The sequence below is a fragment of the Cajanus cajan genome, chromosome 9 (assembly GCF_000230855.2).
Source record: "Cajanus cajan strain Asha chromosome 9, NIPB_CcT2T_4, whole genome shotgun sequence".
Taxonomy (NCBI): Eukaryota; Viridiplantae; Streptophyta; class Magnoliopsida; order Fabales; family Fabaceae; genus Cajanus; species Cajanus cajan.
Window position 1 is genome coordinate 6596461 of NC_138525.1, and position 71862 is coordinate 6668322.

The 71862-nt window shown below is 34.8% G+C and overlaps 6 protein-coding genes and 1 long non-coding RNA gene across 10 annotated transcripts; 4 read left to right on the forward strand and 3 right to left on the reverse strand.

Annotated features, from left to right (window-relative positions):
* The first annotated feature begins 4608 nt into the window (after window positions 1–4608).
* LOC109790808 (protein yippee-like) lies at window positions 4609–7704 on the forward strand. Of its 2 annotated transcripts, XM_020350046.3 has the most exons (6): window positions 4609–4763; window positions 4952–5076; window positions 6517–6560; window positions 7077–7185; window positions 7270–7325; window positions 7414–7704. In XM_020350046.3, exons 2-6 carry the CDS (start codon window positions 4981–4983, stop codon window positions 7496–7498), a joined length of 390 nt encoding a protein of 129 aa, XP_020205635.1. In that variant the 5' UTR covers window positions 4609–4763; window positions 4952–4980; the 3' UTR covers window positions 7499–7704. The 2 variants fall into 2 exon arrangements, with proteins under 2 accessions (XP_020205635.1, XP_082919798.1); XM_083063672.1 differs by lacking the exon at window positions 4609–4763 and having other exon boundaries at window positions 4770–5076.
* Window positions 7705–11429: 3725 nt separating this feature from the next.
* LOC109790804 (uncharacterized) lies at window positions 11430–17790 on the forward strand. 2 transcript variants are annotated; one of them, XM_020350041.3, is made up of 5 exons: window positions 11430–12217; window positions 12313–12400; window positions 14464–14551; window positions 15888–17051; window positions 17316–17790. In XM_020350041.3, the coding sequence occupies exons 1-5, from the start codon at window positions 12013–12015 to the stop codon at window positions 17571–17573; spliced, it is 1803 nt and encodes a 600-aa protein (XP_020205630.1). In that variant the 5' UTR covers window positions 11430–12012; the 3' UTR covers window positions 17574–17790. The 2 variants fall into 2 exon arrangements, with proteins under 2 accessions (XP_020205630.1, XP_020205628.1); XM_020350039.3 differs by having other exon boundaries at window positions 11432–12217; window positions 14464–14578.
* Window positions 17791–19915: 2125 nt separating this feature from the next.
* On the forward strand, window positions 19916–21634 carry LOC145951770 (uncharacterized). The gene is made up of 2 exons (XR_014429691.1): window positions 19916–20970; window positions 21191–21634. It is a non-coding gene; the product is annotated as an uncharacterized LOC145951770 (long non-coding RNA).
* Window positions 21635–25087: 3453 nt separating this feature from the next.
* On the forward strand, window positions 25088–25910 carry LOC109813887 (Pleckstrin homology (PH) domain superfamily protein). Its single transcript, XM_020378168.3, has one exon. It carries the CDS (start codon window positions 25213–25215, stop codon window positions 25660–25662), a length of 450 nt encoding a protein of 149 aa, XP_020233757.1. The 5' UTR covers window positions 25088–25212; the 3' UTR covers window positions 25663–25910.
* A 3290-nt stretch (window positions 25911–29200) lies between these two features.
* Window positions 29201–38115, reverse strand: LOC109813865 (putative LRR receptor-like serine/threonine-protein kinase At3g47570). The gene is made up of 3 exons (XM_029274468.2): window positions 37688–38115; window positions 30404–31027; window positions 29201–30046 (listed from the first exon to the last, which is right to left on the reverse strand). Exons 1-3 carry the CDS (start codon window positions 38094–38096, stop codon window positions 29694–29696), a joined length of 1386 nt encoding a protein of 461 aa, XP_029130301.1. The 5' UTR covers window positions 38097–38115; the 3' UTR covers window positions 29201–29693.
* Window positions 38116–46881: 8766 nt separating this feature from the next.
* Window positions 46882–51466, reverse strand: LOC109813892 (uncharacterized). 2 transcript variants are annotated; one of them, XM_020378174.3, is made up of 3 exons: window positions 48289–51466; window positions 47687–47791; window positions 46882–47598 (listed from the first exon to the last, which is right to left on the reverse strand). In XM_020378174.3, exons 1-3 carry the CDS (start codon window positions 50984–50986, stop codon window positions 47486–47488), a joined length of 2916 nt encoding a protein of 971 aa, XP_020233763.2. In that variant the 5' UTR covers window positions 50987–51466; the 3' UTR covers window positions 46882–47485. The 2 variants fall into 2 exon arrangements, with proteins under 2 accessions (XP_020233763.2, XP_020233762.2); XM_020378173.3 differs by having other exon boundaries at window positions 46886–47791; window positions 48289–51464.
* Window positions 51467–55739: 4273 nt separating this feature from the next.
* EGY2 (ethylene-dependent gravitropism-deficient and yellow-green-like 2) lies at window positions 55740–61940 on the reverse strand. The gene is made up of 12 exons (XM_083063398.1): window positions 61643–61940; window positions 61484–61547; window positions 60086–60214; window positions 59441–59491; window positions 59236–59346; window positions 59077–59151; window positions 58875–58980; window positions 58668–58761; window positions 57792–57945; window positions 56681–56888; window positions 56307–56467; window positions 55740–56159 (listed from the first exon to the last, which is right to left on the reverse strand). Exons 1-12 carry the CDS (start codon window positions 61804–61806, stop codon window positions 55911–55913), a joined length of 1566 nt encoding a protein of 521 aa, XP_082919524.1. The 5' UTR covers window positions 61807–61940; the 3' UTR covers window positions 55740–55910.
* Window positions 61941–71862: the final 9922 nt, after the last annotated feature.

Genomic DNA, 71862 nt, shown 5'->3' on the forward strand with positions numbered 1-71862 from the left:
CATGATGAAAATATGATTTGAATCTTTCTTAATTGAAATATTCACATTTAATGATTAACATATATTAAACATGATCATTTCTATAAAAAATTACAAGAAGAAAATGTTCATCTAAAAGGCTAAAATAGAAAATTCAAATCCACGTGAGAAAATAATTAAAAAATTAAAAAATAAAGTTTAAAAGTTGTACTACTACTCAAAATATAATTTATTTTTTTTATTAATCACTTTGGATTAGGAGTAAAATACAAAAACAGGAAGAAAAATATGTAAATTATGGAAATAAAAAAATTAGTGAAAAATATATGTTACTTAAATGAATAAAATAAGTGATTTTTTTTCTTTTACTTGATTGGATGTACATAAATAAATAAATTATAAGTATATTATAAAAATATAAAAAGATATAATTTTTTCCTAATTTCATTCCAATTTAAAAGAAAAGTGTTTCTAGGAGTTCAAACACAAATATTTTGTCTGCTTTCAATATGTCATTTTAAATAAAAAAGTTTAATAGTAATATTTACATCTCATCTTTCATCTTTGATTACTAACAAGCACATGGATCAATAGGTATAATATTATTTCAAGTTAATTAATAGACTCAAATTTAAGTTCTAAATATGTAATTGAAATACTCAAAATAAGAATTTTGTTATTCATAATAGTCCTACTATAACATTAAGTCCCTCTTTTTTCTTTTTCTCTTCATGGGCCCTGGGAGTGTTTGAAAATGTTGGGGGTTGAAGTGTTCCTTCCTTCTCTGTGGCTGACCCGTGAAAGAGGAAAAACAAGTTGTGGTGATGGTGGGGTGCTATCTTGGAAGTTTGGAGGTTGATGAATTTTCTTATCCTTTTTCATTTCTCTTCTCTTCTTTACACGACTGGAATCTAGGTGAGGGGAGTTAGAATTTAATTTTCTTTTGTGGAATTGGTGTTACATGCACCTTGATTCTAATTGAGTGCTTGCTGGTTTGCTTAATTTGGAGTAGGTGTTCGACTTGGAAGAACTTGGTGTCCTTGATAAAAAAAAGAAAGATTTGATGATCTAATTATTGTATTATGGTTTCATACTTGTTTTTCTTCAAAATCCAAGTTATATGTTGCTAATGGGGGAGAAATACTAAATTTGGAAGCATGAATTATTGGTTGGGTGAGAGGATTCTAGAGATTTGACAGGGTTCTTAGTTGTTAGGTCTATTATTCATGAATTGTAGAAAAAACTCTACACTCATTACTTTAAATACTCCAAATAAAAGGTTTAAATAGAGATCCAACGCTGCAGCAACGAAATGGGCACTTCAACAGTGAAAAACATGGTCTAATAGAGATCCAATGCTACACCTATGGGGAAAAACTAGGCTGGCAAAGATTCAGTGCCAGAATTGCAATTGAGCATTGTAGCTGTGGGAGAAAAATTAGGCCAGCAAAAATCCAACGTTGAAGCGTCGGATTGAGCATTATAGCAGTAGGGGTAAATGATCAAATTTGGTCTTGGAATCTTCATAAAAGTTGTAATCTTGGATGTTATCTTTCTAATGACTTTAAAATCACCTAAAAATGAGGTCTATAATTATAATTATGACTTTTTTAGTGAGTAAAGGTCAAACTGTCAATATTTAGGCTGGTTTTTGCAATTTTTATAATTTTCAACATGGTAGATGATGGAATTGAAACCTAAAGTCTTCATGAAAGTTATAGAAAATCTTCTTGTCTTTCATATGAGATAAGGATGAACATCATAGAAGTAATAGAACTTTCTATGCGTTGTTTTTTGTGAAGGTTGTCATTGTACACTAAGTGATTTTTATAAGTTGTATGATGGGTAATTTTGGTGAACATGGATAAAATACTTGTGTCTATTACATGTTATGTGATGTAGGATGATGATAATAAGCATTAGTGTGTTAAATTTGTGTAGTTAAAATGGTGATGAGCATTGATATGCTATTATTGAATGAATTGTTGATCATTGATATGCTATATTTGAATGAATTGTTAAGCATTATTATATTATTCTTGGTTGAAGTGTTAAGTATTGGCATGCTATACATGATTGATGTTTTTGATCTCTATATGCATTGATTGGATGTGATGTATATAGTAGATATATGGTGAGGTGTAGATGTTGAAAATGTAATGTGGCATTAAAGCATGTTGACTAACTTAGGACTTGAGGATAGGGAATTATTTTGAAAACGAAAGATCCTACATAGGCTATCTTGGAGTGATGCTTGGCTAGGCCATTGTTGAAAAACCTTCCTCGAGTAGGTGTGTCTTTTGTAGTGGTTTTTTTTAGATGTGTCGAGTCTCCTATAGATCCTTAGTTAATGGTTGAGTATAGTAGGAGGTCGAGGGGCACAACTCTTAACCAAGTACCTTAAAAGGTTACGTGGCTTCTTTAGGATAATAAGTGGGGGGATTCTATATGTGACTTGGTAATGCATGTCAAGGTCGTGGTAAACTTATACCCATTTGTACTATTCCTAATAGTGAAATTAGACTTTTCTAATGCAAGTGATAAAACTCGAGAAACCAAATGAAAGATTAATATCTTATTTTTGTTGTGATTGAGCTGGTGCTTCAGGTGTGAAAATGATCAGGTTGGGTCGATAAGGTGAAAATCACTTAAACTACTCACATTGTTAAGAGATATATGTAGGTGATTACGTAATAATGCATTGGATGACATGTTTGCACATGAAGTGTGTTGAGGTGTGTTAATATACATTGTTGATGTCTTGTGTGACATGGTTTAGACGAGATACAAGTTTTCTTGGAGTATTGTAGCTTTCATTCATAATTGTAGTTTTCATGTATGATTGTAGCGTGATGTTGTATATTATATGATTATTTTCTATATAGATACATGTTTTCAAACTCTAGTTTACCTTTTCTATTTTCCATGGTGGTTTAGATTGCAATGATCATAAGTTGTATGAGATTAGATCAATGCTAGGTTTGAGGAACTGCTGTTGGTAGTAGGCATGGCAACGGGGCGGGGCGGGGGCGGGTTTTACGTCCCCCGCCCCCGCCCCCGCAAATTTAAACCGCCCCCGCCCCCGCCCCCGATACCCGCCGGGGATAAAATCTAGGTCCCCATCCTCACCCCCGGCGGGGTTCGGGTTTCCCCGCCCCGCCCCCGCCCCCGCTTTTATTTTATTTTTTCTTCTTTTTTTCTTTTAAATAAATATGAACAATTTAAAAAAAATAAAAGAAAAATAAAATAATATAAATTTTTACATATAAATATTTATAATTTTGGTTTATATATATAAAAATAATTTTTTAATTATATTATTAAGCGGGGCGGGGGCGGGGGCGGGTATGGGGACGGGGGCGGGGTGGGTATTAACATCCCCGCCCCCGCCCCCCGCCCCCGATTTTATCAATCGGGGGAAAACCCGAACCCGAACCCGAACCCGATAAACACGGGTTTTCCCCATCCAAATCGGGGCGGGTTCGGGCGGGTACCCACGGGGGCGGGTTAGATTGCCATGCCTAGTTGGTAGGGACGTGATCTTTTGTTGATGGCGGTGATACTACATGTAGCTTGTATAGTCATGTTTGACCAACACTAAGGTATAAGATTATTTGGGATTATTGTACACATATATGACTTGTTTACCTTAATTTATATGTTTTACTTTTATACTCATGTTATATGTATACATGTACGGTGTGTTTCTTCCTTTAATCCTACATGTCTTAGTAATCTAATTTTTGTTGCTAGTGTTATAGTGACTTCATTTAATGTGGTGATCATGACAAACCGTTACACTTATCAACTTAATCAATATTATTTTTGATAAATAATACACGTGACATGTGTCTATTCTAAAAATCTCTCATCTTCCTCTTTCATTCACTTTATTTACTCAAGAAGACCTTAATTTAATTGTAGGTGAATATTATCATAAAATATATGTTCTGAAGTGATGAATTTTTTTACTCTTTTACACGAGTCATGCAAGATGTATAAAATAATATAAAATATATGTTATATTTCTCTTTTCGTATTTATGTTATCTATATCATCATTACCATTATCATCATCACTGTCATTATATAAAAGAAAATATTTCATAGGATAACTATTTTTAGTTTCTATTTTTACATGAATTATTTTTTCTTTTTCTTTTTTACACAATTTTCTAAAATTACCTTTTTTATATAAGTAACTTCTCATGTTTTATTATTTTTTATTTTAAAATTACAATAATTATTCATAAAATAATTATTTTTAATAAAGTGTAGTCACGAATTACTTTTTTCTCCTACTTATTATTATGAAAATATCAGGTATATTTCAATTATGGCCTCTCTTTTAAGTAAAGATCTTAAATTTTATATGGATCAAGTGGCAATTCATCGAAAAGTGAAACAACGTGGAACAATTTTTCTAGCATGTAGTTTAGTTAAGCAAGCAAAGCAACCTTGCATTAACTTGTTGAGTATAACTTCTAATAGATCCATCGTCATTGAAATAATATTTAAAAACTATAAAAAAATCTATTTAATCATAAATAACCAGAAAATATATTATTAACATTGAACAATTTTTTTCCCCTTTTAATTCTTTGACTATTATATTAGCGACGTTGAAATAAAAATAAAAGAAAGTAATAATAATAAATAAATAAATAAATAATAAGACGTCTTGTCGGGTAACCCTTTGGCAGGAAAAGCGATGATTGATTGCTTCTCTTTCCACATTTCTTGCGTACTCTTTTCTTCTTCTCATTCTACCCAAACCAAACTCAGGTAATCCATCTTCAACGATTCCCTTCTTTTCTTCTTCTCCATCTTCTTCTTCTTCTTCCTGTCCTCGATTCACGCTTCATCTAGATTCATAGTTGCTTTAATTTGACCTTTGCGTGATTTCGGTTTGACTCGGTCCTTTCTCGAGTTTCACTTTGACCCTTTGTTTCAAAATCCTCCTTGATCTTCAGTTCTAGCGTGGAATTTTCCGAATTGACAAATGGGGAGGTTGTTTGTGGTCCATCTGGAGGGGAAGGTCTATAGCTGCAAACACTGCCGAACCCATCTCGCTCTCTACGAAGACATCGTTTCCAAGGTTTCATTTTTGTTCTCTTTCCTTTTCCCACTTTTATGTCTCAACGCTTTTTTCTTCTTTTCTAACTTCGTGCTGGGTTTTTATCCCATTTATCTGTTGGATTACTTTGTGCACTAATGTGGGTTTAAATAGTCACCCTATCACCGTCGCTTGCATTTGTTTCCTTCAATAGGCTGTCCATGAAATTTTGTTAATTTTAATGATTATGACTTTTGGTTATTATTTATTTATCTTCCCTGGGTTCAATTTTAGGATTTGGTTCTTCTTTTCTCAATTGCTTGGTGGGAATGTGTGTAGGCCATAGTATGCTTGTTTCTTTAAAAGCTTTGAAATGCTTATTGATTCCTATATGGTGGATGTAGATCACTTATGGGTCTTAATTTATGACCTAATAGCTGTTAGCTAGAGCTTTTAGGAGACTTGGTCATTGATTTAGTATTACAATCTCCGTGACTAAGCAATCCACAGTTTAATCCTTAACTGAATTGCATTCTTGTGCACCAGTTCTTTTCTGTAATTGAACTTTATTGCTAAGATCCTGTAGATCATGAAGATATTCGTTCGGTCATTTTTTGTGTTCAATATTTTCCTTTATAATTTCTTAAAGTAAATGGACGGTGGTGCTTAGGGAGGTAATTTCATTGTTGGTTCAACTCTGAATAATAAATTTGCTGCTTGATTTTTGATATTTACTTTGCTAGAGAAAGAGGGAGAAAGTAGATAATTTTGTGGTTGTGTCATGTCTGTAGGCACAGAGAAAGATGGTTTCTACATAATTGGCTACCACTATTGTATAGCCGGTTCAGCATATTCCAGTGACAAATTGTGAAAACTAAAAGGCCAAGCTATTCAGTTTTTGATTCTCCATACTTCTGTCAATAAAAGATGTGCAAATAAAGTTTAAGTGACAGTTTTTGGCCTCCTAGGCTCATTACATGCAGAAGTGCTCCCACAAATAGCATTGTTGCTCCCACATAGAATTTGAATCCACTTTATTATCTTGGTTAGAGAAAACTGGTTGGTTTAAGTAGTATTTCAACTGTCCATAGTAACTGTTGTCATTGCCTTCATTTTGCATCTTCTTGTGTTGGAACTTGTTGCCTTTGGGCTTTGGCGCACTTTGTTTTATATTCACACATTTTGGTTGCACAGATTTAATCCTGTTATGAGTGTTGCGTATGGAAGTCCATTTGGATTGATTGCTAAGTTCTTCTTTATCTAGGCTACCTGACAGATCGCCAAATGGGGATCTCATCTTTCAAGGAAACTCTATGTATTGATAGTGTTTGCTGTTAAAGCTTTTTTCAAATTTAGTCCTTTTCTTTTCTTGATGCCTTTACAGTGATTTTTAATTGGAACTGAGTCACGTGACAAATCTTTATTTGCCTTTCATAAAATATATATTCTGACTAACATTTTTTGTTGTGCTGTTTTATTCAGTCTTTCCACAGCAGACATGGTAAAGCTTATCTCTTCAGTAAGGTGTAAGTTATCTTTGACCTTGGAACCTTAACATTATGTGGTTACTAAAATAAAAATAAGGTAAACATTCTCTTTTGGTATTTGTATGATTGTATATGGACTATTAGTGATATAACTTTAGTGATATAACTGGAACATAGTTGTATGCCATTTATATTGTCTAAAAATGAGACCCAAAAAATAAAAGAAATCAAATGCCACTTTATTGCTGTTATAGTCCTTGTTTTATGCATGTCCATCATGAATCAACTCATGCTGGTATTTATGACTTGGCAACATAAATCTTATATACCCCGCTGTTACATAACAAGAGCAATGCATAATTGCTCTCATTCTCGTGAACTGACATTTAGGTTTGTGGATCTTGTTGCTTGTATCCTAAGTATCATGCAGAAGAGTTATGCTTGTTTTTCATGGGTCATAGCTTCTTGCCTCTGAATGTCTAAAGCTCTGACCACGTTATGTTTTGCAGTTGGTTCTGTTCGTTGGTGTAGTTAATGTATGTTATTCTTTTACAGTGTGAATGTTTCTGCGGGAGTAAACGAGGACAGGCAGATGCTCACTGGAATGCATACTGTGGCCGACATTTTCTGTGTGGGCTGTGGATCAATTGTGGGTTGGAAATATGTAAGATTTGTAACCGTGCTTCACGTGTATGATTTTTTCTTTCTGTATATAGAATTAAGTAGTTACCATATTGGTTTCTTTCAGGAGACTGCTCATGAAAAAGGCCAGAAATACAAGGAAGGAAAATCTGTACTTGAACGGTCAGTAGAAATGTTGTGTGAGAAAACATTGTTAATGTAATGTGAAGCTATTTAGAGGATTATTAAACGAGTTTTTACATTTGGCCAGGTACAAGGTATCAGGTCCTGATGGCAACAATTATTGGGTCAGCCATGAAGCACATGTTGGTGGAAGTGATGCCGATGATGCTTAGTCATCTGCAATTGACAATTGAATTGTACATTCCTTAATCCCCCCTGTTGTTCAATGAATGTGGATTTTATTCGGGCAATTTACAACATCTGCATTTTGCCCAAAACATGATTTAAATACATTTGATTGTTAATTCTGATGTAAAAAAACTAATGTTAAAACTTCTAATTAATGCTGTTTATCTAATTGTTGTATTATCGATCTTCATTCGGTCTACCATTTGCTAAGAGTTGGCTTGTAGTGTCTCAAGCACTTATGCGTTATTTGGAAACTTATCTAAAAGTCTTATTTGAACTTGTCTAATCATATAAATGCCCAAATTAAAATTTGAAAGCGTTTGGTTAAACTTGTGAACGTGGTTCATGACATTTTTATTTCATTTTAGTCATTTAAATAAATTTTATGTTGTGATTTATTAAAATAATCTGTTCAAATTAAGTGTTTATGAGACAAACTTCCATACACAAGTGTTTAAGTAAGCATACAGTGTTTAAGAACGAAGGCTAATTAATGCCCGTCTTTACCGAAAATCGGGTGATTATCAAGGTTATGTCGGAAGATGAGTTTTATTTATTTATTTATTTTTATTTTTTTCCTTTCTTCTACGATCTTTGAGATTCTATAGGTGGGATGGGTACTTGCAATTATTCTTACCAGAGGGGTAATAATGTTGCAAGTGAATATTGTAAAGGTGTAATTTGTGTGTATCTTATGATTAAGTCTTCTCTTTTTACATGCAAAGAATATATTATACATCATTAAGGACCATTATGGAAACATCTGTCTGTCATTATTAATAATTATATAATATGTCATCTTATATTCCATATATTATTTGGTTATATTTGATACACAAATCTTCAAGCCTTGAGTACATGAAAGAAGAGGTTTAATTGTTTAAAACATATCAAACATTTTAATCAAAAATCTATAATGTGTTTAGATGAAAAATTTAAATGAAATAATTTTTAAATATTTTGAGGTAAAATATATATATATATATATATATATATATATTTTTGTAGATGGAGAATTTATAAAGAATTTAAAATTCAAGTATTTATGAAATTTCTTAAAATAATAAAATTTTGATTTTTCAAAAAAAGTAAGAATTTAAAATTTTATATATATATTTTTTATCTTACCTATATATCTTTTATATCTCTCTCCCATCTCTTAATTACTAAACATTCACAAATATTTTTTAAATTATGAAATATCATCTAATATTAATATTTTAAAATTATTATTTAAACATTAGCTAATATTTATTTTTATAAAATTTAATCTTGAAATTTCAATGTGTGTGTATATATATATTCGGGGACGGAGCCAGGATTTCAATACTGGGGGGCCGAGAATAAATAATATATAATTTATAATAAATGAAAATTAAAGTATCAAAAGCATATAAAAAAAAATATAAAAAAAAATTAAAATTGTTGGGGGGGCCGTGGCACCCGTAGGTCCCCCCTTGGCTCCGTCCTTGTATATATTTAAAATCAATTTTATCCATGATGTAAATCAAATTATCCTATTTAAACTAATAATTTAAAATTTAAAAAATTTAAATTGATTTAACAAAACAAAACATTTAAAGAATAATAAAAATTGAAATAAAAAAAATTCAAATTTCAAGAATTTTAGATTCTTTGAATTTCTAAAGTTCCTCATCCAAACATACCAATAATTTTTTGTTTATCACGTCTTGGATGAAAATTCAACTCTATTAATATAAGTTGTAGTCACCTTTATTGATTGAAATTTTCTTAGTGGAGTGAATTGTCAAAAATAGTTAACTGGAAATTTTATTTGAGTACAAAAACTCAAGTATTAAATCTTGATAAGGAAGATCTCATTTGAGTAAACATCTTGGATGAGAACTTGTTGGCTAAGATTTTATATTTGAAAAAATCTATACGACAGATTTTACATGGATGAGAACATGTTGACTTTTTAGATGAGAACTTATCAACCAATATTTTATATTTGAAAAAATCCATACAAGAGTTTTTACTCGGATGAGAACATATCGACTTCTTGGATGAGAACTTGTCGGTCAAAACATTATACTTGAAAAAATTCATTTGAGAATTTGTCTAAGTGAGAACATGTTGACTTCTTAGATGAGAACTTGTCGATCTAAGATATTATATTTAGGAAAATTCATTCAAGAGTTTTTACTCAGGTGAGAATATGTTGCCTTCTTAGATGATAACTTATCGACCAAAATTTTATATTGAAAAAATCCATTTGAGAGTTTTTACTCGGATAACAACATGTCGGCCTCTCGGATGAGAACTTGTTGGCTATGCTTTTATGCTTGCGAAAATCTATTTAAGAGTTTTTACTCAAATGAGAACATGTCAACTTCTTGGATAAGAATTTGTCCGCCAAGATTTTATACTTTGAAAAATTCATCTGAGAGTTTTTACTCAAATGAGAACATGTTGACTTCTTGGATGAGAGCTTGTCAACCAATATTTTATACTTGGAAAAATTCATCTAAGAGTTTTAACTTAGGTAAAAACATGTTGGCTTTTCGAATAAGAACTTGTTGGCCAAAATTGTATACTTCAGAAAATTGATCCGAGGATTTTTACTCAGATAAGAACATGTCGACTTCTTGGATGAAAACTTGTTAGCCAATATTTTATACTTCAAAAAATCCATCCAAAAGTTTTAATTTAGGTGAAAACATGCCGACTTTTCAGATAAGAACTTGTTGGCCAAAATTTTATACTTCAGAAAATTGATCTAAGTTTTTTTTTTTACTCAAATGAGAACATGTTGTCTTCTTATTGCCTATCATTCTTAAAATTCTTAACATAAGTAACCTTAGAAAAATTTTCTACGACCTTACAATGAGCGCCAAATGTACTTACCGAAAATCTAAGTGTCAAGTTTTCGTTGAAAGTTGAAAACTTTATTTTTTCTTTTCTCCTACGAGCTTCGAGATCCTTCACCTGGGGTAAAACGCGTCTATAATGACACTCCAAGTCTCTTGCTTATAGGTAAATGCTATAAAGGTGCAACCTGTGTATATCTTATAATTAATTTTTCTCCTTTTATATGTGAAAAATACGTTATACATCATTAAAAGTTATTTTGGAGATGTTTATCAATTATCATTAATAATTATATAAGAAATTAACTCATATTTTATTTATTATTTTACCGTATCCGTATCCGGTAGAATTAACACTGTGTATTTGTAATTGTAATTGAAAAGCATCAAACCACTCTTTCCTTCATTTTGTGGTTATTCTCTATTCCTTGTTATTCTTTTCAAATGGAATCTGGATAGTGGATGGATAAGGGTAAAAGCCTGGAGAATGGTAATTAGTATAAGCAAAGTTTTCCTGTGTTTTTTTCTCCTCGCGGATAATGCCATAATGGGACGTGTGTGAGTAACGAGTGCTGAATCATCCAAATTCTTATATACCATTACGTGTGCAATTAAGAGAGTTACTTAGACATTAATTCCATTATAAGATAAGCACCGGTTGCTTAAACAAGTAGTTGCCGCTTTTATTTTAGTATTTTTTTTTTATCCAAATTAACTTGTATCACGATACAATTTCGTAAGCAATGGTTCGTTACTGTTACTGATAGGTTATTCCCGCTAAAACTGCTCTTAATTGTTGCAAAAGTTGGCTTGACTGGTTGGCTTTCACTAACTAACTTGGCGCCTAAATTTCTCAAATCATTTATTTAATTCTGCCTAAATTTCTCACATCATTTATTTCATTCCGTACTCTTGCATGACTAAATGTATACTCCTTCCTTTAAAAAATCAACACTCTGTAGGGTTTATTTTTATTTTTTGAATTAAAAATAAAAAAGTTACCAAATGAATAAGCTAACTACACCTACAAGGATTTTTTATTTTATTTTTTTTAATTTTTAATTTGCTTTTGATTTTGATGTAGCTATTCGTATTCCTTATGCCTTATGCGAAGCGATACGAGGAAGAAGAGAATTGAAGGGAAAAGAAAAAAGGAATTGAATTGGGATGGTGGGGTTGCATGAATGATGAGTGCATAGTTGCGAAGTGAGCGTTTGAAAAAGTATGGTTGCATAGAGAAAAAGAGGACATAACGGTGATTACTCACCCAATCCATCAAGTATCAACCGTGTAACGTAGACTTTAAGTGATAGAAATTAAAAAGAGGAGAAGCCTGACGGCATCTATTTTTCTCTCCCAGTCCACCATCTTCAAACCTCTCACTCCCCAATCGAAGGTTCTGGAACCCCAACGCCCCACTCTCGCCACGCCACTTTCCTTTTTTCCGCATCTATTTCGCCGAGGGCATTTTATTTAATTTACTATTTTCTTTATTTATTTAGTATTTTTTAATTTCTATTTTTGATTTTCGGGTATGCATTCGGTTGGTGCGCGGTTGTTGAGGTTGAGGTTGAGGTTGAGGCCAAGGAGGGAACTGAGTTAGGTTCTTCTCTCGTTTCGGCCTTCTCTTCTCCGATCGATCCCTAATTGCCGTTGCGATTTCGCCAATGAATCGCAGCTTCCGAGCACCGGAATCGCCAATGCAAGCTGCGTTCAAGCAGAGGCACCAGCAATTGGGGACTCTCAGCTCCTCTCCGCGCCTCATCGACAGGGATGACGAGCTCGCCTTGTTCCTCGAAATGCGCAACCGCGAGAAGGAGCACTACGATTCTTTGCTTCGCGCCGCCGAGGAAGCCGACGCTGCAGCATTAGGTATGAGCGCCGTCGAGAGCTCTTCTTTATAACTGCAAAATGCTTGCGTTGTTTCGTCTTTCTCTTTCTCACTCGCTGTGTGTTTCGTGTTTCAGGCAATTCTCTCTTTAGCGTTCCGTCGGCGCGGAAGACCGGTGCTGATGATTTTCTCAATTCGGAAAATGATAAGAATGACTACGAATGGTATATTCTGGTTACCTTTCCGTCTTTTTTTATTTTTTATTTTATTATTTTTTTTGCTTATGCATAGCTTTTCTGTTTATCGTGATTAGTGCAGTGCAATGATGGTGTTTCAACTGTTTTTTTCTTCCTTCTTTTTGTTTGATAAGATGTTGTAGAATGTGGTTTCTCGAGAGTTTATTCTTGTGGGAAGAATTAGTTAAGCATTTTGCACTTGATATTAGCTCAAATTTGTGGAGCAATTGAGCTGCTCTATAATCCAATCCAAATCCCACACAGGATGGCGTGTGTCGAGTTTTGTTCTGAGATGCGATGGCACTGTAATAATGACACTTCCACTTTGAAGCAGTAACCGTCCTTTGCAATTCCTAATTGGAAATGGACAATTAAGTTAGATTTGTGGAAAAATAATCTAGAATGAGGTGTAAGGTAGACAGATGGGAATATAATTGCATTTTTATAGTGGATTAAGTGCCACGTTTTTATTAGGTAAATATAAATGTCCTTATTACTTGATTGTGTTTTCTGGCAGGCATTCATTAATTCATACTCTCCCTTCCCAAAAATCTGTACAAACCTTTGGTAAAATTTGATCAGAGCATCAGGAACATATTATGTGAATAACTTTGGTACTCTGGCATCTGTGGCCAGAGTGTTTGATCTTGTTCCATGACCTCATATATTAAAGAGGAAAAAATAAAATAAAATTAAGAGACATCTAATTATTTGCCTTGATATTTTGTTACAAATTTAAATTCAACAAGTGCGGATGGATGTTTCCATTATTCCTTATTGTTTCATATGTATGTGTAGGTACTAGGTAGCGCTCTTTGTCATTGACTTTTAAAACCTTTATCTTATCTCAGCAAGTTAGAATCCCAAGCTTACTCCTTAAATATGGGGGCCAGGGATATAGTGTATTATTTCCCTAAAATGTGATATGATATGTTAATAACACAAACTGTGATTCATTATATGCCAAGGGAGTATTTTGTCTACACTATATAACTTGATCTTTGACAATTGGTACAAGATGGGATTGAAAAGTAATCCTAGTTCTCAGTGGTTACATGATGACTGAATATTGTCAATACATTCATGCGACTTGGGAAAATTATGTGATAGGCACCCAGGCACTAAGCCATCCATAACTCAGGTTTTAGGATAAGATTCCTCTAAAATGAGCTTATCTGTAAAGTGTACTAGTAAGGGTATAGTGTTCTCAACCTAAGCTTTAAAAAATGATCCTGTGATATAGTTCTCTATTAGAGATTTTTCTTTTACCCACAAAGGCTACTTAACTTTTGAGAGAAAAAAAAAAAAGTAAACCTTTTTCTTAGGTTTTGGCTTCTGTTTTTAAAACTCATGTAATTATGATATATTTTTAAACATTTTCTTTAGCTTAAAAGGCACTTTAAAAAAGGAACACAAATAAACAGGCCCTAAAATTTAAAGGTGGATACACCTTTGTGCTTTACAATCAAGCTCATTTTAGACTTTAGAGTTTTTCCCCTGGTTTTAATATCATCATTATGATATTACAAAATTTCATATAGTGTCATGTTCTTTTTTCCATAACCAGAAGTTTAGAAGATAATGACTATTTTATTTATTGTAAAACTGAAGCCTGGTGGCTAGTTCCTCTTGTTCCCTGGCTTAAAAAGCCACTTTGTTAGATATCGCAGGTCCATCTGCATTCAGCAATCTGCACAAATTCATAATGCCTTGAAATTAAATTGGCAAAATATTCAACTTAACAATTAATAATTTCTATATAACACCTTTTTAATATATTTTATATTATTCTTTTCTCAATTGTAAATTATTAGTAGTACTGTATCCCTGTTGTTATTTTTGTTATTAATCTCATTCTTATTATTGATCTTCTCCTGAAATCACTGATTTTTTAACTAAGTTTTTGTTTTTGCATAAATGCTCTGGCTGTTTGAAGCATGAACTTATGAGAAATAAATTAACATTAATATCCAGACATAACATGGTATCTTAGCGACCTGAGCAGAATGATTATTGTTAAAATTGGGGCTTAGCATGTTTATTCTTTTCAGGCTTCTATCCCCACCTGGGACTCCCCTTTTTCCTTCTCTGGAGATGGAAACAACAAAAACTGTTATGAGTCGGCTTGGAGCTCCAACTGTACGTTCCACATCATTAAAAGCTAGAGTAAGCAATTTTATTGAATACTTTGGATGATGTCAATTATTTTATCATTTTATGGTAATTGGCAGTTGCTGTCTTTTGCATCTGCTTTTAATTGATTAATGAAATTGTACATTTTCTTGTCAAATCCTGGTTTTGAAGAAAGTCCTTTTGTTAGGAATATCATTATTATTCATTGTGCATGATGAACTCAAGCAGAAATAAATGGTTTTATGAATTAGTGAGAAGCATATTTTGTGAGTTATAGGTTATTGCATAATTTCAGTTACTGATTCCTGGCTACAAGTAGTTAATTTGCATACACAGCCACTTGAAGCGATGACATCCTTGGACTACAATTTCGCTGTTCATTATTTTGCATGTTTTCCCAACTTTTCACGACATGCTTTGATTTGATTAATTTATTTGTTAATAGGATCATTGCTTTAGGTATCAAGGTTATTAAAAGATCTTCTTTGTTCTTTTGCATTGTTTTATTTTGGTTTCTTTATGGCATTCCTTATTTGGCAATTTCGGTGAATGTTGGGTGTGTCCTAGTCCTGGGTCCCCAATTCTTGATTGACTTCCATGGTTTTGGTAGAAGGAAAGAGGCTAAATTTTGTGGCAATTTGCAATCTACTACAATTTGGTGTATTTGACTGGAGCAGAACTCTTATTTTTAAGAAGGATTTTTGGTACATCACTTGGTTGGGGATAACATTACGGATTTGGTGTCTATTTGCTATGAATACAGGTTCTAACATGGACATGACACAACTTTTATATTTTTAAAAGCATGCATTAACTGAAATATATCATGTTGATACCGAGAGGTTAAAGAAGTTTCTGTGGATATTATATCATTTGAATGTAGGATGGAGCCATATATAAAGTCATTTAAGAAATGTTCCATAGCATCCTGATTTCTAGTGGAATACAATTGTCTATTAGTATTAACTCCATAGTATATTTGGTATGAAACACATGGCCTTTTAAAAGGGGTTTCACTAATAGATATGTTGAGCGGTTGGGAAATTGTTAGATTTGCCCTTTTTTCTTGTTTGTTTTATGTTTTGTTCTTTTGTTTAGGAGGGTTCTTTATCCTCCTTTCTCTCTCTATATTTTTGCTTTTTAAGGTTTCACTGACTAGTTGAGCTTTTTATAGTATAAAATCATAAAAGTGATGCTTTGCATCTATTTGTTAGTTCCAAACTTCAAATTAATGCATGATTGGTGCTTTAACATATGTTTCATAATAATATGGTTTTGTTTTTCTTTCATGTTAATGGTCAGAAAATTATTTTTGTTGTATTTTTTTTCCTTGTGGTTGTAGTTGGCAAATCCTCCGTCAGAACATACTGGAAGGAGGAGCAACATGGTATCCAAACAAACCGCCTCCTCCCCTGGGTTGACCTCTTCAGGTGGTGGAATTAGGAGGCCCTCATCATCAGGGAACCTGTTAGAACTTGCTGGAAGGAGCAACTTAGTATCTAGACAACCAGCCTCCTCCCCTGGGTTGACCTCTTCAGGTGGTGGAACTAGGAGGCCCTCATCATCAGGGAATCTGGGATCAAGATCTGCAACTCCTACTGGACGACCTACATTGTCCACAGTTTCAAAATCATCTAGACCTTCAACACCTACTTCTCGGACAACCATACCTTCGACTAGGACAATGGTAGCTACCACCAAGACCTCAGTTTCCTCAGCCAAGCCGGTGGTTTCTTCATCTAAGACTGCAGTTTCTGTCAGTAAGACAACTACAGTGCCGGCAACTAAAACCACAATTCCATCTAGATCCTCTACACCTCTGTCAAGATCTACTGCAAGATCTTCAACACCAACAACCAGGCCTACCTTACCAGCATCCAGGTCTACATCAAGGTCATCAACCCCAACTCGGCGACCATCAACACCATCAAATGTACCCACTGTATCTGCTCCTTCAGTTAAGACATCTTCAATCTCCAAGTCAGCTCCTGTGATGTCAAGGCAGGCAGTACCATCATCACCTGGCCCTTCACCAACAGTAAAATCAAGGCCATGGAAGCCATCTGAGATGCCTGGCTTTTCACTTGACGCTCCACCCAATTTGAGGACAACGCTTCCAGAAAGACCACTGTCAACAACTAGGGGGAGGCCTGGAGCCCCCAGTCCACGGTCTTCGTCTGTTGATCCTGCTTTCAGTGGTAGACCAAGACGACAATCATGCTCTCCTTCTAGAGGACGTTCCTCCAATGGCATTTCTCATCCAACTGGAAGCTCTATGCCTGCCGTTAATCGTACATACTCCAAAGCGAATGAAAATGTCAGTCCTGTTGTAATGGGCACCAAAATGGTTGAGAGGATGATAAATATGCGGAAACTAGCACCACCAAGGTTGGATAACAGGAACCCTTCCCATAATCTTTCTGGCAAGTCGTCATCATCTCCAGATAGCTCTGGTTTTGGAAGATCACTCTCAAAGAAATCCTTGGATATGGCTATTAGGCATATGGTATGCATCTTCTGCACATTTTCTGCATTTGTTCTACTATTCGAGAATTAATTTTTAATGAACCTGCATCTCAAACACTACTATTGTATTAAAAACTATAACATGCTACGCTGGCTTGGTCCCTTTCTGGATGCTTATTGTTTCAAGGTTGAAATTAGAGATGCGAGAATTTCTCGTTTAGAGCCTTCATCAATAATTGAATTGATTAGAACTGTTGAAATTGTATATTTTCTTCCTAATAAATTTTTGTTTCTCTTTGAACAGGATATAAGGCGAAGGGTTCCAGGCAATATACGGCCATCGATGACAAACATTCCAGCATCTTCAATGTATAGTGTGAGGTCTGGGCCTCAGCGGAGCAGAACTGTTAGTATCTCGGGCTCTCCTCACGCCACTAGCAGTAATGCTAGTTCTGAAGTGAGTGTAAACCAAAATGGTCTTTGTTTAGATAATAGTGAAATAGATGATGATATTGTCAGTGAGAGAGGTGGTCAATCTCCTGCAAGTGTGCGGGGTAGATAAATTGCTCTCACTTTGTGGAATACTCTATCCACATTTTAATGGCACAACCATTCTTATCCCGAGTTTCAGCCATATTGGATTTTTATATGGAGCTAGCCACGCTTCAATTGATGTAAAGTTTACTGGAAGTGATATAATCTTAATGGAATGTATTTGTAATTTTAGATACCAGCTATATGCTGAAATTGTAATGCTCATTTTTTTTCTTCTTTTTCAAGTGGTGTTCTTTCACACGAAAACTGTAGAAATTGTGTGGCATTGTATTTTTGAGAAATGCTAGCAACGTGTGATTTAGAACTTCTTTTTTGCTTTTTATTTATTTATTTATTTATTTATTTATTTATTTATTATTATTATTATTATTATTATTATTATTATTATTTATTTCCAGGTGACATTTCCGGTTGTATTTTTAGTCTCAACCTGCTATTCACAAAAAAATCACCTCAGCTTCTCTCAGGAACTTACATTAATCAACCTATTTTTTTTAAAAAGTATATATTATGTGCTAAATTGAAAAATGAAAATTGACTTAATTGAGTTGATTTATTTAATATATATATATATATATATATATTAATTTAATGATTAAATTAATAAAATTTAATATGTACGAAGAGAGTAATTTTAGTGAAGTGTTGAACGTTGAGCATTATTTCAATGATCACGAACATCGAATTTTATATATGCATTGAACATTTATAATTAGAAATTTTATAGTTAATATTTACTTGTATTTTGGAAAAAAAATTATTATACATGAAAATGAATTTATTATAAAATACAATATAGTAGAGTTGATACACTGGATAAGAATTTTTAATTTATAGAAATTATAATGATAACAAACTTAGGATATTATACATACTTATCTAATTTCTCATTACTAAGTTGGGGTTATTCAACTCAATAAGAATTTTTTAATTAGACTATTGAATTAATACAAAATAATATGTATTTATGAAAAGTTTATGAAGAAAATTAAATTAAAATTCTTATTATATCTACAAGTTTTTATAAAATTTTAAAATATAATATATAAGTCATCCACGTTAGATAATATTTAACCGCTGATAATAAATATTATTTTAATTATATAACACAAGTCATAATTCAAAAAAATTATATAAATCAAATCAAATCAAAGTTTCTATGTATCAGAACATATTAAATAAAAAATAAATGCATAAGAAATAAGAAAAGCAAAAACTATCAAAACTCATCTCAAAGGAAAAGGTAATAAAAATATTTATTTTCCATAAAATTTAATTAAATAACATTGATTTTTTTTTTCAAATTCTTTTCATATCTATCTTCGATGTTGGACCTTTTTACTGTTGAAAAGTAAAACAATAAGGTATATAAGGTGTGGTTGAAGGAAGAAATGAAAAAAAAAAATCCAGTAAAAATAATGAACAATGAGATGAAAATAGGAAAAAAAAACATAAACATACCCATAATTAATATAGAAGAGAGCTGTTAAAAAAAATTAATATAGATGAGATTAAAAATAAACCTTTGTCGAGACTCAATCATAGAATATAAAAAAAAACATAGAAGAATAATGGTACTTTCAGGGACAAATACATGCCTATCACAGTGGGTAGTTGCCTCCACTAAAATTTTACACTTTTATTTATTTATATATATTATTTACTTTTTTATAATATATATATATATATATATTATATTTTAATTTATTATAAAAATAATTGTTAACTAATGACTTATATCTTATAGAGATATAATACTTGTTATTAAAAATTATTTTTACATATACTATAGATATAATATATATTGATATATTGTTAAAAAGTGTAAACATAGATTATAACGACACTTTTTATATGTGATTATTTGTAATATTTTTTGTAATGATTGTTTTTTATATCTAATATGTTAAAATATATTAATATTTTATTTATATTTTATTCTATCATGTAATTTCTTTCATTTTATGATAAAATTATCTTAATTTTTTTATTATAATATATTTTATTTTTTAACTGAAAGATTTATTACTTCTTTATTCATTAAAGATGTCATAATTTAATTTACAAATATAGGTTATTTTTCATTTTTCATTTTAATTTTTAATATTTTTAATCTTGTATATATACATTATGTGTTGGTAGGAGATAATCCGGATTAAGAGGAGTGAGAGTAATTACCACATAATTTTTATTTATTTTTACTTAAACATATTTAATAAAAAATAAATATACTCTCATAAAAAAATTAGGCCTTGCTCTCATAAAATATTTTTGTTTTAAATGAACATAGAAATTTAGAAGAGATACAAAAGAAAATAAATAGTAATTATATTATCTTTATTTTAATAATTTATACCATTTTGTTCCTCTAAAATTAAATAAATCACTAAAAATATAATATCAAACAGGAAAAAAAGAGAAATTATCACTTTATTTATGAGAAAATTTTAATTTATAAAAAATTAGGTACATTAAACTTTTTATCACAACAATATACTTTTAAAAATTATATTTTTAATAAAAAAGTTATAAAATATTTTATTGCTCCTAGTTAATAAATTTTCTAGATCCGTCACCAGCATAGGTGTTCGGACGAAAACTATAATACATATGCATCACAATTATTTTAATTAATATAAAATAATTTAATCATTTTATAATCTTAATCACCTTAATTAATATATATTAATTAGTCACAATTATTTTAATTAATTTAAATCAGAATACATAACGGCTGAAATTACCTGCATAATAAAATTAGTTTTTTAATAATATATTTGACTAATAAGTTTGAATCATAATATTTATTTGTATAATAACATATTTGTTTTAAAAAAGGATTGTATTATTGCATATAATCAAGATATGTATAAATTTTAATGATTTAATCAACATATATATACTCATTGTAATCAGTAATTGCAATAATTAAATATTAAATATAAGAATATATTTGTATAAAAAATTCAACAATTTTAAGTAAAATAAATAAATATAATAATATATCACGTGACATTTTTTATACAATAAAACTCCTAATGGATAAATAGACATTAATTATCATATCTTCAGCAATGGATCTTAATTGATAAATAGGGTGTTGAGTAGCGGTAATTTTTATAGTATCCAATGAATACTAATCCCTTATAAAATTCAAGTATTGTTGACGTTCAGTTAAGAAAGAAGAAGCAAAAAGCAAAAAGCAAAACATGGAGAAAAATGGTAACATGAGAGCTGCTACTGCCACGGGGAAAACTATATCTCATACAAAACTAGCATCCTTTCTTTATAAAGATACTTCCTTTCTTAGTCCTTGGGCTTGGGATCCCAAATCCTCTCCAACTTCAAGAAAACTAAAGAAGAAGCGCCTTCGTTTTCAATCTGGATCATTTTTTGCTTTTTCGGTAACTTTTCTTTGTTTCTCTTAATTTATTTTAATCTTTTACATGTCATGCATGCATGCATGCATGCTTGGTTTCTATTTTCATCAACAAAGATCAAAACAAGACCATTTTCTATGAAACAAATATTTCTATATTTGTATGAACCAAAATAATAATATTTAAGTTCTTTCTTGGTCACCTTCTGTTATCTTTTAGGTTCTTCTTCTTTTTTTTTCTTCAGGTATTTGACTTTTTGAATAAAAGCAAGGAGAAGAATCCTCGCCTAAACGATTATGATCATCTGTTTGCAAAAGTATTTGAGAAGCTCAGGCTGGAGAAATTAAAGCGGAAGAGTGATCTTGAAGATTATTATTAATTGAAACAGTAGAAGATTTTCCTACACTGACGTTTCTGCAGCATTAGGAATTATCAAGTTGATATCTATAGTGTCACACTACTTTTTTCCTGCACAAAGCAATGCCAGTTCTTTGTGTTTCTTTTGTCATTACATATGGTTGTTTTTAGTTGTTCTTTTCATGTTTTGGAACACAAATTATCCTTGATTTGCATTAATTTGAGGGTAAGACAAACTACCGTTGGATCTTCTTCAAATAATGCACTTTCCGGAATTCCAGTTTTAAGTTGCTTGAGAGCATATATTGAACTTTAATGGTTCACTTCTCTACAGAGTAGCAATTATTGAAATTTAACTGTCAAATACTTTATATTATGTCTGGGGTTTAAATCTTGATTCTAGAAAGAGAATATCTACTTGTGTTATATATATTCTTTGTCTTCGATTGATGTGAGTTAATTATTATTTTTAATGGTAAATACTTTGTAAAAAAAATATAAAAAAATCTATCATAACATCTGGATCTGATAGGTAAGTTAAAAATTTATTTCTATAAATATATGATTAATATTAAGGTTAGGATAAAAAGTTAGTGATTTAGGAATTTGTAGTTTATAGTTAGGGTGATCAGGTTGGAACTTGGAGTTAATATATATATAGAACTGTACCGTGTACAGAGATCAATATAGCAACTAAAGGACGGAGCCAAGGGGGGACCTATGGGTGCCACGGCCCCCCCAACAATTTTAATTTTTTTTTATATACATATATATTACTATATGGCACCCCCTATTTTTAATATAAACTCATATGTATAATTAAATGAATAACCCAAATTTATTTTTTTATTCAACTTTTGGACTTCTGGTACGGCCTGCTATGTGGTATCACTTTGGAATTTTTTTTTTTTTAAAAAAATGTAGCGCCTCATTTGATCATTCCAATTCTTGGCCCCCCAATATTGAAATCCTGGCTCCGTCCCTTAAGCAACTTATTATGAAATTTGAGTATATTATACACACGTCCAGTCCTAAAGTTTATAAAATTCAGCCTGGCATGAATAAACTGAGTAAGATTTTGCTACAAAGCAGTTCCTTTAAGCATATTTTAATGACAAGACAGCAAATATTGACAAAAATCCTATATTTTATGGCTGTGAACGATATACAATGCAGAGATTAGAATGCAGCAGGTAATTCTCTTCCTTAATTATTCATTAACAATCATGATCTAATTTGTTTAAATTATACTTTCAACAAGCGTTTTTGCTCATCTAACTCCATTTCAACATTTTTTGACCTGTGCACAGTAACACCCAATAGTTTTAATGTTTGATTTTATTTAATTTATAATTATGTTGCTAATTTTATAAAAAAATTCTAATTTATTTGATACATGAATTTGATTGTTCTGAATGATTTAAATTAATTTATGTACGATTTTTATTATTGGAAATTATTTGTTTTAATACATGAGATTTAAATATTTTTCATATGAGAAAGATTAATTATGCTTTGAAAGAATAAGAATCAAAATTTAGTTTCTAATAAAAATTTCTTATAACTATTAATTTGGAGCAAGTATTTATATTTGTTTTTTTTAAGTCTTTTCTTTTCCTTAATTATTTTATAGTATTGTAGATTTAAAATAGAAAAAAGATTTAAATTTATAGAGAAAAATAAAAAAGAGAGTAATTAGTACTATTTATGATTTGACTTAATCTTATTGGAACTTTATTTTATCTCTTCAAATTTAAAACAAACCTCTCTTATCTTTTCATTCTCATTCTTCTATCTAGTTAGGGAGAAAATCTTTTCTCTTCATCTTTTTTATTGTTTCTTGTCTAAAGTTACTCTTCTTATTTTACTCAAACTTAAGGTAAATCACTTAGTTTGAGCTTCTTATTCCATCTTCATTTATTTTCGTCTTTTGTTTCTCTTTAACTACTTCAAGTTTGTTCTCTTTATGAAAAAAATTGTCTAGAAATTTGTTTTCTTCTTTTTATCTTGAGAAAAGTTTTTTTAAGGTAAGAAAACCGTTAAACTCTTAATTATTATAATTTCTTTTGATCTTGAAAGAAAAATCTATCAAAAAATTTATGACTACCTTGTTTAAAACGTGACATTCAAAATATGTTACTAAAATATGATTCTTTTATTACATATTTAAATTAGAAAGATTTAAATATAAGAGTGTCTTCTTAGGCGTATAGGTGTGGTGTATATGTTAGTTTAAACATATTTTTGTTAGTGTGAATGTCGTGTATATTTAGTCGTAAGAAATGATTAACTACTAATGCACAATTCCCTCTTCGCAATTCGGTGACGAAGGGGCTTTGTTTCAATGAATGGGTTCCAATTCACTCCAAAATCTTCCAAACAATTATGTTGCTAAGGTTCCTCAACTACAATATTCCTAGAGGAAATGAGGTAAAGGAAGCGTTGCAAAACGACTCAAAATTTAGAGGAAAAACAATCAATAAAGTGATAAAGAAATTAGTAAACAAAGCTGTAACATGCGAATTTATAAAATAACTCAAAAGATAATATACAACTTTAATGATTGGAGACTTTATTTATTTATTTATTTATTTATTTTCATGTAGCAAACAATTTGAATTTAGTCGTTTAACATAGAAAACTACCAACTACCATAAAATTATGGAGATCATGATCTGTGCTCTCTGCTAATTTTCACTCTTCTATGAACAGGTAGACAACTATCTAATGTATATTGATTGAGCTTTGTAAATGGGTCCGAGTTATTCTTAGAAATTCCTTAGTTGTTTGAACTTGTGAGCCTACCTTAATCGTGAAAAGATGAATAGCCTTATTATGCATTTTTTTTTTGTTAAAAAGTGAAGACATTACTTATTAATTGACTAATTACTAAAGATTGTTCTTTCTTCTTATAATAAAAAAATTATTTTAATATTTATATAGATTAAATAATAACAAATTGGTGCCCCTAAAATTGAGTTCTATAGGGTTGCGTGTCTCAACCGTGTTTAGAGACATCTTAGTCATTACTTTTGTATGGATTGATATCATTTTTATTCTCCAAATATCAAAATTATGGAAAACTAATTTTTATTTAATAAGTAATACACTATAAATATAGTGATAAAAAAGATACAGGAAAGAAAAGATAGAGATTCCAAACTTAGGAATAATTGCTCATTTTTGGAAGCATCTAGCTTTTTGAGTTCCAATAATGAGCAGTATGAGATTTTAAATATTTTTATTTTAATTATACACATTTATATGTAAATTACAATATATATTAATAATTAAAAATAATAAAATAAAAATTTAATAAATATTTGTAAGTAAATTAATAAAAAGAATATGTAGATCATAATATATACGTAATAATTTGAAAAGAAATAAACCCTTTTTACTATTTTAGTATAAAATACTCTCCCTGGAGTCTGGAGTCTTGATTCATATATAAATAAAAAAAATATCTATTTTTTAAATAAAAATAAATTTTAACTAATTTAATTTTGTTATTTTATAAATTATTTTTAAATTAAATATGATTATTATTTTTAATAAATATTGTTAAGAGTAGTTTAAAAAGTAAAATTTAGTTTTATATGAAATTAATAAAATTAAATGAATTTAATTAATTTTTTAATACTTGTAAATTTTGATATTTTTATTTATATATGAGAATAGAAGGAGAATATAAAATTCAGTATATAAAAAATAATTATTAAAATTTAGTTTGTTATTATCCCGTAATAATGAGGTGGTAAAAAAACAAAACTCGGGTAAGAGAGAGACAGAGAGAGAATCTTGTTTACGGCAAAGGCAGCAACGCGATGTGAGTGAGTGAGTAGTTTTTCTTTGATTTTCCTCTCCTCTTATTCTCTCTCTCTCTCTCTCTCTCATCTTCGAGCTCCGATGGCGAGCCTGTGGCGCGCGGCGACCGGCATGACGGAGAATCCGCCGGACTATGACGGCGTGGAGTTCTGGTCGAACCCGGAGCGCACCGGATGGCTGACGAAGCAGGGCGAGTACATCAAGACGTGGCGGCGCCGCTGGTTCGTCCTGAAGCAGGGGAAGCTCTTCTGGTTCAAGGACGCCGCCATCACGCGCGCCTCCCGCCCCCGCGGCGTCGTCCCCGTCGCCTCCTGCCTCACCGTCAAGGGCGCCGAAGACGTCCTCAACAAGCCGAACGCCTTCGAGCTCTCCACGCGCTCCGACACCATGTACTTCATCGCCGATTCCGAGAAGGAGAAGGAGGACTGGATCAACTCCATTGGACGCTCCATCGTCCAGCACTCCAGATCCGTCACCGATTCCGAGATCGTCGATTACGATAACAATAACAATAACAACAACAAGCGCTGACCACGCGCTCTTCATCCACGCGCCTCTTTCGGTCAATTCTCCTTTCTCTTTTCCTTTTTTCTGTTTCTCTGTGATTGTGTATATTATTTCTATTGCTATATCAATCGCCGATCGCGCTCGTTCTCGCGAGGAACTCTGTTTATGTACCTGAACTGCTCTCAAACTGTAATGTTTTAGGGTTTTGTGGACTCTGTTTTGGAGCGAACATCGAACCTCTTTTCGAATATATTGCTTTTCAATTTCAACGATATTAGGCTATAATACAGAAATGTACCTCAGACTCGGAGGTTTTCGACGGTGTAAGCTTATTTGGAAATGATTGATTATAGATTTGAGCTTGTCCTCCGGTTAGAAACTAAATTCACTCCTTGACATCAAATTCGACTAATGTCGTTGTTTTCTTGAGATTGAGATCGTCTAGGGTTTGGGCATGTATATATCAATGAAATTGAAAGGTGAACTGTGTAATTTGAGTTTCAATTGTTAGATTATTCATGAGCAGATCGCGTTGCAGAGCGGTTACTTTGAACTCCTTATTCTTTTCTCTCGCTACTCTTAAATCGTATTCCTCGAGAATGGAGAAAAAGATACTCTCCATTTCTTCCGTTAAAAGTCTATGATCTCCATTTTGTTTATTTTCCCAAAATCTTAGTAATGGAAGAATGGTGAGATTGTTGAAGTGGAGGTCGACAGAAACTAGTTACATCACAGTGTAGGAATTGAAATGGTGCAGAAAACAACAGGGCAAGACTTGTCCAATTGAGAATCTCTGGGTGAACGCAACTAATTTCTCTTAATTGTTCTAACATTGCATTACATACTACATGTTTTCTCGAGTCCAATTAGGAATGAATTAAAAAACTATAGGCTCGAAAACTTCACCGTTGTGATCAACTGTTAAACAAAGGATGTTGAGAAGATTCCAGGGCTTAATCTTTTCCAGGGGTTTGCGTTCATCAGCCACCAAAAACTATATAGGATTTCATGGGAACTTAGAGCCCAATGGCAGAAGAAATATTGCCGTATAATTTGTTTTCTTGTAGTGCGAATCGTATTTCTTGTTAGTGTTTTAAGCTTTGCAATTGAATCTGGAATGGTTGCCTCTAGGTGACTTATCTATCATAATATAGTTCGACTGATTAGTTGTCCAATTCCTTCAGGTATCATTCCAGAAATTTGATTATTTCCCATACTAGGCCTGAGATGGGTAGAAAAAAATTGTCAATAAGATCTGGCAATACGCCACAAAATTTTATTGCCCTCCAATATTAGTACTCGCAAGTTGCCATCCAAATCTTTAGCTCTTTTCACTTCCAAAATTATTTCAAGTTTATAACCAATGACAAACCTCTGAACTCTAAGGTCTGTTTAAGCTGCCCAAAATAGGAAGAATTGGCCCATCATGGTTTTTTTTTTTTAACTAATCGTATTTGACCACCCGGATTTATCTAAAAAAAAAGATAATAATTATTCTTCGAAAGCATTAGTAAGGCATTTTTGTCTTTAGACACGTTTGAGTTTATATTTTCGAGAACTAATTTTGAGTTGCTAACAATTTTGTTAAGGACCAAAGTAATACTCAATTTACCCTTTTAGAACTAATTATTGAGTAAAAAGAGAAATAATTACTTCTATAATTCATCCAAAATCCTTTGTGACTTGAGCATCGAGGTTTTTGCAAGTATCACCACCTTCATCCATCACATTTGTCATGCTCAATCTCCATCAGGGAGTAGTTCTTGAGATAAACCATCTTCATTTTAGTGTGCGCTTTTCATTCGGATTGCATTGGATCAGAAACAAATAATATGTAGCTCTTCCAAAACTTGGAGTAGAACATCTACAAATAATTCTTACATCACTCACTGATTCACGACTGTAAAATTTTAGTTTCAAGTGTTCACGCTTGTTCTATTGATTATTTCCAAAGGAATGTAACAAAGAAAGCAAATTTCCGGTGTTTAAATATTATTTAGTGAACCAAATCTCTTGACCATGTAATTATAAGATCTATCCTAAATTCAAAGGTCAACCGGATGCTCTTAAATTTGATTCTAGTTTGTGTTAAAGCAATATTTAATTAGTAAAAATTATATTTTATGAGTATAGGTTAATCTTTGATTATCAATTTTGAGATATTATATGAATTATGTTCATAAAAAAAATTATTTAATGATTTTTTATTTTCAAAATTGAGTTGAGTTAAAATATACCTAAAGATGAATAATAACTTTACAAAATTGCAATGAATATTATAAAACTGTTGGACGATATTTATATAGCGACTGTGTATTTTAATAGAATTTTAGTTTGTGATTTAAGTTTAGCTCACATTGAGCTATTTTTGAGGGACTTTGATCCTCAGAAGCCCCATCTATAGTCTCTCAATATCTATGTAACCTTCCTTCATTTGTTTATTTTCTCCGTTTTTTCCCTATTTTTTTTTTCAGCTTCAGAGACAAAATGATAGAGAATTCATTTTGATTTTTAAGTACTTGTTCGTGTTGTTTTACGTGAAATTCCACCATCTTCTCTTCAAATTAAGAACTTTTTATTTGAGAATAATTCTTGCAAAAGTCATGTTTATGCACAACCAATTATATAATTATGGTTTAAATATGTTTTTAATCTCTACAAAATTAATAATTTTTATTTCGATCCTTTTAAATTTTTCTTTATCTTTTATCCTTCTAAAATTTAAAAATATTATTTTTGATCCTTGTAAAATAATTAAATTTTAATTTTGATATCTAAAATCTAACTTAATTATTTTTAATTCCTAATGATTATTTTAAGATAGATAAATAATATTTATTTTAAAAATTTATAATTTTTTTTAAAAAATTATATATTGTTATGATATCAATAATGATTATAGATATTGTTACATAATTTTTTAATAAATAAAAAATAGTTAAAAATGATTACATAAAAATAGAGATTAAAAATAATAATTTTAATTTTATAAAGATGAAAAGAAAAAATAATAATAATAAGAACTAAAATTAAAACTAACTAATTTTTTTAAGAATTAAATATATATTTAAACTTATAATTATTATATAAATTATACATGTAAAATAAAGATTTAATTATATTTTTAATCTTTCGAATATCATACTGTGTATCACATCTAATTGCAAAGAGACAACCCCCACCCCACCGTTTTTCATTTATGATGAACTCTGATATCATCTCTCACTCTTTATTTTAATATAATATATTTAACGATTAACATGGCTGGCATGGCAACGGGTAGTTGCAGGTAATGCCACTTCTCTCATCTGGTACGAGTATTTATTTAACAAATATTATGAATTATATATATATACACGAATATCTATATTGTAGATATTTATTAAAATATAAAATGTGTGTTAGCGACAAATACCTTACTGTTATTACGTGCACCTTCTGAACTCAAATCAAAGCAACGACAGTGACCGGAAATCAGTGACGGTGGTGGAGATGGAGAGCTTGATTTCGTGGGAAGAAGAAGCTACCTCACATTTGTTAATTTACACGTTGTTAGATACAAATAAGTTTTATATGGATAAAATAAAATAATTTATAAAATATATTTATACTTCAATGATAAAATATTTTTTTATGAGAAAAAATTAAAATAATGCAGACTGTTATTTAAAAATACGATTAAATGAAAAAAAAAAATTTGGTTATGTCTAAAGCTGAGTTATCTAACTACTTATGATTAATATTTTCTAGAATAAGACACTGTAGAGAAGGTGGAAAAACATAGAAAACTACTTATGATTAATATTTTCTTTTTGCCCAAAAGGTCTTTTTTCTTCCCACCCTTTTTCTTTATTCCTCATGCATTATGCATATGATAATATTATTTTCTCATCACTTTCACTCAAGAGATACGTTCATGTGGTTACTACTAGTCAACAAAGACCACTATTCACTAAGTAGGCTAAGTAGAATCGAAGCAGTTCAAGTGATGGATGCAAGAGTTATTCACCTTACAGGCAAACCCCTTAATTTGTTAACACAAAAATGTTAACAAATTAAGGTAGCTTCCGTTTGATTGCTTGCAACTCCACTATCACATCTTTTATGTCCATTCGCTGATTGGGCAATTCTGCGGCACATGCAACTCCAATCCTAGCAAAGGACACCAAACACTCCCCAATGGTTCTTTCCATGACCCTTGTTCCCTCTTCAGCACTGGACACAAGCAAACGTGAATCTACTATCTCTATAATTCTATCTGGAATTGCATTCTCACAGAATTTGTGTAGGCTTAGACCCTCACCAAACATGTTATCCGTTGGTTTCTTTCCGGTCAGCATCTCCAACACAAGAATTCCGTAGCTGTAGATATCTCCTTTTGCTGATACATGCACACCCGCTCCATACTCTGTTCCAACAAACAACAATTTTGACAAAAATGAATGACATGTTGATTGTAAAAATCTAGTACGTAATCATCTAATCATAAACTGTATTATTAAGTAAGATTGTTATTTTTTATAAAAATTACTTAAAAGTCATATTTGAATGGGCGGTTGTTAAGATCAATGTTTAAAGTGTTAAAAGCTACAGACATTGACTTTGTACAATTTGGGAGTAGTCAATAATGAAATACGGCAACAATGATCCTATCTAATCTAAATGACAATGATTTATCTCTAATAAAACACGAACTCAACAATATAACTTATGCTGTTGTCACATGGTACTTTAAAAACATTTTAAAGGATAGAAAGCCATTTACCTGGGGGAACATATCCAATGGTTCCTCTAATTGCAGACGAACTAACCCGATCTCTGCTAGAATGTCCCGTAACCACATTAAGGAGCCTTGCTAACCCAAAATCTCCCAAGTGGGCAACATTGTCATTATCAAGAAGAACGTTGCTTGGCTTAATATCACAGTGAACTACAGGTTCCTCAGAACCATTATGAAGATAATCCAATGCATTAGCAACATCAAGAGCAATATTTATCCTATGTTGAGGGTTAAGATCGAAAATTCTAGACCCAAGCTCTTCGTTGTTGTGCAGCAAACTTTCTAGACTCCCATTAGGCATCAACTCAAAAACTATGGCCTTGAAGTCATTCCCATTATAGTCGATACTTGAACAACAAGTCACGATGTTGAGAAGATTCCTGTGCTTGATCTTTCCCAGAGCCTTGCATTCAGCTGTGAAACTCTTTGACGCCCCACCCTTTTCAAGATTCAACACCTTTACGGCAATAGGTCTTGCAAAATGGAGAAGAGATCCTCCATATACAGAACCAAAGCTTCCGGTCCCTACCAAATTGGATGAAGAAAATCCATTGGTTGCTTCATGCAGCTCTCCATAAGAAACCTTCACGTACCTATTCTCTAGAGACCCTGAAGAAGATAATGTTTTTGACTTTTTCCTAAAGAAATAGATGCTCATAAATATAATGAAAGTGACGAAACCCCCTCCAACTCCAATTACAATGATGATGATGAGTTTCTTTCTAAAAGACCCCTTGAGTTTCTTTGAGGGAAACTTAGAGCATGCTGGGAGCTTCAATTGAGGTATCCCACCACACAGATCCTTATTTCCAATGAGTGATATTGCTGTGACGTTACTAAAGACACCTCCTATAGGAATCTCACCGTAGAGATGGTTAAAAGACAGGTCCAAAGTATTCAGATAACTCAGATTTTGAAGTTCCCCCGGGATTGTGCTTGAGAAGTTGTTGTTAGAGAGGTCTAGGATTTCGAGGGACCTTAAAGAGCCCAAGAAAGAAGGTATGCTTCCATTGAAAAAGTTTCTCTCCAGCACGAGCTCTGTTAACGCAGAACAAGTGCCGAGTTGAAGGGGAATTTCACCTGATAACTTGTTTTCGTATAGATATAATATGGATAGGTGCTTCAAGTTTCCAAACTCCAAAGGAATGGAGCCAGTGAAAGAGTTGTTGGATAAGTCAAGATTTATCAAACCTTCTTGATTGCCAAATGTTCGATTAGGGATATCACCACTCAAGTTGTTGTCAGAAACACCAAATGACTGCATGCGGGTGCAGTATTTGAGGCTTAATGGAATGCTTCCTTCCAATTTATTGGTGTGTAGATAAAGTTCAGACAACATAGTAAGATTGCCGATGGCATTAGGAATACTACCAGACAAATTGTTTTTTTGCACAGCGAATCTTACTAGATGTTTAAGCTTTCCTATTGAATCTGGAATAATTCCCTCAAGGTAATTATCTATCATAATGAAGTTAGTTAAACTGTACAGCTGTCCAATTCCTCTAGGTATCATTCCAGATATTTGATTTATCCCCATACTAAGCCAAGTGAGATGGGTAGATAAATTGCCAATAAGATCTGGCAACATGCTGTTAGGTCCAGAGTAGGCTTAATAGTTACTCACAGCTAAAATAAGAGATGAGTAAAAAAGAGACAAGGGAGAAAATAACCACAGTAAAAATATTATTTACTGAAAGGGAGGAAATTACAACACTTCTCTCTCTATAACTTACTCCTTTGAATTAGGAGACTACTACTACCGAGAACAGATCTCAAGGTGTATAAGAGAGGAAGAGAGAAGAGAAGAAGATTTGGGATGAAAATTATGGTTTTCAGCTTCCCTATTTATAGGAAAGTCCCAATGGCATTTTCGTAATTTCTCCTAAACTTTTAATATTATTTTATTATTATGTGGGACCCGCTTTTGATTTAAAAATCAAAAATCACCGAAAGTGTTTTCGGTGCTGGCCGCCACAGCTGTCTAACATTTCTCCCACTTGAAGATTATGATTAAGTTAATCATATCTTCACACCATTTCTTCTTTATTGATACTTCATGTTGCTTATGTTTCCAATAGGCCAAATAAGGATCGACATCATGTAAACTTGTCAGTGTTGACAGGCTTTGTCATTACGTCTGCTATGTTGTCTTTTGTATGGATCTTCTGCATATCCACTTTTCCTTCTTCTACTACTTCACGAACAAAGTGATATTGAATTCCTATGTGCTTTGTCCTGGAATGAAAGGCTGGATTCCTTGCAATGTGCAAGGCACTCTGACTGTCACAATACACAGTAATTTTCTCCTGCTTGTGCCCGAGTTCTTCCAGTAACCTTTGAATCCAGATTGCTTCCTTGCATGCTTGCGTAGCTGCCATGTATTCAGCTTCTGTAGTAGATAGAGCTACAACAGTCTGTAACTTAGACAACCAGCTCACTGCTCCTCCAGCAAGTGTAAACACATAACCAGTAGTAGATTTTCTTTTATCCAGATCTCCTGCAAAATCTGAATCAACATAGCCTTTGACAAAAAACTCCGATCCTTCAAAACATAATGCAACATCTGAGGTTCCTTTGATATATCTAAGGATCCTCTTTACAATACTCCAATGCTCTCTACCAGGATCTGCCATAAACCTACTGACCGCTCCCACTGCTTGTGCAATGTCTGGTCTCGTACAAATCATGGCATACATAAGGCTTCCCACCGCTGATGCATACGGCACTCGAGACATTTCCATCCTCTCTGCTTCATTGCTAGGACTCATACTTGAGGATAATTTGTAATTGACAGGAAGTGGGGTAGAAATTGGCTTACAGTCTTGCATGTTGAAGCGCCGCAAGACTTTCAATAAATAATTCCTCTGAGAAAGCCAAATCTTCCTATCCTTTTTATCTCGGTGAATTTGCATCCCTAAAATCTTGTTTGCTGGTCCCAAGTCCTTCATATCAAACTCCCTAGCCAATTGTGCCTTTAATTCTTGGATCTGATCTTTGTTGGGGCCTACCACCAACATGTCATCCACATACAACAGCAAGATGATGAAATCATTGTCATCAAACCTATTGTAGTACGTACAATGGTCTGAACTCAGTCTGTTGTAACCAAGGCTAATTATGAAGGAATCAAATCTCTTGTACCAGCATCTTGGCGCCTGTTTTAAACCGTACAGAGATTTGGTCAACCTACAAACCAAGTTTTCTTTTCCTTGTTCTTTAAAGCCTTCTGGTTGGAGCATATATATTTCTTCTTGGAGTTCCCCATGAAGAAAAGCAGTCTTTACATCAAGTTGCTCAAGATGTAAATTAAATGCAGCACACATAGCCAGAACAACTCTGATTGTGGTTAATCGGACAACTGGCGAGAATATCTCGTTAAAATCAATGCCCGCTTTCTGAGCATATCCCTTAACCACCAATCTTGCACGATATCTCTCCACTTGATCATTGCCATCACGTTTGATCTTATAGACCCATTTGCAACCAATGGCTTTTCGACCTTTTGGAAGATCAACAAGTTCCCATGTTTTATTTCTATGTAAGGCCTCTATTTCTTCATGCATTGCTGCCATCCACTGAGAAACATCAGAACTCCTCAACGCCTCTTGAAAGGTTGATGGTTCTCCTTCTTCAGTTAAGAGACAGTACGCATCATGACTTGCCATAACATAGTCTGAATGCCAAGATGGTCTCCTTCTCTCACGTCTTATTTGTTGAACTTCTTCATCATTGGCTTCATCTGGTTCTTGTTCCTCATGCTCTTGTTCTGCTTCAGAGGTGTCATCCTTTTTAGACTTTCCTCCTATCTCCACTATACTGGTGTCTTTGATAGTGCTGTCATTCTCCTGCTCCTTTTGCAGTTCAGTTTCTGCAAAGACTACATCCCTGCTAACAACAACCTTGCGGGCAGTGGGATCCCACAAGCGATACCCCTTAACATTGTCAGCATAACCCAAGAATATACATTTCCTGGATCTTGGGTCCAGCTTTGTTCTTTCTTGGGAGTTGTACATCACGTACACAGGACAACCAAATACATGTAATGAAGAATAATTTGATGGTTTTCCATTCCACATCTCCATTGGTGTCTTCAAACCAATTGCTGTTGATGGTGAGCGATTGATCAAATAACAAGCAGTTTTGACTGCTTCTGCCCAGAAAGACTTGGCTAATCCTGCAGTTCTCAACATAGCTCTTGTCCTTTCTAGAAGAGTTCGATTCATCCGCTCTGCTACCCCATTCTGCTGAGGTGTATGAGCAACTGTAAATTGCCTCTTGATACCCTCTTGCTTGCAGAATGCCAGAAAATCACCATCTATATATTCTCCTCCATTGTCTGTCCTTAAGCACTTAATCCTTTTTCCAGTATCAAGTTCTACTTGTGCTTTAAATTCCTTGAATACTGGGAACACATCTGACTTCTTCTTGATTGGGTACACCCACAATCTCCGGGAATAATCATCAATAAATGATACAAAATATTTTGCTCCTCCCATGGAAATTTCTGGTGATTCCCAGACATCAGAATGGATCAAGTCAAGTATGTGTTTGCTCCTTGTAGTTACTTTGGCAAATTGTAATCTATGTTGCTTGCTTGTCACACAGTGCTCACAAAATGGTAAGGTTACCATTTTAAGCCCTGACAAGAGATTACGTTCCGCAAGAATTTTCAGGCCTCGCTCTGACATATGTCCTAGTCTACGATGCCACATCATCGTTGCCTCTTCTTGACTTATTGCTGCAACTGATGCATCTGCTTCTTGCAACGTTTCTCCCAAAAGCAAGTATAGATTTGATGTGATCTTCTCAGCTTTCATCACCACCAAATTGCCTTTAACTACCTTCAAGACTCCACCTTCAACGTGGATCTTGCACTTGAGATCATCTAGTTGCCCAATGGACAATAGATTCTTTTTCAAGCCCTTCACATGTCGTACCCCTTGAATTGTACGAATAGTACCATCATACATTTTTAATTTGATAGTACCAACTCCAGCAATTTCCAAAGCATGATCATTTCCCATAAATACGGATCCTCCTGAAATTGGTTCATAAGTACAAAACCAATCTCTATTTGGAGTCATGTGCCAGGTTGCACCTGAATCCAATATCCAACATTCATGGAGTTGTTTTTCGCCTCTAGAACTTATTGCTTCACTGTACAATATTTCTCCATCTTCTTGGGTACTAGCAACACAACCTTGAGAGGTTGACGCTTCAAAATTCTTCCCTCCTCCACTCTTCTTGTGCCAACAATCTTTCTTCATGTGCCCTCTCATGCCACAATTATAGCATTTGAGGTTCTTCCTTCCTCGAGATTTTGATCTACCATGATTTTGACTCCCACTGGAGCCACGTTCCATTGATCTTCCTCTCATCATCGTCAAAGCTTCTGCTTGCTTTGAACTTTCCAGTCTGTCTTCCTTATTCTTTCGCCTGGACTCTTCTTCAAGAATAGCTCCGGCAACATCCTCAAAGGATAGACGACCAACAACATTATTGTTTGTTATGTTGATGATGAGTTGATCATATGAATCTGGTAAACTCTGAAGTAGAAGCTCCGCACGTTCATTTTCCACTATGTTGAAATCAGCTGTTGAAAGCTGAGCAAATAGCGTATTCAGATTGTTGATGTGGTCCGTCACTGCTGTGGACTCACTCATTCGAAGAGTGTAGAGTTTCCTCTTTAAGAATATTCTGGTGTGAAGTGACTTGACCTCGTATAATTTTACGAGCGTGTCCCAAATCTCCTTTGCAGTTGTCTTCTCTGCTATGCTCGACAAAACTGAATCAGCCATTGCTAAGTGCAAATTGGCAACAGCATTGTCATCCATTTCTCTCCACTTTTCATCAGTAATATCTGATGGCCTGCCTTCAATTGCTTTAAGACAGTTGTCTTTTCTCAAAATTGCTCTTATCTTCAATTTCCACAGGGAAAAATTGTTCCCGTTGAACTTCTCTATCTCAAACTTTGCTGCCATAATTTCTTCTATTAAACCGACTTAAGTAACTTCCACTAGAATAGTACCGCCTACTGGAACAATGATAAAATCCAGTAACAAGAATAATTCTTTTCTGATGTGACTGATCAGACAATACTGCAGCCACAGAGCATACTAAGAATTTTCTCCGGCACTATACCAATGTACACTACAGCGGAATAATAAACAACCTAGTGGCTCTGATACCACTTGTTAGGTCCAGAGTAGGCTTAATAGTTACTCACAGCTAAAATAAGAGATGAGTAAAAAAGAGACAAGGGAGAAAATAACCACAGTAAAAATATTATTTATTGAAAGGGAGGAAATTACAACACTTCTCTCTCTATAACTTACTCCTTTGAATTAGGAGACTACTACTACCGAGAACAGATCTCAAGGTGTATAAGAGAGGAAGAGAGAAGAGAAGAAGATTTGGGATGAAAATTATGGTTTTCAGCTTCCCTATTTATAGGAAAGTCCCAATGGCATTTTCGTAATTTCTCCTAAACTTTTAATATTATTTTATTATTATGTGGGACCCGCTTTTGATTTAAAAATCAAAAATCACCGAAAGTGTTTTCGGTGCTGGCCGCCACAGCTGTCTAACACATGCCACCAAATTCATTGCCCTCCAAAATAAGTATGTGCAATTCAGTACAATTGGTTAATGAGGAAAGGAAGTCCAAATCTTGAGCTCTCCCACTTCCAAAACTATTATATCCAATGTTAAACCTGTTAAGTTTGTTTAAGCTTCCCAAAGTGGGAGGAATTGGTCCGCTAAAACTATTTCCGGAGATATCAAATGCTTTCAATCCGCTGATGTTGGATATTGAAGACGGGAAAGTCCCGTTGAAGTGGTTCTCTCCAACCAAGAATGCTCGAAGATTTGGAAAAGAGAGTTGCATATTTGATGGAAGAATACCAGATAACTGGTTTTCCGCGAGAACAAAAATTTGAATATTGGAAAGGTTATAAAGAGAATCAGGGACTACTCCTGACAAACTATTTGAACCAAGATTCAACTCTTTCAAATTTGACAAATGCCCCAAAACACGAGGTATACTTCCTTCCAAATGATTTCTAGCAAGTGTAATATTTTGGAGGGATGAAAGATTCCCCAAGGAAGGTGGGATAGCACCAACTAGATCATTAGCACCAAGAAGCAACTTAGTAAGTTGTGTCATGGATCCAATTCCAAACCATGATGGGACTTTTCCAGTGAGTTTATTGTACAACAAGTTAATTACCTCAAGATTAGAGCAGTTATTAAGATTAATGGGAATCTCACCATGGAGATTGTTGTGGCTCAAGTCAAGAAGCTGCAACCTCTTCAGTCGACCAACTTGTGTAGGAATTTCACCATGCAAATTCATGTTGGAAAGAATTAGCATTCTGAGGAAGGTTAGTTTTGCCAAGGATGGTCCAAGAGTACCACCCCAGTTTTGATTTTCCAAGTGCAAGACAGAAACTCTCATGTGGCGTTGACTGCATGTGACACCTTGCCACTCACAGAAATGCAAAGACTGGTTCCATGAAGGAAGAGCATCAGGCACGCCATTGGTAAGATTTTGCTTCAAAGCAAGTAAAGCCAGCTTATCACTCTCTGAACTCAAAGCAAGACCAACTGTACATGGCGTCATGTACACCATTGTTTGAGAAACAACAATGAGAAGAAACATGATTACAGCTAGAGCCATTATTTTGTATAAAGGAGGATATGGGATGGAATATATTATGAGTTATGACAATTTTCTTTTATAGACATCTTTTTACCAGCATCCTTAAAATCATTTAAGTTTTTCTCCACTAATTCAAATCAGTCATTATATAACTTTCATAATTGCATGTGTTGACTAATTTTTTCTCCACTAGACACTGACAGTCTATTTTCGGAGAAAGATACTAATTGTGCCAATTTTATTTGATTTTTGAAAAGGAAAATATCAAACTATTTATGAAGTAAATTAAATTATGGTTCTTAAAAAGTCATGTAAGCAAATTCGAGACTGTTATGTTCATTGATAAATAACTAGATTGTCTTTTTTTTTCTTTCTTTTTCCTCTCGTGAAATATACTCATAAGTTTCAATACATTGTTGATGTTTAGGAACAGTTTCTTTTAATAGAAATAACTTTTTATTACAAACTCTCTTAGAAGATATAAAAACTATTTTTTGTGCATGTTTATGTTAAGGGGGTTGCTACTGTACCCATGATAAATGAGGTGACACATCATTAACAGTATCGGTACCCTTCTTTTATATAGGGTACCTTAGAAATTCTCTTATTGCTACTGTACCCATGATAAATGAGGGATTTTGGTACTGTAGCTGATGTGTATCTGATGTGTATGTACACATCATTTAAATGTCATGTCAGCCTTTTAAATAAAAATTATTTTATATTTAAATTTTTACATTATTTATTTTTAAGTTTTTATTAATATTTTTATAATTATACGATATCCTCTCCCCTCCGTCTCCCACCTCTCCCTCGCCCCTTCATATTCGCCTTTGTTCCGGGATCCTCCAGATCTCTTCCTTTCATGTTAATCCCCGAATGTGAGTAGTTTCGCTGGTGATTCTGATTCTGATTCTGATTGGCTCGGCATAACATCATTCGCTTACTCGTTGATTTTTAAGTTTTTATTAATATTTTTATAATTATACGATCTCCTCTCCCCTCCGTCTCCCACCTCTCCTCGCCCCTTCATATTCGCCTTTGTTCCAGGATCCTCCAGATCCCTTCCTTTCATGTTAATCCCCGAATGTGAGTAGTTTCGCTGGTGATTTTGATTTTGATTCTGATTGGCTCAGCATAACATCATTCGCTTACTCGTTGGCCACCTCGCTTTCGAAACCGTCGAAGAACACAGCAAGTACGCCATCGTCAGCATGAAACCCAACTCCATCCACGCCCTCGTCATCGCCAGCAAAAAGGAAGATCCATTTCACCCACTCGATAAACAACCACCCATCCCTCACCCCCTCGGTGAAAGACCCCGCAATCTCCACAGAGTTATCATTAGCACAGTCGCAATGCACGCCGCCACCAAACACGGAAACGAAACAAATCCCAATCAGAATCAGAATCAGAATCACCAGCGAAACTACTCACATTCGGGGATTAACATGAAAGGAAGGGATCTGGAGGATCTGGAACAAAGGCGAACATGAAGGAAATGGCAGCGATGAACAAAGGTGAACGTGAACTTCATATTAACCATTTATATGACATAAATGTAAATTTTAAATAATTAAAAAATTATAAATAACTTGGATTTACACGTAGGTGACACATCATCAACAGTATCGGTACCCTTCTTTTATACAAGGTACCGTAGAAATTCTCTTATGTTAATTTATTTTAGATTTTATATTTTTAAACAACGTAAAAACAAATTACTAAAAAATAAACACCAAAAGATGAGTTAAATCTTTTCTTTCTTATTTAAAAGTTTCCGACGAATATTATGAAGTGGGATGAAATTTAAGGCACTGTTCGTACATTTTTTAAAACAATTATAATTTGATTTTTAGATATGGGCTGTGCAATATAAAGTGTTCAACGAAATTATTATCTAACAGTGTAACTAGTTTTTCTACTTCGTGTTGTAAAGCAATTGGCTGCAAGTGGTTTAAAAAAAATATGTGAAACTTATAATGTAACCATTGACAAATTTAAATCAAGACTTGTTATTGAAAGTCTTACATAATGACAACGCATAAAATTCTTTGATACTTTTTTTCTTGTTAATACATGTATTAAGATTGATGATGGTTATTATGACTTTTTAATATTGTGGAAGAGTACAAACTAATTACTAAAATAACATTATATTGAAATATATTAAACTTTTGAAATTATTTATATTATAACTTATAACAATATTAGTGACACATATTTTCTTTTAGTCATGCAATATCATTCAATGGATCACTAAAATTATTTGAGTCAATAATGACAAAATAGTATTATTATCGATTATAATAATTTATAATTGATTTAAAAAAATAACATTTTTATCACTATAAGTTATAAAATTCCATTTTTTTTATCGTTATAGTGATATTTTTTTAAGTCACTAGTGTAGACACCCAATTTCGTCCGGAGACATGCAAACAACAAGATAGGACTTTAGAAGGCCCAAAAGTCTAAATAAGCTAATTTTATAAGACTGGAACGGGTGTTCTAAAATCGGAACGGGCCGTTCCAAGTTCTTAAAAAGGCCAGTAACCCTAATCTGGAACGGGCTATTCCGAAATTGGAACGGCCCGTTCCAATCTTATAAAAAGTGGGTTAAAACCTTTCTTGGAACGGGCCGTTCTCAAACTGGAACGGGCCGTTCCAGGTTATCAGAATGGCCTACATGCTCTTATTTGGAACAGGTCGTTCCAAACCTAAAAGGGTTACAAAAAAAACTTAACCGGAACGGGCCGTTCCTAAATTTGAACGGGCCGTTCCGAGATACTAAAGAGGCTAAGATGTGTAACCCAGAACGGGCCGTTCTCATTTCAGAACGGGTCATTCTGGTTCCCAGAACGGGCCGTTCTAATTTCAGAACAGGCCGTTCTAGTTACAAATTTTAGACGTAACGGCCATATCCAGAACGGGCCGTTCCGATTTTGGAACGGGCCGTTCTGGACCCTTTCTGAAGTCTATCAATAGACAGCTGGGGCTCATTTCTCAGGACTCCAAAATTTCGTCCAGACTCCCTAGAGCACGAAATTTCTCTCTTTTTCTCTCTCCCCCTCTCTTTTGTATTTCTTGAGATTTTGTGAGGCATTGTAGTGTGAAAGGTTGCCACAAAGCACCTAAAATCTTCCTGTTTTGAAGATTCAATAGAGCTCATTCAAGAGGTATTTCAGTCAATCTCTTTCTCCTTTTTTTATTTATTTCTTCTCTATAATAAATATTGTTATAATAAAAATAATCATGTAGACATTTTAGGGTTAATTGTATAATTTAAATTTCAAGCATGTAAATAATTATTAATAAAATGGGATTTAATATTTATATTATTATCATTTATAATGCTAACTTCATCATAAGGTACCAATTAAGGGCGTTAAAACCTTTTCTTTTTCCAATGTTTTTGAGTAAAACATTGGTGGCGACTCCATGAACTCATTTTTCAAAAATCATTAATTAAGGATTAGTCTGGTGCCCGGACATTCCTTAATTGATGAGACTTTTAAAAGGATGTCTAAATCATACGTCGCAAGATCGGAAAAAGACTTATTTTTTGACTTGTTTCAATTTTGATAGACTTATTATTTAGATTAATTCGTTCATTGGATTGAACAATATATGAAACGAGACTCGAGTTCACTCAATTTGTTAACTAAATATTTTAATCTTAATATTATATATATATAGTTAAATCATAAAATTAAAGAAAAATTAAAATATATTTCACTATATATAATTTTGAAAATAAATACTATAAATATAATATCATATTTTATATATATATATATATATATATATATATATATATATATATATATAAAATCAAGTTGAGTTGGGATTATTCAAATTATAATTCAAATTTGTAATTAAAATATATTTGAACCAATTTTCAAAATCAAAATTTGGTCAAATTAAACCAAACTTTCTCTACAAATTGTGTTACTTGTGTATATTTTTATTTAAAATGGATACATTAAAGTCAATATATTATCGAGGATTTGAGAGAGTTTAACATCTATTATTTGGATATCTATTTTCATATAATGTATGATAAAAATGTTATGCTCGATAAGATTTGTACTCTACTATATTTTTAAATAGTATTACACACTTTCTATGGCATATTGTATTTATAACATGGAAAACATTGTAGAAAAATATTATTATTGAATTGATGTTGTCCAATGGTCACTATTGTTACATAAAAATTAGTATATTTAAAATACAAGTCTTTGTATTGAGAATGTGAAGAAAAGATCTTAGAGTTAGATAAGAATAAAAGTTAAAAAAGTCAATTTCTTGTTCTACTAGTGGAATGAACAACTTTCCTTATAAAGTCAATTTCTTGTTCTACTAGTGGAATGAACAACTTTCCTTATTTTTGTAAGAAATAGTCTTTTTTTTTCTTATTTGTCAATTAGGTTTTTTTTTTGCCTATTTAATTTTGTTATTGCATATACGTTGTAAAAGGAGATATTTTGAGTTTGAACATTCTGTCTTTTGCTTTTAATAATGGGAATCATATCTTGTGATGTTCTCATTAGTAGTCTCATATTAATAAAATTATTTTTTTTAATCTTTTTCAAATATATATATATACATATATAATTGAGAGTTTGCAAGAAAATTGTATTAACTTTAAAATTTTAATTTTAATAATTTATTAGAAAACGATGGATTCAATTTTTTTAAGAATTTTTTTAAAATTATACAAATAAGTGATAGCATTATAATTGACATACTCAATTATATGAGAAATTTTTATTCTTAAACACATATTCTTAATTATAAAATGATATTAACAATTACAATTTTTTTTTAATAAAAAAAGTGCTAAAATTAAAATTAATAAATTCAAATTTAACATTAACTTACCAAGACGAACAAGATTAGAGATACAATCAAATGAAAAAAAAATGTCATAAGAACTTCATTAGAAAAATCTAACAAATGATTAAAAAAGTTAGAAAAAATTAAATATTAAATTTAGAATTTTAATCCAATTCATTATAAAATGGCTCATATACAAATTTGGGTTTGTTTTTTCTTTTTTTTAACCATATGATTTTTTTAATCCATTTTTGACTTGGGTCTTTATATTCATTGAGCATGTGCTTCCCATAACACTTGTTCCACGCCATTATTATCTTTATCCTTAAATATTATCGAGACACTTTTATATTTGTAAGTTATAATATAGACTGAATTACATCGATAACTCCTGTGTTTTTTTTTTATATTTTTTTAAGATTACATTAAATATCACTTTGTTATTTAAATTTATAGTGAGTTTCTTTAAAAGTTGAAAAGATGTTACACTCACATCTTTGTATTTTTTTAATATTGCACACAATATTTCTTCATTATTTAGATCTACAGTAATATCCCTTAAAAGTTGAAAAAATGCTACATAAAATCGAATTGGTTTTATGTTGTAGAGGTTACTGACAAACTAGTCAAGCTTTTGAGATCATTGATTCCAAAATTTTAGCCAACTTTCCTCAATTTAGAAATCCAAAAAGGTTAAGTTTTTTAGAAGTTGCATTTGTTTCAAAAGTTGTTGGTTTTAATGAAGAAGGTGAGAGACATTTTTGGAAGGAAAAAATCATTAAAAATTGTGTGCAAGTTTCATGTGTAACGACCTACCGTGGCCGTCACACTACGAAACAACACTACACACTACTAGAAAATATATACTAGAATAGTATAATAAAATATTTACAACACAAGTTTAATCAAACAACCAACAACAACTAGTTATATATAACTAGAGTATGCTACTATAAGGTAGCCTACAAAAAAATATCTATCTCTAGGCACCTCCTGTGGCCTCTAGTAGCTATCTCCCAGCCTATCACTGCCCTGCTCCCATGTAACGTATGATTATCGCAGTCCAAACCACATGGAAACATGCAAGGGTAAGCTAGAGACAATAAACAACTCATAAATATCAAATATGAAACACTATAGAATCATCTTCACATCCGACACAAAAGATAAACAACACATATATTATACATCTTTACATCATTTCAACTTGATTCCACATATCAACGTTGTATCAACACTTCAACGCAACTACTGTACAATCCATTGGAATAGTTATCATATTCATCATAACAACAACCAACACATGTGTTACACACCTCTCAACAACACATGTTTAAAACAACTTACAACATAGGTAATCTAGCGACACTAGCATCATCATCAACTTGTATAGAATTAAGCAACTTACAACATAACAACACTATCATCATCCTCAACAGGATCAACAATCACAGCTTAACAACACAACAACATAGATACAATTCTTATCAACAACAAATCAACTTATCAACAACTTATGCATCGTCGCGCATTTCAACTCGGAGATCTCCAACAACTGAGATTGAGCAATCTAGGTGGCATAAACCTTACCGAATCCGGCGTTTGACCTATCTCAACCAGGTCAGGTATAGGACATCGTTAGGAACTCTGAAGAGAACCAGGTATAGACAACAATAAGCGATTGCTCAGGTGTGCCACTTAGACTCGGAGGTCCAATACTACTGTCAGGACAGAAGGGTTTGGGTATGAGCTTATCACGGCCTTGACTAGCATCACTAATCCACATATGGAGTTAGCCCACCCACTATCCTCCAAGTACCACGCACCCTCCAGTACCTAGTCAAAGACTACATCTCTGATTAGATACCTTACTTAAATTGGTCATTCAACCATGACATGGATCGACTACTTCTATGCCGCCCACACAGTACTAAGGGATCCAACTTTAAAACAACTTCCAACTTATCACCTTAGTACTATGTATCTCAACATAGGACATATATCTTTACCATATGTCCCCAACTGTTCAACTTTACAACAATAGGCACTGTAATAACTTTACAACATTAAACATCTGGCTGCTTGTAATCGGTATAGCTCGGCCTGACCCCTATACCGTGATCGCTTTGTATACGTGTGCCTCGACCTTGCCCACACATGGGATCAACTAAGTCCTAGAAGAGAACAACACAACGTCCACTCCAAGGGACAACTTCCCAAGGAGGGTTTTTCAACAAATTGGGCTCTCAGAGCACAACAACTATCTCAATCCACACAATGGGATGAGCAACTTCGAAAACATCTTCCCTAGTCCTAGTGATCAACAACTCATCATCACAGCTTAATCAGCTTACAACTCAACAACACAACTCAACTCAACAACTTAAACAACATACAACTTTTCAACTCATCATCTCAATCAACTTTCAACTTAAACAACATGGTATATCAGCACAAAAACTCATCAATATTGTTTAACAACACATTTTAACAACACAACATCTCATTTCAACTTTAAACAGCACAATCAACTCAACAGCTTATTAGCTCAACTCATAATTCACAACTCATTCATCATAAAATAATATCTTTTCAACACATGGCACAACATACAACTTTATAGCAACATACAACTCTTCTCTAACAACTTAACAACATAGTCTACTAATAACATCTATATAAATCACACACATCTACACACTTCACATCATGCTTCTCACAACTCACAATATTATCATCATGCACTTCACAACTTCCAACTATATCATCTCATCATATTTCACAACATAAACATGTCCACACATAACATATAGCAACTTTATCAACTTAATTTCAACATGCTTCAACAATATCATAGATCCACACACAACTTGTAAACAACTTCACTATACTCAACATGCATCTCTTCATTTCACTTTCTACTCATCATACATCTCAATGTAATTATACAACTACATATGAGTTTCTAAACTCACATACAACCAAACAACATACAATCTAGCTTCCCTTACCTGAAGATTGGCTTAGAATAGCCAAGAATTGAGAAGAAGTGGAATTTCCTTTCCGAAGCTCAACCCGGGATTTCAATCCACCCAAAGCAAGCTTCCTAGTCCAGAGTCTTTCTCTCTAAAACATCTCTCTAAAAACCTCTCCTTCTCCTCAACTGCACAACCTCTATTTATAGAAGTCTGAAGTGGCCAGAACGGCCCGTTTCAAATCCGGAACGACCCGTTCTGGGCTCCTTCATCATGTGTAAAATTCACATGCAGAACGACCCGTTCTGAAATCGAAACGACCCGTTCTGGCAGGTCTAGAATGACCCGTTCTAAAATCGGAACGGTCCATTCTGGAGTTGAATTTAACTCACAATGACCATTTTGGAATGGCCCGTTCCAGTCTACTAACTACGTTACAACATGACATGAATATGTTAATAGAGTTGATGTTGTTTGTGGGTCAACAAACAGTGTAAAATCTTTTCAATTTTTAAGGAGACTCACCGTAGATCTAAATAACGAAAAGGTATTAAGTACAATCTTGAAAGAATACAACGGAAGTGAGTGTAATTTATCCTATAATATACACATACATGCATACATGGCATGCATGTAAGAATAGATGAGCTTGGATTTACTTATTTCAAAAGTAACTTTTGTTAAATTTATTTCACTCAATAATTCATAATTTATATTGAATTTCAACGATTCAGCCGTTAAATTAAATATTCTTAATGAATAAACTAGGTTTATAAATTTTTATAAAATTTAAAAATCATTTGGTATTTCATTAAATTAATTCAATTTAATGTATATTCATAAAAATATATAATATATTTATTTTAATATATAAAATAAGTATTATATAATTTTCAAATTTTACAAAAATATATAGACTTGATCTGTTTATTAAAATTTAAATTTTTAGACTTGATTTGTTGAATAACAACTTGTAATTTAAAAGGTTGGATCATTGAATTTTTAATTCAGACAGTAAATTATTAATTGAAATAGTTCTAAGAGTTACTTTTAAAGAAAATGAACAATTTAAATTGAGATATAAATTATATTTAAAAAGATAATTTGTAAATGAAAACTTGAGGATCTTATCGTCCATAATAAATCTCAATACCTAAAAATATTAATCATGCCACCGGATATGTTTAAAAAAAATGGATTAAACACATATTTTAGACTAAACTTTAATCCATGTCTAGAATAAGACACTGTAGAGAAGGTGGAAAAACATAGAAAACTACTTATGATTAATATTTTCTTTTTGCCCAAAAGGTCTTTTTTCTTCCCACCCTTTTTCTTTATTCCTCATGCATTATGCATATGATAATATTATTTTCTCATCACTTTCACTCAAGAGATACGTTCATGTGGTTACTACTAGTCAACAAAGACCACTATTCACTAAGTAGGCTAAGTAGAATCGAAGCAGTTCAAGTGATGGATGCAAGAGTTAATCACCTTACAGGCAAACCCCTTAATTTGTTAACACAAAAATGTTAACAAATTAAGGTAGCTTCCGTTTGATTGCTTGCAACTCCACTATCACATCTTTTATGTCCATTCGCTGATTGGGCAATTCTGCGGCACATGCAACTCCAATCCTAGCAAAGGACACCAAACACTCCCCAATGGTTCTTTCCATGACCCTTGTTCCCTCTTCAGCACTGGACACAAGCAAACGTGAATCTACTATCTCTATAATTCTATCTGGAATTGCATTCTCACAGAATTTGTGTAGGCTTAGACCCTCACCAAACATGTTATCCGTTGGTTTCTTTCCGGTCAGCATCTCCAACACAAGAATTCCGTAGCTGTAGATATCTCCTTTTGCTGATACATGCACACCCGCTCCATACTCTGTTCCAACAAACAACAATTTTGACAAAAATGAAGGATAATTCCAATAACCACATACTGATTATATGCAAATTGTTTTAGAGTTTAATCAAATCATACTAATATATGTAACTTTTGTATATTGTCATTCAATCAAAAATTGTCAATGCATAATAAGATTGATGAATTCTATAAAAGTTACTTTCAAAATCATATTTGGTGAGTTTTTTTAGTTAGTTGACTCTAAAAAATGTCGTTAGACTCACTATAATTTTATTAGAATAAATTTGAATGGGACAGTTATTAAGATCAAGGTTCAAAGTATTGAATCTAAAGACTTTTGCTTTTTTACAATTTGACATTAGTCAATAATAAACTATGACAACAATGATCCTATCTAATCTAAATAGCAATAATTTATCTCTAATAAAACTCGATGTCAACTAGATTATGCCGTTGTTGCCACAAGGTAATTCAATAGCATAGGTAAAATAGTTAAAGGAAAGATAGTACTTCACCTGGGGGAACATATCCAATGGTTCCTCTAATTGCATACGAACTAGTCTGATCTCTGCTGGAATGTCCCGTGACTACATTAAGAAGCCTTGCTAACCCAAAATCTCCCAAGTGGGCAACAATGTCATCATCAAGAAGAACATTGCTTGGCTTAATATCACAGTGAACAACAGCTTGCTCAGAACCACGATGAAGATAATCCAATGCATTAGCAACATCAAGAGCAATATTTATCCTCTGTTGAAGGTTGAGATTGAAGTTTCTAGACTCAAGCTCTTCGTCGCTGTGCAGCAAACTTTCTAGGCTCCCCTCAGGCATGAATTCTAAAACTATAGCCTTGAAATCATCCCCATTATGATCAATACCTGTACAATAAGTCAGGATGTTGACAACATTTTGATGTCTGATCTTTCCCAGAGCCTTGCATTCAGCTGTGAAACTCTTTGATGCTCCACAAGTTTCAAGATTCAACACCTTTACCGCAACAGGTCTTTCAAAATGGAGAAGATATCCTTTGTATACAGAACCAAAGCTTCCAGCGCCTACTAAATTGGATGAACAAAATCCATTGGTTGCTTCATGCAGCTCTCCATAAGAAACCTTTATGTACATATTTTGCCGAGACTGTGATGAAGATAATGTTTGGGGCTTTTTCCTGAACAAACAGATGCTGATAAATATTATGAAAATGACCAAACCCCCTCCAACTCCAATTACAATGATGAGGATAAGTTTCTTTCTAAGAGACCACTTGTGTTTTATTGAGAGCAACCTAGAACATGTTGGGAGCTTCAGTTGTGGTATCCCTCCACAGAGATCCTTATTTCCAACGAGTGAGAAATTTTTGACATTACTAAAGACACCTCCTATAGGAACCTCACCGTAAAGATGGTTAAAAGACAGGTTCAATGTATTCAAATAAGTCAGATTTTGTAGTTCCCCAGGGATTGTGCTTGAGAAGTTGTTGTTAGAAAGGTCTAGGATTTCGAGGGATATTAAAGAGCCCAAGAATGAGGATATGCTTCCACTGAAGAAGTTTTTCTCCAGCACGAGCTCTGTTAATGCAGAACATGCACTAAGTTGTGGGGGAATTTCACCTGATAACTTGTTTTCGAATAGATATAATATGGATAGGTGCTTCAAGTTTCCAAACTCCAAAGGAATGGAGCCAGTGAAAGAGTTGTTGGATAAGTCAAGATTTATCAAACCTTCTAGATTGCCAAATGTTTGATTAGGGATATCACCACTCAAGTTGTTGTCAGAAACACCAAATGACTGCATGCGGGTGCAGTATTTGAGGCTTAATGGAATCCTTCCTTCAAGTTCATTGGTGTGCAGATAAAGTTCAGACAACATAGTAAGATTGCCAATGGCTATAGGAATATTACCAGAGAATTTGTTTCCTTGCAGGGCAAGTCTTACTAGATTTTTAAGCTTCCCAATTGAATCTGGAATAGTTCCTTCTAGGTAATTATCTATCATAATGAAGTTAGTTAAACTGATTAGCTGTCCAATTCCTTCAGGTATCATTCCAGATATTTGATTTATCCCCATACTAAGCCAAGTGAGATGGATAGAAAAATTGCCAATAAGATCTGGCAACACGCCACCAAATTCATTGCTCTCCAAAATAAGTATGTGCAATTCAGTGCAATTGGTTAATGAGGAAAGGAAGTCCAAATCCTGAGCTCTCCCACCTCCAAAACTATTATATGCAATGTTAAACCTCTTGAGTTTATTTAAGCTTCCCAAAGTGGGTGGAATTGGCCCATTAAAACCATTTGAGGATATATCAAACACTTGTAATCCGCTGATGTTGGATATTGAATATGGGAAAGTTCCATTGAAGTTGTTCCATCCAACCAAGAATACTCGAAGATTTGGAAAAGCAAGTTGCATATTTGATGGAAGAGTACCACCTAACTGGTTTTTCCCTAAAACAAAAATTTGAATATTCGAAAGGTTGTAGAGAGAATCAGGGACTACTCCTGACAAACTATTTAAACCAAGATTCAACTCTTTCAAATTTGATAACCGACCCAAAACATGAGGTATACTTCCTTCTAAATGATTTCTTGCAAGTGTGATATTTTGGAGGGATGAAAGATTCCCCAAGGTAGGTGGAATAGTTCCAACTAGATCATTAGCACCAAGAAGCAACTTAGTAAGCCGTGCCATAGATCCAATTCCAAACCATGATGGAACTTTTCCAGTGAGTTTATTGTACAACAAGTTAATTACCTCAAGATTAGAGCAGTTATTAAGATTAATGGGAATCTCACCATGGAGATTGTTGTGGCTCAAGTCAAGAACCTGCAATCTCTTTAGTCGACCAACTTGAGTGGGAATTTCACCATGCAAGTCGATGTTGGAAAGAATAAGCATTCTGAGGAAGGTTAGATTTGACAAGGATGGTCCAAGAGTACCACCCCAGTTTTGATTTTCCAAGTGCAAGACAGAAACTCTCACGTGGCGTTGACAGCATGTAACACCCTGCCACTCACAGAAATGCAAAGACTGGTTCCATGATGGAAGAGCATCAGGCATGCCATTGGTAAGCTTTTGCTTCAAAGCAAGTAAAGCCAGCTTATCACTCTCTGAATTCATCAAAGCAAGACCAAGTGTACATGGGATCATGTACACCATGGTTTGTGAAACAACAATGAGAAGAAACATGATTAGAGTTAGAGTTAGGGCCATTATTTTGCATAAAGTAGGATATGGGGTGGAATGATGAAATGACCTTCTTTTAAATCAGTATCCTCAAAATCATCTTTTCTGACCTTATCAGTTATCATCTCCTTGATGCACTTTCTCTTTTTTTATAAGAAAGCTATTTGATATTATTCCTTTTTGGTCTTCCAATAGAAGGGCGCGGTTTCTCACGTTACTTTTTTATTTCCCCATACACACCAGATCGGTTGTTACGTATTTCTTTCGTCAGAAAGTTTTTGTATGATCTTCTCAAAAGCTTAAGAAATGAAAGGAAATGAAAAAGAAAAAATAAAAAAGGGACCCGTTACATAACTTGCAAGTGTGTTGACGGAAATTTTCTCCTACGGTCAATGTCTGTCTATTTTTATTAAAGACAACGATTTTGCCATTTATTTTTGAAATGGAAAATATCAAATTATTTACCAAGTAAATTAAATAGAATTATGGTTCTTCAAATGTAATGTATAATTGTATAAATAATTAAAAGACGTATGAAGAAATGCTTTTATTTAACTCGTGCAAAATATCGATTTATAAGCTTCAAACAGCTATGCATATTCAATTTGTTACTCATAATTGTGCTTGTATCTGTTTTTAACTTTGAATACCAGAATGAAGGTGTGTTAGGGAGAGTTTTACTGTCTGATTTTACTTGGTTTGAACATACCTGTGGTATAACGACAAAAGAAGAAATAAAAGGTGTGACTTATTGGATGAAGTCTTTCGAGTTTCAATTCATTGAACAATATATGTATATTATATAGATAGTGACATCAAGTGTGGGAACAATTTGTCTTCAAAATTTTGAGCAAGTTCCCACCCAAACTTTGATTTCTCACACGCAAAATAGAGCACGATGGCAGAGTCAGAAACTACATCGATGGAGAGAATGGTGGAATACCCCTGTGAGTTTTAATTAGTGGAATGGACCACGGGTTGGGATGAATCACACAATTTCCATCAGTCATTATAATTATAAATATCAGTAATAATGTTTACACTCAAAATTAAGTTCGAGGTTAAATAATTTGGGTGCACAGTAACTAAACACTTTTCATACAGAAGAACGAGACATCAAATTATTTTTAATAAAAGATAATACAATTAATTCTGACCAAGTCTTTCGCATCATCTTATTCAATTTTGTGGACATATGTAATTGAATTGACAACGAAATAGAATTTAATTTCTAGTAAGACTTGGTACACCCTCGAGTTGTAAAACAATTGGCTGCAAGTGGTTTAAAAAACAAGTGAACCTATAATGAACCTATAAAGTGTAACCATCGACAAATTTTAAAAGCATGACTTGTTATTAAAAGTTTTATACAATGAGAACACATAAAACTATTTGATACTTTTTCTCCGGTTAATGAAACATTACATCAATCTTTGTTTGAAATTCATTTCCATGGATCAGTGTCATACATCTGCCTTCCTGCAAGGGGCAATTTGATTCTTGACTGCGTTGGACTTTCTAGTTTGCGTAGTGCAGTTCATTCAATTACTCAACGTAATATGTTCGTCATAACATCATATATAATTAAATTATAAAATTAAAATACATTTTAAAATAAACAATACAAATATTATATCATGATATGTAAAATTTTATTTATTAAATTAAAAGTCTTTTTATTAATTTAAATCTGTCAAAAAAGTATAAATTTTGAAAAAACAAGACCAATGAATTTGAGGGGAGGAGATGGGCGAAGGGTGGATTGGCAAAGAATGGTAAAAAAAAACATCCGTGGTTAATAGAGGTGAAAGAGGTGAAAAGAGTGGATTTAAGAAAATTTATGGGAGCTTCACATGCATTATACTTCACTTCAAAAATGGGGGATTTTAGTGAATTTTGGTGTAAAAGACTTTAATACCCTCCTCAAAAATAAATCATAATTGATTATGGTAAGTTATATTTCATTATGAACAACTATTTTGTATATCATATTTAAAGATGTTGTGTATGATATTTGAATATGGTCACCTATTCAAATACTATTTGAATATTTTCACCATATTACAATATGCTATAGTTGTATTGTATTATGTGTATAAAAAATAGACCAAAAAGGTTTTCCATATTCTAATAAACTACTACTCTAATGCATTATGCATATAAAAAAAAGTATCAACAAACATTAATGTATGAAAGGATAAAATGGTTATTATTATTATTATTATTATTATTATTATTATTATTATTATTATTATTATTATTATTATTATTATTATTATTATTATATATTCACATAAAAACCTAACTTCATAAAATAAAATTTTAAAATACTAAATTATTTATATTTTTCACTTAATTTCATTCTACCAATCAACTATAAATTTCACTCTATTTCTTACCTTTTCTATCAAATTAATTTTCACCTATTTCATTCTACTCCCTCCAATTTCTCACCCTCTACCAAACAGAGGGTGAGTGACATTAAGTATAATTATTAGGATAACCAAAAGTAGAAATTAAATTTATTCTTGAAATTTATCTTTATATATAAATTAGAATAATTTTATTAAGAATAATATTTTTAGGCCACTCTTTCATGAATGTTTTTATCTATTTTTTATGATTTGTTTGGGGAAGAAAAGAAAATGAGAATGAATATGTGAGAATTGATTTATTAAAAAATATGTAAGAAATAGTATGAATTATAGTGAAATTTGTAATAATTTGATAGAATAAAATTAGGTAATAAAATGATATTTTAAAATTATATTTTATATAATTGAATTTTCTTGTAAAAGCAAATAATATATACAATTATTATTTTACTTCTATCTTTATATTCATGTATAAAAGTGAGATTTTATATATATATATATATATATATATATATATATATATATATAAATAGTTATGTTTGTTGGTATAATCAATTATGCTACTTAGATTGTTTTAGATGCATCGAGTTGCATAATGCATTAGCTTACTAACATTTAAATATGGTAATTGATGTTATCTTATCTCGTTTTTATTCTACCGGTATAATATATCATCTTGTTAAGATATTCAAACATGAAGTTGAATAATGCATTACATTTAGGGATGGGTATATGGACCGGTCCGGCCCGTTTAAGGCCCAGTCCGTAAAACCTGCGTTTTATACGGGCTAGATAAGTCCGGTCCGTAAAATAAATGAACTTATTTTTTAAGTCCGTATCCGACCCGCCAAAATCCGCGGATAACGGACCGGTCTGCGAGCCTAAATAATGGTTCAGAAAATAAATTTTAAAAAATAAAAATACATAAAATTAGAAAAAAAAATATTTTTTATTTATAAGCTAAATTTTATCATACTAAAATTTATCAATAGTTAAAATAGTTTAAAATACTAAATATTAAAATATTAAAATATTAAAATAAAAATAATTACAAATACTTAAATAATAGTACCAAATGTTCAATAATAAAAGCATCAAAATGTCATAAAAATAATTCAAATGACAAATAAATATCAACTAAGGCTTAAATATATTTTTAGTCCCTCAAATTTAAGATAAATTTATTTTTGGTCCCTCAAATTTAAAACTGTTGTGTCCCTGTAATTTTTAAAGATCTTGTTTTAGTCTCTTAGATCACCAATAACATATTTTAAAGTGACTAATTAAGACAGTTATGCGATATTAATCAGATTTAATGTGATATTTTCACAAATAGGGATACCGATAGATAGATTTTATGTAATAATGTTTGATAAATTTCTTAACAAAATTTGAATATAAAGACTAAAATAAGATTTTTTGAAATTACAGGGAATAAAAATAACAATTTTAAATTTGAGGGACCAAAAACAGATTTACCCTAAATTTAAGGGACTAAAAACATATTTAAGCCATCAACTAAACATAATTTTAATGTCATAATAATTTTAAAAAATTAAATACACAACTTAATATTAAAATCATAATATTTAAAAATATTAAATGTGAAGTCCGCGAACTAACCCGCGAACCCGCGAATTAAATTCGCTAAGTCCGCGGACTTAATGAGCCGAGCTAAAAAATTAGATATAATCATACGGATTTGAAAAAAACAGGTCCGTTATCCACAAAATTCGCAGACTTACAGACCGGTCCGCGGACCGAGGTCCATCTACCCACCACTAATTACATTACTAACAAATTCGAATACGGTAACTTATGCTACTTAAGCCCCTTTTTGTTCTACCAGCATAATAATATAAACCAACCAGCAGCAGCATAGCCGCTCGTCGGATGCAGAAGTGACAACGCCAAAAGCCCACTGGATGGGAGGAACTAAAACAATGTTCAGGAGAGTTTGTCGTTTGTCATCGAGTATATTGATATAAAGAAACAAAAGAGACGATGAGGTTATATTTGTAATTATAGATGACTCATTCTCCAATTTGACGAGAATCCTCCCATGTGAGGGTATTACTGCAATAATAGAACCCATCGTATATTCCTCACAATTCACCATACAACACCTCAACCAAACACAATAGCTTTTGTTAAATCTTCTTTAATACATCTCCCTCCCCACAAATTCCTCTTAAATCACCCATCCTCCCCCAAACACAATATTAATGGGTTTTTTAAGAATTTTTCTTAACATTTTAGCATGTGTAAAGTAATGCTAAAATGTTGATCTAATTTTCAAAATAAAAATTTAGTAAGTAGCTGGTATTATCTTAAACTTTGAAAAGCAATTAATTTTGTGGAACACAGCATAACGAATAAAGATTCTAGACTTACAAATTACAAGAGACAACCTAAAATTTCGACGTTCGATTATTCACCTTGCATATAAACTTTACATATAAACCAATGTTGATAGTTTGATTCACAAAAAACCCTACCGTGTATTCTCAGTTCTCAAAAATTTCATGTACTACCAGTCTAAATAGATGCTGCCAGAGTTTATTTGGCAATCATTACTAGAAACTTGCGAGGGTTTCGTCTGTAAATGGGAAAGGATATGGCAAGCATACCAACAAGCCTAAAAGCAAAACTGTTACTCCAATAGCAACATATTTCTCACCAGGATCAGTTATTTCCTCAGAGAGAGGAGCAATTGGACCTCTTTGCAAGAAGAATATGAGAACTACCCAATAGAAAGCTACATCATTAAGTAGTGACGAGAGTCCTAGCAACGCAATTGAAAATCCCGTGAAGCGTAATGAAGCCTGTGGATTGGACTTTGGTCAGTATCTTCACATAAAAGGAAACAAAGGAAGGGAACTACGTAATTAGTCAAATATTATTATGATATAGGCAAATCAAGTTTCACTCGTAAAAGTATTCTTGTTCAAAAATATTGCTAAATGTTATACCTTTCTTCCCCATAGGGCAAAAGAAATTCTCCCGCCATCAATCTCTCCGGCAGGAATGCTGTTGATGGCATTGATAAGGAGTCCAGCCCAAGCCCAAATCACAAGAGGGTTGACAGAAATCGCAGTTCCTTCCTTGAGAACGTTACCAAGAAGCAGCTTTGCTAAAAATGTAAATAAAAATGTCACCACATATTGATTTTTTAAATCAATAAGGCAGCAAATAAAAATATTCAGTAATATATATGGCAGTCATATTTAATTTGTTACTCCGTAACACTAACAACTAAATAAATGCTCATTTGAAATTATTTTGATAAAACTTATAAATGAATGCATCTAAATTTCTTTACGCTTACTAAAGTGTTATAACTTACCAATACCGCCAGCAAGAAATGACTCGTGAAACACAGAAGCATCAACAACCACACCAAGACCATCACTGGGAGGCAAGACAAAACCTAGAAGCAGAAGCAAAAGACCCAATGAATAGCCAGCTATCGGTCCAGCAGCTGCAACCTTGAGCAGATCTTCACGGTTGCGTACGATGTTTCTTATTCTCGTAATGGCACCAAAAGAGCCTATCTGCCACCAAATTACTCATAAGAATTTCGGTTTCTTGTATTAACAAGAGGAAAATTGACCAATATCCAAATTGTCCCTTTGAATCTTGACACCATACATAACATATTAAATTAGATAGCAAGAAAAGCACACTATAAGGCATAATTCTATTCCTAAAGTACCACAGCGGTATTAACTAATATTGGGCAATTCGTATGATTGCCAATTTTTTTGGATACCAGTGATAATCAAGCAATCCAGAAGAGAAAGACTTGACTTCATAGGAAAGCAACACAAGCAGTTCCCAAAGGACATACTTTAGGTCTTAATCTGGTTAACATCAATCACCGGTTGTATTGTACAAGGAGGAATGTTAGCGACAATTTCTCTAACACTCTTTATTATTGAGTGAAATTTAATGAAATTCATAAATTTTGTGAGACTCACATCTCATTTAATGAGTCTCTCTTCTAATTTAAGGGAGGACTCAATGAAATTTGTGATTTTCAACCAATAATAGAGAGTATTAGAAAGAGTCTTAGAGAGTTGTTATTAACATTTTTCTTGTGCAATACAAACATAGATGGAATGCTTTCTATTGAATAAACATGTTTAAACATGGCAACAACCTACAGCTAAGAGATACATTTGAATTGTTAGTTATAAAGAAAACATGTTTTATCCATTACTTCCAATTGTCATGTATCAACAATGATAAATAATTAACCAAAAATGAAGGAATGAATTAAAGCTCTATGCAAGTACACATCCTCCGAATTGCTCATCAGAATTGGAGCTCTTTTGTAATGCGTACTAGATGGAAAGCATGATACCCTCAATTATTATGTTCTTTAAGTAAAAGAAATAAAGAAGTATCTTTATAAAAAACATTGTAATAAAATATAAAGAATTCAAGCATACAACCTGCCAGCTAGGAACAAAGTATGGGACCCCAAGTTTAACTCCAGTGTTTTTGGCAGCTAAAAAGTGACCAAGTTCATGTACCCCGAGAATAAGTGCAGTAACAAGGGCTCCGGGGAGGCCATCCTTTAACAAGTTCAGATTGTCAAAAGTTGATCTGGAACATTAATAATATTAATTTCGTGAAACATCAAAATATGAAGCAAACTTGCTGATGTAGAATAATTATTCAAAGACATTTCAGAATATGCATCTTTTCACTGTAATCAAGTGCTAAAGCCTACTCACCAATCCAAACTTCGCATTAATTAGGACCTAAAATATATCCAAAAAACTAAGGTGCCATTTGATTTGAAAAAATATTCTGTTCTTTTTTCCACTTTTAAATACAAATTCTTTTATTGTTTTCACCCATACAAACTTTTGAAAACAAAATATAAAGTTAAAAACAAGTTAACATTTTTGTAATGAAAAGTGAAAACAAAAAGCATTTTCTTAAACCTAACAACCACTAAATTGCACTCTATAAGTGCATAACAAATTGAAGCATCTATGACATGAAACAATCAGCAGCCAGGAAAATGACAACAAAAATAAAGATTTATTCCTATGAAAGGCGGAAAAGAATTCATCAATAGTTAAAGTATTTTATGAGACCATCCTATTATGAATCATACAGCCTGGAAGATCAACATTTCTGTACCCAAACAATGTAATTTTGAAATTGTCCTGATCCTGAATATATTACTTGATCGAAGGAGTACAGAGAAACTAAAGCAGTATACAAAACAAAAATGCATGAAACAGTTGTGCGACACTATACTCTGGAATGAGATAACAGAGTGCGAAATGACAAATTAAGGCATAAGAAGAGCTCACAATAAATTGGATTGCAAAGCCGGAACATTGCGAAGCAGTAAGGTAAAAGCTGTAACCAGTCCAAAAGATCCAGCAGCAAACCACTCAGGTACAGCTGCAAAGACAAATAACACCATAAGTACAAATCAAGAGATTTTATAAAAATAAAATAAAATAAAAAAGCAGAACACATTTTGATCCATAAAGTTGCAGGAGCTAAACAAGTACCAGTTGTCTCTGGTTGTAAGGTTGTTCTTGGAACCACAACGGCCACTGGCTTATCATCCTCAGGATTTACTAAAAGGAAAAGCTTGTATTCATCCCCAAATTTATCCTATAACAATATTTATGCAGAAATATAGTTCAGACACTGATTTGAGCTGGAATCAAGCACAAATCCACTTAAACAAAGAAACAGAAAATGACTTACTTGCAATCTCTTAGCTATTTTATCATAACTTTTAGCAGCTTGCCCTCGTAAGTTCCCTTTGAACAATACTCCACCCTGGCAGAGAAGAAGGATCTATCCTTCATACAAAAAGACCTCTGTGCACATGCAAAAGGAAATATATAGAGACGATGCTCATACCTCGTAAGGATCTTGGCTAGTTACAAAAAAAGTATCAAAGCCAAAAACTTGGTTCTTAAGAATTTCAATTGTTTCCTTCGGAATTTTTATTGCTTCATCCAGTTGCTGAGGCTGTTTAAAACACAAAAATAACAGAAACACAAAAAAAATTAGAAGAGGAGAATGTGTCTTCTAAAGTAGGAAATACTGAACAAAATGCAATCACCTTCACACCTGGCAGAGGCGATCCACTGGCAACTTCTTGGCTATCCATATTCTGTTTTGATCATAAGCCCAAAGAATGAGACAAGAAAACTTTCATATAATGCTCGTAACTCCAAATGACACAATTTACTCCTTTTTTTTCTTATTTTTGATAACTTAAAATAAAATGGAGTCCATGATGGCATAGTTAAATGAATTATTAAGGAGATTTTATTGTGGCAAGTAACGGTTGATGTAGTCAGACTAGACAAACTAGGTCCCATTTTAAGGATTTAATTTAGACGAATTGCAAAGACATGGACTTATCAAGGATATATAGTTATGAATATTTTCCATGCACAAACAGTGACCAGGAGACTTTATATCAATTAGTTTACCGGCTCTTTCTACTGATTATTGCACAACTAGAGAAAGAAGTACACTTAATTGTAACTGAAAAAAGGCTCTCTTACATATTATGAGTATAATAAATAGGATGAAATCAGCTTCATAAGATAACTTCTTGAGTGCATTATGTCCATGAGTAACAGTCCTTTTAGCAGTGTTCAATAAGATATTAAACAGTGACAAAAAAAGATTTGAACTTTGGCAACATATCTATTTCTGATTCAAATCTAAAAGGGAAGCTAAATAAGCCAAAGATCACCTGCTCATCATTTTGATCCTTATTTTCATCACTAAACTTGTTTAGTTGTCCGGCATCTACAGGCAGAGGGTTAGTTTGCTCAGACGAATCCTCCAAAGGTTGTGCTTCTCCATTATTATCTGCTTTCTCCTAAGTGAATTTAAAATTGCACATTGTCAAGGGAAAGTAAGAGAAGTTGAAAAGGTCAACATTTTGTGTTAATAAAAGGAAAAAATGTTGATTACAAATTTGCTAAATCATCCGCATTCAAGTAAATGATCCATAATTTCACTAAAAATACTTAAAAGAGATTAATAGTTGGCTATGGCCTTGCATAGAGTCGTGCCTTTTTCTAATCTAAACTTTTCTTTACCAATAAAAAAAATTCCAAATGACAACTTTTGTATTTTTGACCCCAACTGGAATGTACTCCATCTATTTCAACGTATCAATTGTTTTAGAGGCAAGAAATTTGTTCATTGGATTTGATTTTGGTCTGAAACTCTCGATACCTGAATCCATCCGTGTTGACCTATTTAAGGAGGCAAGCTCTCCCAATGCCTATTTTATCCTTTTCTCTTGGTATTTTCATTAAGTGGAATTAAGAGAGCATTAATGGAACGGAAGGGAAGTTTAGTCAAATGTAGTTAAATTTCCACAAAATTAAGGATATTTTAATGACATTTCCAATCCAGAAAACAACCTTCAATGACTAATATATTGGGGATTAATTTAAAAGAGATACACTCTTTTGAACATACATTATTTTATATTGGTTAAAATTTATTGGACATTAAAAAAAAATTGTGGATTCCATAACTTATTTAATAAATCTCTCATAAGTTTTTAGTTTTCAATAAAATTTAACCAATAATAATAAAGGGTGTGTTAAAGAACATGGTGTTAACTATTTTAATTTAATTCCTACTTGTACTTCTCCTTCACACGTCATTAGGGAGTTGACTCCTTAAACTAGCCAGGTGCCACAAGCTTAGCAGACGAGTTATATCAGACATTCACACCAAATAGTATTGTAATCAAGGTCCACCTTTCCAATCCAAATTGCACTGATTAAGAAAATAAAAAGCTATGATTATATTAAAAAGACAAGTATAATTTAATCTTTTGAGGTAATTGAATGCATTTAATAAACTAATTTAAATACTAGTTAAGCATTGTCTTAATATCTTCCCTTAGCAGACCCGATAAAATAACCATGCAAGAATCTCTAATTCTAACAATTTTGCAAGCTTTAATTCAAGTCAAAAGTCTTCATCACATGAAACTCCAATTTGAGGATCTTAATGTCAGTTAAAGAGAATAAGCTGATTACTAAAGAAATATTCAACATCTATAAAATAAAAATAAATAAATAAATAAATAAAAACCGAAACAGATATAGTAGCAAACTGAAAGTACCTTCTCGTCGCTATCGTTATGTGGCTCAGTAACGCTGCATGCAATCCCTCTCCTCCGGCTTGATCTATTCCAGTTCAAAATCGTATCGGCATTTGAAGCCAAATCAGTAACAATCGGAAAACGAAGCGGATTCCGCTAGAACGAAAAAGAAACTCGTACCTCGGGTTCCGAATCAACTCTAACGAACTCCAACGACAGCGCGAATGACGAAAACCGTGGGAGTGAAGCAAGCGGAGATCAAACTCAAAGCAAGAGGTGCAGCGCGACAGAGGAACAAGGAGATTCCCGCGAAAAGCTGAAGGTGCTGCTAAGGAGAGATTCATGGTTCCGTTTGGAGCGAGCGGTGCCTCTAATTGAGATGAAACCCTAGCGCCATTGAGATGAGTGAAGGATTGAAGAACAAAGAAGCAGTGGCAGAGAGAAGAACCATTTATCCGCTATTTATTTTCTTAAATACCCGCGCAACGATATTTCCTACAGTTTCTCGGACGAATATAGAGCGGGCAAACTCTCCAAGTCCAATCAGAATTTGCCACGTAAGTGGATTAAACGACTAGATAGAATTCCTTCTCTTTTTTGTCTCTGGGTTTTTTTATTTCCTTCCTACATTTTAGATTTTTTTTTTTTTACTTATTGGACTTTGCAACATGCAGGATAGACAATTAGTTAGGCATACATATATCTTAAGAATTTTTTGGAACACATTTTTACAGTTTTTTGTGTTTAAATTAAATTCCATACAATTTTTATTAAACTATTTAGGTTCAATCTTTACTGATTCATTCATATTAGATTCTATTTAATAATAAAAAAAATATTAAGTAATACATCACCATCATTTCTATTATTATCATTATTATTATTATTGTACCTGTCTGAGGGCACACTTGTACTCTTCAGTGGGAAAGGGTCGAACGAGGGTCTTCAGGTGGACTCTTCTGCGCGAGGGGGAGATACCTGCAAAAGGCACCCCGACGCTCAAGTCAGGACAAACACGATATTCTAGGATAATTAATGAACAGTGACATACCTTGACAAAAGTGACCTATTTATACTACCACTGATGGGCCTTGTCAGTAGTGGGCCTCTCCTGAAGTTTACCAAATTAGGTAATACGATGCTAATAGGCTAATTATGCCTTAATCACGCACTTATCCTTATTAACCACGATGAAGGCTCTAATTATTGCCTCCTCATTCGGCTCGGCCTTAGACCGTGCCGTTACGCGTTTGCTGCGCTGAACTGCTTGTTCGGGGCTTGTCCGAGCCGGTCCGTGGCCTGCAAAGATGTCTATGGTTCTATTCGTATCGGCCTCAAGCCGAGCCGATCGTGCTATCAGGCTCACTTCGGCCTTCAGTTATAGCCCGAGCCGATGCTGATGTCAAGACTTTTGGGCATAATTCACTTCGCGTGGGTGTCTGATGGGACGGCACGTGTTGGTCCACGTGACCGATTGGGTCCTCCCGGTACACAAGCCCCCCAGCCTTGAGGAGTGGAACAACGCAAAGGGTAAAAGTGTCTTGGTGGTGGCCTTGAAGATGAGGTCAAGCGTTGGCGGGAAACGAAGAGTTGCAACGGTTGAGTATTAATTACGCGAGGAGTTATGGCCGCTGGTGGAAGACTAAGGGTTGTGCCCGTTGGGGGAATACCAAAGGTTGTAACCGTTGGGTATTAATGACGCATGCGAAAGGCTGCGCGTTGTGAACCATTGGATTCCAGTGATCCAACGGTGCGCAGAGGGGTGTGGCCTTTGGGGTGTTCGCGGGGAGCGCCTATAAAAAGGCGTGTGGGGGGGGACCTCAAAGGTACACAGTGATAACTTGCTCCGAGCCGAAATCATTCAAGTGCTGGATTATTCGGACCGACACGATAGGTCAAGCTCAAAAATCAGGTACGTAATGGCGGATTTAAATATCGTTCATGTTGACTCCTCTAGGGATACGGGTGGTTCTGCTAATGTCGCGTCGGGGGGCAGCGTCGGACCGACACGATGTATCGGCTTCGGCCTCGAATGGGTCGGGCCACGCGGGATCTGCTTCAGGGTCAAGGCACACGACGAGTGAAGGCGATTCCGCATCTGTAATAGGTTTAGAGGATCGACCCTCCACGGCTTCGAGGCAGTTTCCTCCTATCGTGACACCTGGTTATTCATGGGTGCACGGGGAAGTGGGTAGTGTCTACTCTCGGTATGCCGACAAGAATTCTCTCGCGCTTTTTCTTTCGGCTACGAATTGTGTAACTTTCCCAGCCGAAGAGGATCCCTCTCCGATCTTCTTCCAGCCGTGTCGAGGTGACGGCGGTCCAAACCCAGACTTCGTCTTTTTAGACCAAGGAAATAGTAAATATCACTTTTTCTACGTATATGATTACATGTTTCGCGACTTGAAGGTCGCGTTACCGTTTGACGAGTATTTTTCGGGGATATTGCGTTTGCTGAACGTGGCCCCCACTCAACTTCACCCCAATACTTGGGCCGCCATGCAAGGGTTTAGGCGGCTGTGCCTAGCTCTCGGCCTCGAGCCCACTCCTCTCTTATTTCTGTATTTTTATTCGTCTCGGCCAGCTAAGAAGGTTAAGTGGTTGTCATTGGTTCGGCATGCCGATTGTTTGCTGCAGCCGTTTACGACCTCCTACAAGAATTTCAAAGGAGGATTTCTTAAAGTGATGATTAGGCCGTCAACAGGGAAGAAATACTTTTTTGATGACAACGGACGGCCCTTGTTTCCATTCTACTGGACCCGAAAGCCACGCAAGTACGATACCGTGTCTAAGTCCCGACTGTCTCCCGAGGAGCGAACTAGCTTAAACTTCTTATTGAAGCTGCCTCGACCACTGCCTTGCCGACCGCTGGTTCAGCTGTTTGAAACGGCTGACCCGACCGAGGAACTACTTGGTATAGTAACTTTCCTAGTTGTTTGAATTCTTACGTTATCATTGATTTTGACTAATGATGTGTAGGTATAATGGCGAACCATGCTGATGACGACTTGGACATCCGTACGCTGATTAGGAACCAACTAGCGGCGACGGCGGGGAATAGGGTTCCAACCAACGTTCCCGTGGCTGGGAATACCTCCACTCCACAAGGTGGTGGGTCGGGGCCAACTGCCCGGGTGAAGAAAGGGGGCAAAGGTCCGACCCAGCCTCATGGTGAAAAGAGAGGGCCCGAAAGAGTAAGGGTCGTGGATGAAAGCCGGCGGGCGAAGCAGCAACGGCTAGCCAACCCGAACGCTCCTGAGGGGTTGATTGGGCCTAGTTTCTTGGCCGGCAATGTCAACGCTCAAGATTTCTTGAGCCAGGACCTGACCTCCGAGGCTGGGCAAGGGGTGCTGAGTCGCATGAGCTCGGCTCAAAAGTGGAACTTTTTCTGCGAGTTCCAGGTTCGGGCTGTCGCCTTGGCTCAGAGTATTGTGATGGAGCCGAACGGAGAGGCGCAAGGCCTCCGTCGTCATCTGGCGGAGCAGGAGAAGTCTTTACAAGAGACTTTGGCGGCGCTGACCGACGCCCAAACGGCCAACAGCAAGTTTCAGGCCGAGTTGGACCGCCGGGGGCGTACGGCTGATGACTTGGCGCTGAAAGTCCAGCGTCTAGAGGTTGCCTTGAAGAATGAAACGGAGAAGGTTGAACTGCTGAGCAAAGAGTTGGAATCCGAGAAAATAGCCTTCGGGGCTTATCAAGAAAAAGCTCGTAGCAAGGTTCTGTCTTAGCATCAGGCTGGGTTCAACCAGGCGGCTCGGCAAGCGCGTTGCTTTGGTGACTTCCCCTCCGACTTCCAGCTGGATATGACCAAGGACTTCTTCCAGGGGAAGTTAGTGGATCTAACTTCTATCCCGCCGGATCAGCAGCCAGACGAGGAGGCTCCGATTCGTGCAGCCGGGCCTAACGAGGAGACGGCCTATGAGGAAGGTGCTCCGGAAGATGGCCCAGTGTAGGGGGAGGCGGAGGTGCAGTCTTGAATTGTTTCTTGAGTGCTTTTTGTGTTAATGAGCCGGTAGTGCTCTTTGAATTTTCATCGCTTTTTGTATGAATGGGCCGATAGTGCCCTTTTATCATTGTACTTCTCCAGGCCGATAGCGCCTTAATGAATTTGTGTTGTCATTACTCCTTAGCTGTTCAACTTACCCTGCTTGTGTAATACTGAAAATTGATTTGTAAAAAATTTTAACCGTGAGCCGCATCCTTGACCGAGAGGCGTCTCGGGGGGGAAGACTTAAAAAATTTTAATCATAAGCCACATCCTTGGCCGAGAGACGTCTCGGGAGTGAAAACTTGATAAAATATTTGAAGTCACATCCTTAGCCGAGAGACATCTCGAGAAGGAAGACTTGAATTAGTGAAAGCTGCATCCTTGGCCGAGAGACATCTCGGGAGGGAAGACTTGTTAAATGATTAAAGCCACATCCTTGGCCGAGAGACATCTCGGGAGGGAAGACTTGTAAAAATAATTAAAGCCACATCCTTGGCCGAGAGACATCTTGGGAGGGAAGACTTGTATAATTTAACACGAAGACGAAACAATTGACAAGCTTGAATACTGAGAATGCTTTTTCATTAATGAACTGGTGCCTCGTTAAAAACCTTGCCAACCAAAAACCCCTTTTCACAATTTTATAAGAGGAAAAAAGATCGGTTCAAGGAAAAGAGTGCACCATTTTACATGCAGTTGAAATGTAAATACAGGTTTAGCTATAATATGTCTTTAGATAAGTGGAGTTCCACGTTCTCAGAATGATCTTGCCGGACAGTTCTTCCAGCTTGTATGCTCCATTGTGGAATACGTGCCATATCCGGAACGGTCCGTCCCAATTGGCCGAGAGCTTCCCTTCGGATGAGTTGCGCCTGGCCGACCCAGTCGCTCGCCAAACAAGATCTCCTTCATGAAACGTCCTTGGCTTTAAGTTGGAATTAAAGCGTCTACTCATGCGTTGCTTGCAGGCCTCGGCTACAATTTGTGCCCTTTCTCGCACTTCATCAAGGACATCGAGTTCGGCTCGGATTGAATCATCGTTAGATTCTTCATGGAAGTGTTGTCGTCGAAATGAAGGTTCTCCTACTTCAACCGGAATCATTGCATCTGCGCCGTATGTTAGGCGAAAGGGTGTCTCCTTGGTTGTTGATTGTGGTGTACACCGGTATGCCCAAAGGACTTCCGGTAATTCTTCAGCCCATACACCTTTAGCCGAACCAAGTCGTTTCTTGAGCTCTGTGAGGATAACTTTGTTCGCTGCTTTGGCCTGGCCGTTTGATTGGGGATGCTCGACTGATGTGAACCGGTGACGAAAGCCGAGATTTTCAAGGAAGGTGTTGAACTTCTTGTCAGTAAATTGAAGGCCGTTGTCCAAGACGATGGCATAGGGAATGCCGAAGCGGGTAACCAGATTTTTCCAAACAAACTTATGGACACTCGCTGCGGAAATGCAAGCGAGTGGTTCGGCTTCTATCCATTTTGTAAAATAATCTACTGCAACCAGGAGAAACTTAACTTGCCCTTTTGCCATAGGGAATGGTCCAAGCACATCGATACCCCATAAAGCGAACGACCATGGAGAGCTGATGCTATGCAATTCGGCAGCCGAGGCATGGATGAGATTCCCATGTCTTTGACATTGAACGCACTTTTTGACGAACTCGGCACAGTCTCCCTTCAGAGTTGGCCAATAATAACCGGCTCGCAAGACTTTAGCCGTCAGGGTTCGCCCCCCCGAGTGAGATCCGCAAATGCCTTCGTGAATTTCCCGCATCACATAATCGGCTTGTAGGTTGTCAATGCACTTGAGCAATGGGGTGGAGAATCCCCGCCGATAGAGCACTTCGACTACCATGGAGTACCGAGCCGCTTGAGTTCGTAATTTCTTGGCTTCCATCGGATCGGTTGGTAAGTCGTCTCGAACAATAAAGTTTCGAATGGCGGTCATCCAGGTCGGCGCTTCAACTTCGGTTGACATGCACTCGGCCGTCACACTCGGGGAGGGAATCTCTAGGTGAATGGTTGTGCGCAACTGTCCGAGCTTCCGGCTGCTGGCGAGCCGGGCTAACTGATCAGCTCGTTCATTATTGCATCGTGGGACGTGCCACACCTGAACCTCAATGAAATCGTCCCTATGCTTTTGGAAGAGGTGATAGTATTGCAACAAGTTGGGATCCTTGACCTGGGAGTTGTCATTGACCTGTTCGATCACAATCTTCGAGTCAGTCCAACATATGACTTTTTTCACACCCATCTCTGTTGCCAACCGCATTCCCGCTAGCAAGGCTTCATACTCCGCTTGATTATTAGAGGCTCGGAAGCCGAAACGTAGAGATTGCTCTACAGTGATGCCCGAGGGACTGGCCAGAATTATACCTGCCCCACTTCCTTGAGCATTAGAGGACCCATCAACATGCATGGTCCACGACTCGTCTTTGAAACGGCCCGGAGGAGTGAGCTCGTTGATGAAGTCGGCTAAATGTTGTGACTTGATGGGGCCTCTCGGCTCAAAAGTTACGTCGAACTCTGAGAGCTCAACTGACCATGCCATCATCCGGCCGGCAATCTCAGGTTTCCTCAGGACTTTGGCAATTGGACAATCAGTTCGGAAAATTATCTTGTGGCTTTGGAAGTACTGCTTGAGCCGGCGGGCGGTGTAGATGAGCCCTAAGGCTACTTTTTCTATCAACTGGTAGCGTCGTTCGGCGACTGATTTTCCTGAATCAAGACGGCACTGATTGATGTGCTAGAAACGGCTAAATACACAATCATGTCGAGGTCGGCGACTAGTTTGGAAAGGATTGGAGGTGCGCCCAGGCGTTCCTTGAACTGTTGGAACGATGCCTCACACTCCAGGGTCCATTTGAACCGTTCAGCTTTCTTCAGTAAAAGAAGGATAGGTCTAGCTATCTCGGCCAGGCAAGGAAGGAACCGAGAGAGGGAGGTGAGTCGGCCTGCTAACTTTTGAACCTCCTTTAGAGTACTTGGACTTTTCATGTCTAGGATGGCCTGACACTTGTCAGGATTTGCCTCAATGCCTCGGCTGGACAGCATGAATCCTAAAAATTTACCGCCTGAGACTCCGAACACACACTTCTCGGGGTTGAGTCTCATTTGGTGGTGCCGAAGCGCCTGAAACACCTCGGTCAAATCTTGTGCATGTGCCGACACTGTACTTGACTTCACCACCATGTCATCAACGTACACCTCCATGCTTCGGCCAATTTGATCATGAAAAATTTTATTCATTAATCGCTGATATGTGGCTCCGGCATTTTTTAAGCCGAACGACATTACTTGGTAGCAGTAGTTGGCCGTTTCAGTAATGAACGTTGTGTTTTCTTCGTCTTGATGGTGCATATGGATCTGATTATATCCTGAGTATGCATCAAGGAAGGATAAAAATCTGTGGTCGGATGCCCCGTCAATAAGTCGGTCAATGTTGGGCAAGGGATATGCGTCCTTAGGGCATACCTTGTTCAAGTTGGTGTAGTCGGTGCACATGCGCCACTTCCCGTTCGGTTTCTTGACCATGACTACGTTGGTCAACCATGTTGTATAATGTACTTCTCGGATGAACCGAGCATCTAATAGCTTTCCCACCTCAGCTTCGATCGCCGCCTTCCTTTCCTCTCCGGCCTTCCGACGCCGTTGAGCGATCGACCTTGCCTGCTTGCTCACTAATAGCTTGTGGCAAAGAAAGTTGGGGTCAATGTCGGGCATATCAGACGGGTACCAGGCGAATAAGTCACTGTTTTCAAGAACCGCTTGCTTAAGGGCCAGGCGCTCTTGTTCGGATAAATTGGTCCCGAGGTAGGTGACTTGAGCTCCGGACACCCCCACCTAGATGGGTTGCTTGTCTTCAATAGGCTCGACCTTCTCATCTTGATCAATCCGGGGGTCGAGGTCTAAGGCCGACTGCTGTGATACCGAATGTACCCCTACTGGTTTTGTTGCTTCGGGCTTCATTTCCGGTAATCGCAAACTAGCAAAGTAGCACTCTCGCGCAGTTTTTTGATCAGCGTTGTTGCAACCCGAAAATTTCCGATCTTGCAACCTATGGTTTAGACATCCTTTTAAAGATCTCATCAATTAAGGAATGCCCGAATACCAGACTAATCCTTAATCAATGGTTTTGAAAATAGGTTCTATGGAGTCGCCACCAATGTTTTACTCAAAACATTGGAAAAAGAAAAGATTTTTTAAAAGATCCAATAATGGCCTTGATAACCAGAATTGGGTTCGGGGGTCGATTACGTGTAAGGAAGGTATTAAGCACCCTTACAACGCCCTAAATCGGTACCCTATGATGAAGTTAATGTGATAAGAAATAATAACTTAAATATTATATCCCCTTTTATTGATGATTATTTACATATTGAAAAATTAAATTATACGATTAACCCTAAAATATCTACATGATTGCGTTTATAATAAAAAAAATAAGAAGTAAAAGAAAGAGAAGAAGATTAAATGAAATACCTCGTAGCAAGCTTTGTTAGATCTTCAAATATGGCAAATATAGGTGCTTTGTGGCAACCTTTCACACTACAATGCCTCACAAAATCTCAAGAAATACAAGAGAGAGAAAAAGGAAGAAAAAGAGAGAAAAATAGAGAAATTTTGAGCTCTGGACAAAATTTGGACCCCCCTCAGAAATGTGCCCAAGCTCTCTATTTATAGGCTTCAGGCAGGGGGTCCAGAACGGCCCATTCCAAAATCGGAACGGCCGTTCTGGATATGGCCGTTATGTGTTAATTTGGGCCCTGGAACGTCCCGTTCTGAAACCAGAACGGCCCATTCCAGGGAACCAGAATGGCCCGTTCTGGTTTCAGAACGGCCCGTTCTGGAGGTACACATTAAGCTCATTTGACTGGTCTAGAACGGCCTTGGAACGGCCCGTTCCATTTTAGGAACGGCCCGTTCCAGCCCCGTTCCAATTAAGCATTTGGCCCTTTTGTGAGGAGTTTGGAACGGCCTGTTCCAATCTTGGAACGGCCCGTTCCAAATTCGGAACAGCCCGTTCCAAATTAGGGTTACTAGCCTTTTTGGGGTCCTTGGAACGGCCCGTTCCGGGCCAAAAAATATTTAATTTGTGCCCCCTGAAGTCCTGTCTTCTTGTCAACATGCTTCGGGAGCTCCTTCCCTTCGTAACAGAGGTCTATGTCCTTGTTGTATGCCCTCGGACGAAATTGGGTGTCTACAGCTGCCCCTCTTTACTTGTCCTTTGGAATAATAATGTGTTGCTTTTCCAAAGGCAAGGAAAGACGTAGACATTTCGTTCGGGTCTTCTCTTCGTCTCTTTGGTGCTTCTGCATTGTTTCCCTTGTGATAGTGAGGTGAAAATTCAGATCTTCACTCTTGTTTTGACAATAGATACCTTCACGTTGTTTCCTTTGGGTAGACAGTGTTCCCTATATCCTTGTCCCATGGAGCAATTGAGTGTTGGATTGTATGCTCTATTAGGTGTCAAGGATGGTGAACCGAAACATCTAGGCTTCAAGACCCATGTGAATGCCCCATGTCGCTTCCTGTGTCCTGAATCTTCTCCTTTGCTTCAGCAGTGTAGATGCCCCCACGCCATTTCTTTCGGGTAGATGGTGTTTGCCCGTATCCTTGTCCCTAAGAGAAACTGAGTGTTGGTTTATATGCTCCGTCGGGTGATAAGGATAGTAAACTGAAACATCTAGGCTTCTAGTCTTGATGTAGATGCTTCCTACTGCTTTTGCTTGTCTCATGGTAGTGTGTTTCTTTATTTTTGGCTTGTTAAAAAGGGAGTATATTATGAGCTCAGCCTCTCCAGGCTGGACTGATATTTAGGGCTTCAATCGGCCCACTACTAGTTTTGGGGTCTAGCAACCCTTACCGATCTTGTACTAGTTTTAGGGATCTAGCAACCCTTACTGATCTTGTACTAGTTTTAGGGATCTAGCAACCCTTACTGATCTTGTACTAGTTTTGAGGATCTAGCAACATTTTATGATCTTGTACTAGTTTTGGGGATCTAGCAACCCTTACTGATCTTGTACTAGTTTTGAGGATCTAGCAACCTTTTCTGATCTTGTACTAGTTTTGGGGATCTAGCAACCCTTACTGATCTTGTACTAGTTTTAGGGATCTAGCAACCCTTACCGATCTTGTACTAGTTTTGAGGATCTAGCAACCTTTACTGATCTTGTACTAGTTTTAGGGATCTAGCAACCCTTAGTGATCTTGTACTAGTTTTAGGGATCTAGCAACCCTTACTGATCTTGTACTAGTTTTGGGGATCTAGCAACCCTTACTGATCTTGTACTAGTTTTAGGGATCTAGCAACCCTTACTGATCTTGTACTAGTTTTAGAGATCTAGCAACCCTTACTGATCTTGTACTAGTTTTGGGGATCTAGCAACCCTTACTGATCTTGTACTAG

Coding starts and splice junctions, on each gene's coding strand:
- LOC109790808 (XM_020350046.3), top strand. CDS start 4,981: ATGGGGAGGTTGTTTGTGGTCCATCTGGAGGGGAAGGTCTATAGCTGC. Junction 5,077..6,516: donor ACGAAGACATCGTTTCCAAG/GTTTCATTTTTG, acceptor TGTTTTATTCAG/TCTTTCCACAGCAGACATGG. Junction 6,561..7,076: donor GCTTATCTCTTCAGTAAGGT/GTAAGTTATCTT, acceptor ATTCTTTTACAG/TGTGAATGTTTCTGCGGGAG.
- LOC109790804 (XM_020350039.3), top strand. CDS start 12,013: ATGAATCGCAGCTTCCGAGCACCGGAATCGCCAATGCAAGCTGCGTTC. Junction 12,218..12,312: donor AGCCGACGCTGCAGCATTAG/GTATGAGCGCCG, acceptor TTCGTGTTTCAG/GCAATTCTCTCTTTAGCGTT. Junction 17,052..17,315: donor ATATGGCTATTAGGCATATG/GTATGCATCTTC, acceptor CTCTTTGAACAG/GATATAAGGCGAAGGGTTCC.
- LOC109813887 (XM_020378168.3), top strand. CDS start 25,213: ATGGCGAGCCTGTGGCGCGCGGCGACCGGCATGACGGAGAATCCGCCG.
- LOC109813865 (XM_029274468.2), bottom strand. CDS start 38,096: ATGGCTCTAGCTGTAATCATGTTTCTTCTCATTGTTGTTTCTCAAACA. Junction 31,028..37,687: donor GAGCCACAACAATCTCCATG/GTGAGATTCCCA, acceptor TATCTTCTTCAG/GGTCTCTAGAGAATAGGTAC. Junction 30,047..30,403: donor CATTGGATATGTTCCCCCAG/GTAAATGGCTTT, acceptor TTGTTGGAACAG/AGTATGGAGCGGGTGTGCAT.
- LOC109813892 (XM_020378173.3), bottom strand. CDS start 50,986: ATGGCCCTAACTCTAACTCTAATCATGTTTCTTCTCATTGTTGTTTCA. Junction 47,792..48,288: donor CATTGGATATGTTCCCCCAG/GTGAAGTACTAT, acceptor TTGTTGGAACAG/AGTATGGAGCGGGTGTGCAT.
- EGY2 (XM_083063398.1), bottom strand. CDS start 61,806: ATGAATCTCTCCTTAGCAGCACCTTCAGCTTTTCGCGGGAATCTCCTT. Junction 59,347..59,440: donor CGCCTCTGCCAGGTGTGAAG/GTGATTGCATTT, acceptor TGTTTTAAACAG/CCTCAGCAACTGGATGAAGC. Junction 58,981..59,076: donor AAATAGCTAAGAGATTGCAA/GTAAGTCATTTT, acceptor ATATTGTTATAG/GATAAATTTGGGGATGAATA.